Source organism: Cydia pomonella, unplaced genomic scaffold (genome assembly GCF_033807575.1).
Source record: "Cydia pomonella isolate Wapato2018A unplaced genomic scaffold, ilCydPomo1 PGA_scaffold_220, whole genome shotgun sequence".
Lineage (NCBI taxonomy): Eukaryota > Metazoa > Arthropoda > Insecta > Lepidoptera > Tortricidae > Cydia > Cydia pomonella.
This window is the reverse complement of record NW_026907860.1, coordinates 406-72,494: the sequence shown is the minus strand read 5'-3', so window position 1 is coordinate 72,494 and position 72,089 is coordinate 406. Positions and strand designations below refer to the sequence as shown.

The following is a 72,089-nucleotide window of genomic DNA, read 5'->3' as shown; positions in this document are numbered from 1 at the left end:
CAAGCTTGAATTATAAATATCTTTTTGCAAAAATCATTTAAAACTTGTTATAAATGGCTTTGTGCTTGTATGGAGTGAGAACTTTAAGCTTACAACTGATTTCTCTATGCTGCAAACATACAGATGTGAACATCAATGTCACAAATGACTAAATGAGTGTCAATCTTATACCTTTAAACGAGCAATTCTTGTACCTAAGATATATTTCGGGAATCTCGGAAACGGCTCTGACGCTATCGATGAAATTTGCTGTATGGGGGTTTTCTGGGGCGAAAAATCGATCTAGGTCTAGGTATTTCTTAATCTCTGGGAAAACGCGCATTTTTGAGTTTTTATACGTTTTCCAAGCAAAGATCCTTTTCCCAGATATTTATAGTTTATTTGATACACTGTACCAACTGGACTCCCTTGAGGATGCCGGGCAGCGAGGAGATGTAGCCGCGGTCGAAGCGCAGCACCTTCTCTGGGGCCGGCGGGGTGGTTGGCTGGCTCTGCGGGTTATTCGCGTACACATCGTACATCTTGTATTAACTGAAGATAGCCCTATATACCTGAAATAGAACGTTGCATACTGTTATAGATGTAATAGATACTCACTATAATACACGCCTAACACGCCTTGTACTGCTGATGCAAATAAATAACGTAATTAAAACAATATTTGTCATAATAAGTTTATGTTGATCTAAACCAGGTGGTGGGCAAACTTCCTGGGCCGCCATGAAGAAAGTTTGCCGAAATTGCCCACCACTGATCTAAACACAGTTTCTCGCTTACAACAGCTATCGTGGACAACAGTTGTCACAGGGAGTGTATACAATTGAACCAAATATGTAGCTAAATGCATAAAATATCAATGGTTGGTTTGATACCAAATCATTTTCTTTGCTGTGTTTAGTATAATGGAAGAGTGATTCATGGGTAGGTCTAGGGGTGTTCGGCGAAATAGCAAGGGCACTCCATATCAATTAAGGTATTTTTAAAGAAATTCATATTAATGTGCTGACTTTTTGTTTTTTCTAAAAGTCAATTCTTAATTTTCTTCAAGATGCTTTAATCTTTGCTTGATCTCGTCGTGAGTACGAGTATATCGCTAAGCACTATTTAAATTATAAAAAGTATTGTGTTTAATCCGTAAATAACTAAGATATAGTACATTTTTTTTATAAAAAAATCAAAATATCTGATTTATTCCCTTTCAATACAGAAAGCGGAGTTAGTTTTAAGGGAAAAAAATATTTACTTACTAAAAAATACATATTAAAAATTCTAAAATTATCGTCAATGGGCTTGGAAGTTAATAAAGTTCTAAGTTTTTTCTGATAGAGTCTGTTCGGAAAGAGTCGTGGAATGTACAGACTCTAGCTCTGATATTAGGGTTGTCACACATTTATTTTAATAAAATATAAATCGGAAACACAACACACAGTATTTTGAATTATGATAATACTGATAGAAGTGGAATTAATCGGAAACTGAATAAATAAAATAAAATAGTAAAGACATAATCTAGTATAGTAGGTATAGTCATCTTGACAAACTATCTAAGTAGTGAAATCATGCTAAGTGAACTCTGATTTAGAAGTAGGTACCAGCATCAGCTGCCTGTCTAAAACTAAATAAATAAAATATAAAATAATGTTACTGAATAATTTATCTAAGTCTTCCAATAAACATAATTAATTAAAAATACTAAGCATGAACATATGTAAATGTACTTAATGTATGATCTCCACTCAGACTCAACACAATTAAAAAATGAATAATAATAGATTAAGAGTCTTCTATGTAGTAAACCTTTTAAATTGTTGACTGAAATAAACAGTTTAATTATTTTCTATATTCAAAACATTCAATCATAAAATAAATGTAGGTATTAAAAAAACGAGTGAGGGTCTTAATAATAATTAATTATAGCGAATAAAAATGTATTCCTCGACACATAAGTTCTCTACTGATACCAGAATGAGACTGATATCTGGATGAAAATTTTATAGAATTTCAGATTGTTCGTCCATGTCACTTTTCTCAATTTCAAATTGTGTTGGCTTTAAAAGTTGTAAGGCTGCCATGGGAAATTTAGAATGTTTGCATATGGAGACTAGAAATGTGGGGGTCAGATGATTCCAAATTCCAAGGCTCTGTGGAAGAGATCGAGAATTGTTATTTCGCGACTGTGTTTCCTGAAATGATGTTCGCGGTCGTAACGCCAAATTTTTTTCTGGATTCTCCAGCTTGCGCTGACGTCATACCAACTGGTAACACACACTATGATATCTTTGCCATGAACCAAATCTTGTGCAATGTTACAGGCATATAAAACCAACCGTACTTTTTAACATATTTCTTTGCAACCGATTCTCAAAATTTAACAATCAAATTTGTCAATCGGGAGTCCAGAAGGCAAAGTCACTAGTACTGTGTGCAGATCGTCTAATAACCACTGCTCGAGACCTAAGATATCGCTAAAGATGAGTCAGTTTTTATAGTTTAGAGCAACTCGAGCAGTCTGTCCCTGAATTAGGTCGAACGTCTACCAGCAGTCCCATTTTAGATCTAATTTCGTCTTAAATTTGTTTCTTTATTCGCTCAACAATTTCTGCTTGAAAACTCTCTTTTGCAATTCTCCACTTTTGCACCTGAGGAACCATGATGCAACAAAAACTCCAGACTCAAACGGATCCAAGCATGCAGAGGACTTGGCCCATGGAGCATAGTATTTTTGTCGACAGTTCGAATACAGTAAATTAAGCTTATTAAAATCATTACTTGTAGCTTTGCAGAATGGGCAATGTAATTGTGAAGCCTGTAATAATGTTAAGGATTTTTCCATCAATTATTGTTAAACTGCTTACCATCGGCCGAGCCGTATGCTTGTTTGCCACCAACGTGGTATAAAAAAAATAGAGATCCCAGAGCAAGTGGTTATTTTAATTCCGTTGGAAATTTCTATTGTCTCAGGTGACAACGTCTTTATTTCGTCTTCTAGTCTTTTTTTTTTCCGCAAGAATCAAGTCCTTGTTTTTTTTTTCTATACCTAAGGGTCTAGACAATCATAGTATGTGGACAGTTTCTTTTACAACTAGAGTTAATGGGGCAAAAGTGGTGGCAAACAAGCTAGTATCATCCATAGCATTGACATAAAATTTTTGTTTATACATTGGCCTGTACTGCCATCATAACCCTGTGAGCCATGTAAAACACTTTTGTTATGTTTCACAGTAATCTGACCAAGTAGACCCTGAAACGAAACAAATCCATCTCTTTCGCCAACGGTAACTGCATCTGTAGGATAGCATTTTTTTCGCTCTTTCTTCACATTATGACAGGGGGGAAATGCTGAGTAACCACACGATCTTTAATGTTGTTGCAGGAACATATATGTCTCTATGGGCAATTTTCAGTCTATTATTACAGCCAGGGGCTATAACTTGATAACTGAAATATAACGATACCTTTATATAATGGTATTACGTCATACCGGTTTAATCCAACCCATTAAAGTAACCAAATGAAAATAAAGTTTTTAGACAAGCAGGCTCTGTGTTTTTTCTCCATCACATCTAATTTGTATGAACGGTTCCTGTACATTGTTTCACATCTATTTGTGAACCTATGTTTCCTTGTGTTTCTAGGGATTAAGCTGACATCTCAAACTCTAGAAGTTCTTCCTCTAATTTAACTCTAGTTGCAATTATTATTACATGTGGTTGTTGCAGAGATCCAAAATTTTCAGCTTCTCAAACAAATACATGTTGGTGCTGATGGCCGAGATCCAGATACACATTCACTTCCAAGTTGGGCTTGTCCCTGCCGTTACGGAGATGCATCATGGGTAGTTCTTGGCTTCATGATAACCTACACCAGTGCACATTATGCACATTATGTGCACTTTAGGTTATACCTAGAAGTTATAGAAAAAATAAAATATGCTTTTAACTCAGGTCAATAAGGGGAAGATCATCATACAAGACAAGACCATCTACAGATAACTCTTGTTTGTGTATCTATATACACTACTCCGACATGGTTGGTAGGGCAATTTTTTGCATTTTCTAAGTGGCTACTAACCTCCTTTAATATTACAACAAATTTTAATTCTGTTCATTAAAATATGAACTTATATTATTCCTAAAATATGAAATAAGGAGAAGTTTTCACTCACTTTCATAAGACTCTATAGCTGTAAATAAGAAAAACCAAATATACACAAATTTAATGCCACAATTCGCAATTTCTCACTCTTCAACTTGATCTGATATTCTCTGATATTACACAAATGATGATTGTTAACGCGTCTGATTTTTTGGTGAAATCCCAGACTGTGCTTGGTGCTGTAATTAATGAACTATTATTTAATTTTAATGTATTTATTACTTATCTTTTAAATATGTTACAGGAAAACACTAGGTAATCAATTCGTTGTTATCACAAAAGTATTTGGCAAATGAGTGAGTTAATTAAGCGGAATTGATTATGACCAGTAAGTATCGCTCGTTGTCCAAATAGTTCGCTGCACTTGCGGCACGCCTCGTGAAACAACAAGCACGGGATCTATTAAATTCACGCATTCATTAAGCAAATATAAAGTGTACCACGTTACTCCAAACACCATCTGTCGACAATGTTTCTTATGAAAGTTATATACCAATTAATTTGATAGGTGAACAAACCTGTGACTTGGGTTTTCTGGTGGATAAACAAAATCAGTATTGATTGCCTCAATAAGAAAATAGTCTTCTCCTCTATTTAAACGCCTAGACTAGAACGGTTTGTTGTCATCGTTTGACAATTTTGACATAGTCAGAGAAGTCAGAAATATGACAAACTTGTTTTGTGCGTTCGGATATTATACCACAAGTACGATTTTATAGCTGCAGTTTATGTTATAAATGTTGTACATTAAAAGAAACTAGGACAACCACTTCATAAATATAGTGCTACAGTTCACAATTACCTTAATATAGTTAAGTGATTTCAAAATAACAATTTTTATGGCGAGTATTTGTGATTTTGTATGTCTAAAGCAAGTCTAAAGGTTCCCTATGCTCTTCGGACTCAATCGATGACAGAGAGTGACACTTCAGCTGTCAGCTGTCACAATTAATTAGATTAGTCTATGGCGTGCTATGGCGAAACGTGCCGTATCGCACGATAGTTCGCGTATTTGTGCGAATTTTAAACTTTAATTAATTCGTGTACACTGTGTCTATTAAATCAACTTTTCATAATTAATATTATTCTTCATTACACCAGCCGAGTACACAAAGAGTTATAATTCCTATAACTTTGCCGAGTATTTTTAAACCGGACGAATGTGTTCGCAAAATATTTAATAAACACTTAAATAATTCGAATCGTATTACGGCTTGGATCTAATGGGAGATAGAGATTGGAGGCCGTTTATCTACGGCGGTCTGGCGTCGATCATTGCAGAATTTGGTCAGTAAATTTAACCATTTAGTTAAAATTCACATTCTAACCTAAGTATGTTTCATTTTCCTATTTGAATTTCACGATCTTTACGCATGGCTGAGAATAAACAAAGATAAGATAAGGCTAAATAATGTAATTATATGATTCCGTTCTTAAGAACTTGGCTATAGCTGATTTGTATAAAATTAATTAATGATTTCTATAAAAAAAATGCATCAAAGATTAATAGGTATCAAACCAAAATATTTTCTTTGCTGTGGTATAATCATATAATGGAATCGTAGTGTCTAGTCATCCACTAAGCGGATGTGTAAAATAAATTAGATGTCTGTTAAACACCAAATTTCCCATTATTTTTCATTAGCTTACAATCACACAAGAGTGTAATTTGACAGAGCCTAGATAGGTGCGACGACCAACAATGTTACTGACATATATATATTTTTTTGTACAAGATTGTTTAACATAACATTAAAATAAGAAAAGTTATCCAAATTATATCAATGGTTATAGTGAATACAGTAATATGAATATTACTTTGTTGGAAAACTGTAAAACAGATTTATTTTTACATTTAATATAAAAACATTTAATCAACATCAAATCATCATCCTCCTATATTTAGTTGGGATAGATTGTAATAGTAAAAGTGAATTGTTTGTGCAGGGACGTTTCCCATCGACACAACAAAGACCCGCCTGCAGATCCAGGGGCAGCAGATTGACCCGCGCCATGTGGAGCTGCGCTACTCGGGCATGGTGGACTGCTTTGTCAAGACTAGTCGCCAGGAGGGCATCAAAGCCCTCTACTGTGGGTAAGTCTCTGCCGTGCTTTATTGTGGCTGATTTCTATCTTTTTCTTTATTACGCCACACACACACACCAGCCTGACCCGTACTTACAATGAAAATTATAGCGAAAATGATCGGTTTTTGAGCCGTTTTTTTATCATTGCAAAAAGTCTTCTTTTCTTAGTAAAAAAACTTACAACGTGCTGCAAATGCGATGTTATGCTTGTAATGCACCTGATACTTACTAATAGTATTACCAAAAATGTAACATCTAAGAAATCATATGCCTACCTACGAGTATATCATGGCTAAAAACTTTACTCATCTTCATTTTTAGGGTTCCGTAGCCAAATGGCAAAAAACGGAACCCTTATAGATTCGTCATGTTCGTCTGTCTGTCCGATTATGTCACAGCCACTTTTTTCCGAAACTATAAGAGCTATACCACGCTATACTGTTCAAACTTGGTAAGTAGATGTATTCTATGAACCGCATTAAGATGTTTACACAAAAATAGAAAAAAAAAAAAAAAATTTTGGGGGTTCCCCATACTTAGAACTGAAACTCAAAAAATCTTTTTTCATCAAACCCATACGTGTGGGGTATCTATGGATAGGTCTTCAAAAATGATATTTAGGTTTCTAATATCATTTTTTTCTAAACTGAATAGTTTGCGCGAGAGACACTTCCAAAGTGAAAAAAAGTGTGTCCCCCCCCTGTAACTTCTAAAATAACGGAATGAAAAATCTAAAAAAAATATATGATATACACCGTGTTTTTATTGAATTTCGTTAACTTCGGGGTATCGGTAAGTACGTTTAAGGAAACTAAATGGCATAGTTAATTTCCAAAAAAAAATTTTTTTTTTTGTTTTTTTTTTTACCTTTTTATTTTTATAAAAAGTAACTAACTGTTGCATATAGCGTTGTTGTAACACGGGCATTACATTTAACTCAACCAAACAATTGAAAACTGTGACATATCAATGTCATTTCGAACGTCGATCGTCCGAGATAGTACTTACGTTTAGTAGCAAATGTATGAACTCGCACTAACACTAATCAATAAGTAAACAGGCCCTATGGCAACTGTACACGCTCGTAAGGGCGTTATAAGATAAAAAATAATGATTGTTTATCTCCGAAATGGAGTTAATTAGAATATCGGTGTCTTTGAGAAAGTTACTTAATTTAAGCTCAGGAATGCACCCTCGAAATTAACGCAAATCAAAAAAAACACGGTGTACATTACCATGCAAACTTCCAACGAAAATTGGTTGGAACCAGATCTAGTAAGTAGTTTTTTTAATACGTCATAAATGGTACGGAACCCTTCATGGGCGAGTCCGACTCGAACTTGGCCGCTTTTGCCTTATTGGATTTGAATGCTGGTTGTTATATTGTTATCATGGTTACGCTCGCCATGGCGGCGGTCAAGGCCCACTGATATGGGGGGTTAGAGGGAGTGTTTTAAATCGACACGAGTTGCGAATTGCCTATTCGCACATGTATCGTACAATATTTTCCAGTACATATGACCCTTTAAATTTTAGACATAGTTACGTAATGTGCTAATTATCGCACTAGTGCGGTAAAGTAGCACCATATGTACTGTAAAATATATTACGTATAAAGAAAAAGTGTCGGTCCTATAAAACGCCTTTATCAGTATCGTACGTATCGATATAAGTCGCCACCATGTTGTCTGCTTTGTTATCGTACCTAATACTGCAGCAGTGGCAACATGGTTCGATTTTTATCGCTTGTCACGATGCCCGTCACTTTCGAACTTACGTACTTGTTAGAACGTGACAGGCATGTTGACAAATGATAAAGAGCCGACTATCTTAGCCCTACAGGTCGCGTGCCACTAATGATGCATTCATGTATTGGGATTGCACTATACCTACATTGTTTAGTCAAAGTCAAAGATGTTTACACTTTTGCACCTTAGTTCTTCGTAATAAGTCTAAGAAATTTAATCATATCTTTGACGTCGACAGTACAGTGTAAATAGCTGCTATTCGTCAAATCTTATTGTAGACGAACCTATCACTTATCGGACAATTAACGAGACGATATAGATCGTGTCATTCATGACGACGTGGACGCGTGCGTTGACTCGTAAGGTCATGTTATTAAAGGTTACATTTGGTCGTGGATCGTGGATGACACGAACTATACGTAACGGAATCTCGACGCCGCGCCCCGCATTTCGAAAGGGCTTAAGTCTCTGCCACGTATGCTGTTCTAGAACACAAGTGGCTACTGATAAGAAGCACAATCGTGTGCAAAAGCGTGCCGTACCTACTTCCGCAACTTGTGCGACTATGCGAATTCACGTGTCGTTAAGATTAAAACTGCGGTGTTTAATAAATGTCCCTATATCGAACTGGCTCCTGTCAGCGACTTAGTCTCTGTAGAATGAAGACTTCCGTCATGAAAACTGTCCTATGCCCTTCCTCGAGACTCAAGACTATCTCCAAACCAAATTCAGTAATTTAAGCGTAAATAGCTAACAGACAAGACTTAATATACTTCCAGGTCAATTACGTAAGTATAGCGTATGGAAAATTGAACCTATTGCAAACTATGAGTTTGTTCTCTCAAGTCTCATTTCATTGCAGGTCACAAAACTTGATTCATATAACAACATCATCTAGGCTGTGAATTTGTTAGACTTTGATAAATTTATTGAGATAACATAATTCTTAAATTTAAAGCGGTTAAAAATGACTTTCCGCATGTACTTAACAATAATAGCTGAGTAAACACACTGCAAACTTTCCCATCATATTGTTTTATAGCATTTATCTTATCGCCGCCGCGAAGGACAATTCTTCCACGAGACGCCGTTATATTATAACATTATAACTACCTACTGATGCCTACTGCGCCAAGAGTCCTACTGATGCCTACTGCGCCAAGAGTCCTACTGATGCCTACTGCGCCAAGAGTCCTACTGATGCCTACTGCGCCAAGAGGCCTACTGATGCCTACTGCGCCAAGAGTCCTATGTGCAAACCACATAGTAGTGGCATACGATGTTTATGCTTTAGGCGAGGAGATAAATAAGTACGTGGTGATACTATAGTAGAATGTAATGGGATGATGTAAATGGGTAGTAATCTTATTGTTTGTCGATTGCTACTGTCGATCAGGACGCTCTCCGAGTGTACGTGATAATATTTATACACAGAGCATCTAGTGCGGACCGCACCGTGGTTTTTGATTACACACGGTTGCTATGGATATAGAGATCAAAGCCTATCAAAAGAATCAAAAGAATACAGATCTACATACATAATATATGGGTGCCAAGACTGCCAAGTTCACTTGGGATGTAATTTAAGTTCAGGATTCGACTTGGCTAGCTTTTACGTAAGCACAGGCTATATTACGTGTCTATGTCACCTCAAAAATTTAGTTTGTTGGTATGAAAACTAGCCAAGACAAATTCTTTTGCCGGCGAAGTCAACAACGACGCATATTCTTAATATTGAACTTGGCTCTCATTCCACATTTATGTCTTTGATGGGATATCATTACTTTTTGTACAGAAAGTATTAGTAGGTATACTTCATAGTTGATTTCGAAACTAAAATTTATTTTTGCTATTACAAATTATTACAAAAATAGACGCTTAGTGTGTAAATAAAACCTGTTTTATGGAAAATATTACAAATCGTAAAAACACAGTTTCTTTATCTTGGGTTCGTAACGTAACCAAACGATTGCCCCGCTGGATGCCAAACAACCTGCTAGGTCATCTGGAAGTGTGTTAGGTTTTTGATGTTAGGTCAGTAGGTCAGTCTCTGAGAAAAATCCCGATTTTTAGATGTTTGTGTCTTATTAACCGATTGAACTACATTCGTGAAATCTGGGGTTCTAATAGTTAGGGTCTTAATAAATGAACCAAATTTCATATGTTTATGTACATATAATCGATTTTGATTTACGTAGGGGTCGAAAGTGGTTACAATTGGTTCGTGTAATAACAAACATGGCCGCTGCATCGCCAGTTCCCTTTTGAATTTGGCTTGACACGCTGCCGTTAAGGCGAAAAAAAACACCCGTCTTTATGTGTAACTATAGTGATAAGATATTATAAAACTTCGAATGTCGATTTTTTTAGGAAAAAAATGAGTTTTAGCCGATATAACAAAACACATGCTCATTATTTTTTGCTGCTTTCAAACATATACTCAAACCAGCCATTAACTAGCAAGTTGCTTGAGCATCACTTTCTATAGGAGTTAGAAGATTTAGTAACTTTTTAGTACTTTGGAGGACAATTTCTCCCAATAGGTTGAGTTTGGGCAGCTAAAAAAAAAATACGTGTCCGTTATTTTAGACTACTCTATAACATATAATCAAAATGAATCAAATCGGAGTCGGACAGTTGGGTACCCTTCCTTGTCAGTTAAGGAATTGCTAAAAGAAACCAACTGTACATTGAATAATTATGCATACTAGAGGTCTGTAAATTTATCTCATTGTTAAAATGGTTGTAATTATAATTTAATTAATGCAATGTAAAATTTGCACGCTGTAAATCGGCAGAATTGTGCTGGACTAATATTTCGATGTAACATCAGTGTTAACCATGATTCTAAGCAAATAAATTACATAATTACTGGCTTCTTTCTCTAAGGATTTCGCGAGGATTGTAGATAATTAATGACGAGCCACACATTGTTCTGCTCTCTATGTTTGAAACTGGTATGGGAGGGTACATAGGTCTGGTTTGGCTCGTCATATATTATATTACCTATAAGTATTCGCTTTATCCGTCTCGAAATCGGTAAAAAAATAAGGGGAAAAAATAGATCTGAAGAAATGAACGCAGCTCGTCTCGTCTGATGCTTGTCGTTGCCTCTTGATTGCGCCGTTTGTTGTAATTTGGCGTATTGAGAATGTTTAGTAATTTCAAAGTGCGATATTTTGGGAACGAGTGTTTATGCGCCATATCAACGTCGATCCACGACGTTGTCTTGGGACTCGGGTAGACGGTGCATGGCCCATTTAATCACCGTTTTTGGCTCGTCCTCAAATCAAATAGCTATTTATGTTTAGCGTAAATGCGTAATTGCAGGAATGTGGACAAAACCAACATAACTGACTATGCGCTGGTTGACACCTGCTGTCAGTAAAAGTTCACCTGTTCAACTATCGGCCAGTATAATGAAATTAATGATTTGTGTTGTTACATTCATCGGTTATTTTATTTGTCTATATTCGCGAAACAACGCCTTGTTTTTGTTTGGTCACGACTGTAATGTTTGTTTCGGTTTCTTCGTTTCAAGTCTGACGTCATTTTTGCGTAGTTTTCCTTATCATATAACCGACGCGCAATCAAATAAGCCTTTCTCAACGCTTTGATTTCGTACTCAGAAATGAAAAGGAAATTTATGCTTACGGTGGTTCTAGTTGACATGTAGGTACCTAGTTTTATCAAGACATACGAATCTAAGTATAACAATCTCATGGGATCTTTAAAATCACCTTATAATGCTTTCACTTTGACATAAGTTGTAAAATGGTGTTACACTTCATTATATCCTCTAGACTTTCAGAGACCTATGAAAAGATCTCCCGTTCCATTATATTTTTAAATTTTAAGTAAGACTAATCAAATTTTCATTTATCTTTGGAGTGTTTGATACACGTGAAGGTTCGACACGTTTGAAGGGCGGCTAGAAGATATTGACGAATGGATTTTGTCGTAGGATATGGCCGGCGGTCCTCCGGCAGGCGACGTACGGCACGATAAAGTTCGGCACGTACTACTCGCTGAAGCAGGCGCTCGCGGCGCGGCGCGCGGACGGCGGCGCGGTCGAACACCTGCCCACCAACACCTTCTGCGCGGCCTTCGCGGGCGGCTTCTCTAGTGCGATAGCCAACCCTACCGACGTGCTGAAAGTGCGCATGCAGGTGAGAGGTCCAGTATCATCTACTACTCTCGGAGCCGGGTCTAGAGGCGCGGTCGGACATCTGCCCATCAACACCTTCTGCGCGGCCTTAGCGGGCTTCTCTAGTTCGCATGCAGGTGAGTGGTCTACCATCATTTACTTTAGCTGGAGGTGTAATAAACATTAACACCTTTCGAGTCGTGTTCGCCGGTAGCCTAGTAAGAAATTATGTCTAGAGAAGATAGCTCCAACGGTTCGATATGCAAAAGATGACGCCACTAAACTTAATTTCATCAAACTGTCGGTCTCGCTTCAGCCAATTCTACAGATCTGATAGTCGGAGTGCGGGTCGACACGTTGTCTGATGTGGCATGGTTCTCGCCAGATGGGGTCGGAGAAGCGCCGGCTGGCGCGCTGCCTGGTGGACCTGTACCGGGTGGAGGGCGCGCGCGGGCTGTGGCGCGGCGTGGGCGCCACCAGCCAGCGCGCCGCCGTCATCGCGGCCGTGGAGCTGCCGGTGTACGACGCCTGCAAGAAGCGCCTGCTGCCGCGCCTGGGCGACTCGCCCGCCAACCACTTCGCCTCCAGCCTGCTGGCCAGTCTCGGCAGTGCCGTCGCCAGCACGCCGCTGGACGTCATCAGGGTGAGTCGAGAACTGGCAATCTGTACTATCTTGCACAATGAGGGGGCCAAAAACATAGCCATAAGGCTTTACAAATGATACGCTTTGACGGGCTTCTCTACTCGAGATACTGAAAATATCTTATCTTATGATTTTCGGGGGCCCTTGCGGATACACTTCGACCCATAGGAATCTTTTGTGCAGTTGCCTCCTTAAGAAAGATCCGTCAGCTCCTCAAAAGCTTTTTCGACCATCTCCATGTGCCTGATGCCATGAGCTCCATAGCTCATGAGTAGAATTTAAAATTCCTTTGGTTCACGATAGCCTGCTCCAAAGTCCTTCATTCTTTGTCTGGCGAGGGCGTGACATTCACACATTAGGCGTATTATTGTCTCTTCCTCTTCGCCACACATTTGACAATCGGTGTTGTCGGAGTGTCCCATCCTGACCAAAACTCCTTTGCCCCGTAAACACCCCTTTTATAGTTGGAGTTGTCTTTTGATGTTTGGTCTTATTATGGTCTTTGATAGCCGTTGAATGAATGAATTACAAGTATAGCATATGTCTCGGCCTGGAGACAGTAGCGTAATTGCACATGCTTATGCTACTACTAAAGTCATTTGCATAAATGCCTGCCCCCGTACCAGATACTGTCTTGGACCCGTGTGTGTACCATAAGATGTCGTTTTCATCAGAGATTGGTGCTTCAAGACCTTCGGTCCATTCAGTCCATTCAACTTTAACTTCAAAACTCTTAAGGAACACAAACTTGGGTTGCATCTTATCGCAGCCCATATTCGTTATCCTTTCCATGAAATTGTCATATTCCATATTTGTGTGTTTAGTCTTTGGCTTGCTATCACTCCAGAGATCTGTTGTTAAAGCCAACCTTTGTAAAAGAATCCGCGCCTCAGATTGCGGTGTAGCGGCGGGAGGTCTAACAGTACTTCCATCGCCGCTGCAGGCGTCGTTCTTCTAAACGCTCCTGTTATAGCCATGCATGCCTAGTGATGGGCTGCGGAAACATTCCCGCTACCAGTAAGTTTCCATTTGGGAATGTTACTAGTAAATTATCAATGTTACCGGTAACATTCCCAAAAGATGGTAAGATACGAAACTTATGAATTATGTGAGATAAAATTAGGTTCAGAAGTTATTTTCTTAGTCCAACAAGTTATGAACAGTCGCGGACTTTCATCGTTGAGCCATTTAGGGTTTACATTGGAGATGTCATAACACTCATAGCGTTAGTATTTACAACCAATTTGCTTGAACCGTAAATGGGTCAACAATTTCGTTTGCCATAAGGACGCTCTGAAAGGTTATTCGTATAAAGATACGAGCAAATTTCGTCCTTATGATAAGCGAGGATGTGGTACCTTTTGCTTGAGTACGTCACAATTAAAATCGATTTCGAAGTGTGCCTACGCTACGCTAATGTCTGCTTTCTTGTGAATTTCGATTTCGATTTTAATAGCTGCATGAGAATACTTCGATTCAAAAAATCTTCAAGCCTGCGATGCTCTCTAAATATTTTTTTTTATTTGATTCACGTTTGACTTGGAGAATTTGAACATATTTACGATTTTTTTGCAGTTAATACTTGCCTGTGCAGTGTGCAGTATAATTGCACAGCTAACTTGCAATGTTCCAAATAAATTCGGTCCATCGAGTAAAATATTTGTCTATTAGGGAACAAATATGTAGCAGTAGTAGTGAGCTGTACAACAATTGTTTAAAATTTGCAGATTAAAAGAGGTGTAAGTATGAGTGTCCGCGTAGTAAATTGAATAGGCCTTATTGAAGTTTGGTTGATTGTGATCTATTAAGATTAAACTCCTAATACATTTTATTTAACGTATTTTTTCTAAACTTTTTTTATTTTGTACCATCTACGCGAATTATATATATTTCATTGTTCATACGCCTAAAAAGAAAGGTCTAACGGTCCATTGATATTTTACTACGCAATTTTAATATGTCTATAAATGTTTCGGTTTCAGCCGAAACTAGAACCAAAACCTAACTTTCGGTTTCGGGAAAAAACATGTTTCGGTCGGACACTGCTATATATGTACCTTTGTTTTTATATAAAAAAATGTATTAAGCTAATTTTATTTTAAACAATTTAATTGATATTTTTTTATAAAACTGATCATTATTATACCAAATGTTGATTGTTATATTTTCATACTTAACTATACTGATTTATGCGCATATTTCAATTTTTTTTATACAGTTTAGCCTTATTTTGATAATTACTTCCAGATAGTATTGTTCCCAGTAACTTTGGAAAAATATACGGTAGTATTGGGAATATTACCGGTAACATTGGAAATTTACTCTATCAGAGAATCCTTGACTGTTTTATGAATGTAGATAATAGCATTATTACTTATTTAAGTATTTAACACGAAAGAAACGTAAACATTCTCATTATTTTTTCAAAGTTACTCTATCTTACCGATCGCGGGTCATATTACTGGTAGCGTTACCGGGACTATTTCCAGTAAGTTACTGGTAACGACCCATTACTATGCATGCCGTTCTTTGTATTTTCATTACATAAGGGCATCCCTGCATGTGGTCTTTAGTGCCCTTGGCTACCACTCCAGGCATCCGTACAAGATGATGAGTCTTACCAACATGGTATAGATACATCTTAGTATGTAACTTTGTGTTTAAATGCCATGTTTTGCCATATGCCGATCTACACATTCCAAACACTATTCTCAGTGCCTTGGTTGTGGTAAGTTCGACATACTTTCTCCAGTTCAGTTCTTTATGCAGTGTTACACTCAGATATTTCACTTCATCGGACATTTCAGTAACCTCCATAAAGCTTCAGTTGCTCCATGCCATTAAGGGTCTTTTTCCTGGTAAACGGTATTACCACTGTTTTGCCTGGGTTAATGGAGAGTTGATGGCGGTTGCACCATCTCTCCATTTGCTTTAGTGCTGTATTCATGATTTTTGATACTGTTTTCGGGAATTTCCCGTTTACAAGAATCACTAAATCATCTGCATACCCTACCGTGTATGTTGGGCCTTTGTTAAGTTCTTCCACCAGTGAGTTCACTACCAGACTCCAGAGAGTCGGTGACAGAACTCCACCTTGTGGGCAGCCCTTCTTGGCCGTTGCTAATATTTCATCTCCCATAAGGGAAGATTTTATTAGTCTGCTATTTAGCATAGTACCGATCCATCTACAGATTGTCGGTTCTATGCCATGTTGAGATGCTGCAGTACTGATTGCCTGATACGTGGTGCGGTCAAAAGCCCCCTCCACGTCTAGAAAAGTGGCCAGACATAGTTACTTGTTTTCCATTGTCACCAGGTGTAGTGCCGTTTCGGTTGACTTACCCGGCTGGTACGCACACTGCAATTGGTGCAGTGGATGTCTCTTAAGAGGACCATCCCTTATGTGTCGGTCTGTCAGTTTCTCCAGTGTTTTAAGGAAAAATTATGACAGACTTACCTTACACCTTAGACCCTCCATTGCGTCGTTTTAATGCTTGGTGGTGTTGAGATCAGCAGCCACCTCCTGAACCGGGTCGTCGAAGGACATGAGTGACATGGTGCCCTCCGGGTAGAGTTCTGCCAGGCTACGCAAATCCTCTAAGCCTGCCAACGATAAGATCGGTGACGACTCTCGAGCCAAAGAATATTAAAAGTAACTGTAACTTTTTTTTTTTTTTTTGCAAATATCCTAGGTTTTCAAATCTTGTTAAAATTACATTTGAAATGAGAACATTACCCTAATCAAAATGCACAATGTGAGAGCACTGAACGCTTCATGAAATATAATATCCTCATGTAACCACTTGACTACTTACGTATTTTGAAATACATGTGGTTAAATGCCGCTTGACATTTGAGAGCTAGCAACTATAATCAAATGTCATTACTTTTTACCGAACTTCGTGCCAGCATAACATATTATTCGTATTAGGTCATACTAATTTTTACACCTATTTAATATTTCAGACGAGAATGATGAACCAAAGAAAAGCGAAAGGCCACGTCAGCAGGCCGTCCGAGAAGATATACACCGGCACCATCGACTGCTTCTTGCGGGTACCTCATTATACTAATCTAATTCCTTCGTTAGAGAAAAGCTGTACGGCGTCGTGAGTTCAGCTCGCAGCTCGCTAAGCACTGTTCGTCGTGCGTGTTCGAGATCTCGGATATAATTTTTATTATATTGTTATTTTTAGTAATTAAAAAACAGGAATTAATGAGTACGATTAAATATAAAATTTTAGAAGCAATTTTGTTATTTTAAGTTTTTGTTCAATAATGGTTACAAAGTTTTAGACCTTCGTTCATGATTTTTTTTAGCAATCGGAAGTTGTATATAAATCAGGTTCGAATCGATGAAGTTCCTAGAGAAAGGCCTGAAGTGAAGATTGCTATTCATACTTTTGGCAACTGTATTATGATAAAAAGCGCTATGATTTTTCAAAAACTCTGCTGGCAGAGAGCCGAAGCCCCTGCATCTTAATTCGGGCTATAAGTAGTTGGGAGATTTTGCGATGTCCAAAAGACATTGTCATTTCCTATGCATATTTTTGTTGTCATTGAGTATTCGAGTAAATTGTCGTAATTTTAAAAATGAAATGTTTCTGTTGCGGCAGACGGTGCGCAGCGAGGGTTTCGTGGCGCTGTACAAGGGCTTCGTGCCCACGTGGCTGCGCATGGGGCCCTGGAACATCATCTTCTTCCTCTCCTACGAGCAGCTCAAGCAGCTCTACTGAACCACTGAACGCCAGGGTACAGAGTACTACTATACAAAACGTAAGAGGGTTGGAAATATTAACATTCTTTTTTTTATTACTAAGACTTCGCCGTCCGTCCGTCCGTCTGTCACCAGGCTGTATGTGATGTATTTATGTTTCCGCTATAACAACAAATACTAAAAAGTACGGAACCCTCGGTGGGCGAGACGGACTCGCACTTGTCCGGTTTTTAGTGTCTACAAACATGTGTCAGAATCTCTCGTTAGTTCTTTTTATGTTATTTGAAGATTTGTATATATCAATTCTATGCGACATGCATGAATAATTAATGTTGCTTATCAATACTCTTGATGACTAAAATCATTTTGTAGCATGCACTGATCTTATGAAGGCGTTCGAAAAAGTCAATAATCAAATAAATACTCTTGGACAAAACTGTATTTATTCTTCGGAATATTGAATTAATTGTTCGAAGGTTTTTGTATTACTGTAGAAAACAGTCCGAATATAAGTATTTAGGGCGAGTAGTTATCCAATTGAAATAGTCTTCAGGGGTACCGCAGGGTTTAATACTGGGTCCTGTTATTTTCAGTATTTTTATTATGAATTTTATGGACAGTAGAATGCATGATTTGAGAAATGATGAATGTGGGCTGAGAATGAGTGGTTTACTCGTCAAATGTCTTCTTTACGCTGATGACCTGGTATTGCTGGCGTCATCGGGTGAAGAATTGCAGGAGATGGTAACTAGAATGCATAGATCTTTTGAAAGGAAAGGAATGAAAATAAATGCGAGCAAGACGAAAGTAACGGTATTTGAAAAGGGAGAATGTATGACAAACTGTGAAGTTTTGATTGGTCAAGAGAGAGTTGAACAAGTGAAAGAGTTTGTGTATCTGGGAACCTTGTTCACTAGGGACGGTAAACATGATGAAGACATTGAAAGGAGAGTGAATGCTGGAAATAGTGTGAATGGGGCACTCAACGCTTTTATGAGCAGCCAGAAGGTGTCGCAAAAGCACGGTTGGCTGTGCACAGAGGGGTGTTGGTGCCTACACTTATGTATGGTAGCGAAAGTTGGGTATGGCAGAACAAACATCAGAGTCAAGTGAATGCAGTGGAAATGAGAGCGTTGAGAAGTGTGAGTGGTGTAAAATTACAAGATAGAATTAGGAACAGTGTGATAAGGGAAAAGTGTGGACTGACCGAAGATGTAGTGACAAAAATTGAGAACGGTATGTTGAGATGGCTTGGACACGTGGAAAGAATGAGAGAAAGAAGGTTAACAAAGAGAGTGTATAAGGGAGAAGTAGAAGAGGGAGCTGGAAGGGGTAGACCTCGGCGGACTTTCTTTGATCAAATCGGGGAAATCCTGAAGAAAGGCCAGGTCAAGAGCACCCTAAATCGAGGAGCGTGTATGAGGAATGTCATGAAAGTGAAAGAAGTGAAAGAGGCATGTCAGGATCGTAGCTAGTAGAAATCCGTGGTCTCTGCCTATCCCTTCGGAAAATAGGCGTGATTATATGTATGTATGTATGTTATTATGAATGATAACGTTAGTACTGTTTCTCAAATTAAGGAGATGAAACAAATTCACAACGAAATCAATGTTAATTAAAGTACAGCTGTTTGTCTGAAATCATTTAGTTTCGAGGAGGTTTCAATTCTAACACAAGTTTACACTACCGTATTGATTATAAAAATGTATATTTTCAGATGGTCCCATCGGCGCGGCGGCTGCAGGAGAGCACTCGGCGCCCCGTGAGCAGCGCGCCGCCGCCGCCGCCGCCGGGTGAGGACGCCTCGGACCGAACACGTGCACTATGTCGCTTAATAGTTTAGTACGCAACGGTTTGACAGAGATAAGGTATTCGTTGTCTTCATTACTGCCAAATGTTTATTTTTAAGCATTTTGTAAAGTTCCTGCCGTTTGAGTTAGAATATTAGTGGATAAGGTTTTTAAAACAATCGGTTAAGTTATGGTTTAAAACCATTGTTACATGCCGTAATTCTACGTTTTTATTTCGAAGGAGCAGTCTAAACAGTGATAATTTGACGAAGAAATGTACGCCTCGTCCGATGGTAAGCGGGCGTCGCGGCGTACGGACGCACACACTCCCAGGGCACCCACATACGTAAACACGTTACATTTTTGCATGTAAAGCTAGCAATATAACCGCTGGCCCAGCAACCGTCGGGACACGATAAGATGCCTTTTTACAATGTGGTATTTAGGTTAATTCCTCTCCTTATCTTATCGAAAAAATGGGTTAGTGATTTGCAGATTTGTTCGATATTAGTTTTGTCATAATCGCGAGATGATGTTTACTGTTCCTGTACGTGTATGGGCTGCACGTGTCAGTAGTGCCATACACACGCACACACGCACACACGCACACACACACACACACACACACACACACACACACCCACACACACACACACACACACACACACACACACACACACACACACACAACTTTGTTCACGGAGCGCATCGGGGATCACTTCGGTCTTGCAAATCGGTTCAATGACTTTTTTGTTTAATGACATTTATATGACTTATCGAGCTTAGAGTAGTAGCGGGAGAGAGTTACTGCGAGGCCGCTGTAGCGGGCGGGCGCGCCCAGACATATCGCTAGAAATTAAGGTACTTAGTACCACGTCACCTCAGTAGGTACTACTTTATATTAAGTTACATAGTGATCAGAGAGTCGACCTCGTTAGTTTATGAGTTTTTTTGTGAATTCCCTGATTTATCGAAGTCGGCTGGACCGCTTTGAGAAACTAATTTATTTTGTTTTGTTTAATCGCATTGACATTTCGTCGGCTCTGACGTCGGGCCCGCGGACGGACCGGGAGCGAGCTTCACTTCGCCTCGTATTTGGGTATTTTTATATCGAGTCACGCGTTCGTTCTCGGAATATACCAGTTTTTAGTTCCGATGAAGACCATTAAAATAATGGCAGTATGTTACAATATTTTGTGAAGATGTTCTTTCTTTGTTAAACATTTGACGTCATTGTGACGTCATCGGCAGAAATAGTTCTATGCGTTAGCGTGACGAAGTATTGGGCTGCGTTTTCACCAGAGATGTGCAAGGATGCATAGCGAGGGATGTATTTGTTGAGAACAAACAGAACATCGTCCGCAAGACACTGTACTGGTAAAGTGATTCTATTGGTCCTTAACAGACACATGCCTCACTATGTACCCTCGCACATCTCTGGAGGAAACGCAGCCTTAAAATGTCCATTGACATCGATAGGTGGCTGTGTTGGGTACTTCTCATTCAAAAATATTAAGATAATGAGAAGTACAGTCAATTGCAGAAAGAGCTGACTCCCCATGGATATAATTTGTTTCCGAGCACTTTTGTTGTTTAGCTAGTTAAATATTACATGTGATTTGTGACCACTATATCCATTTATACCAAAATGGGGTTTAATTCAGGCCCTCTTTGGTGTAAAAGGATATGAATGTTAATCTTAAGATTTATAGGTAAAAAATTGTAAGCGCTTCTGTCCATCAAATATCAATCTTATTTTAATTAAAATAAGGTCGATTTTAGGATGTAGTTTCGGATTCGGTGTTTATTTGTATAAGTGAATGTTGTCGGCCTGGGAACTCGCCGAGCGCGTGGTGGAAGTAGTCAATTTTATAATCTCAATGTAGAATTTTGTGACGTACGTGTCGTCACTGTATATGTATAAACATAAATAAGGTGTCTTAAGTCTTTTAGTGCTTTCTATCAGTCTTGTAAAATGAAAACACGAGTGATTCCATTATTAACCTAATCGCTTTGAATTAAAGTTTACCGATGATCAGGAAGTCAATAAGGTGAATGTGGCATAGATAGGATCAAAACACAATTGAAATTAGTTGAGTTTTGTTTATATTATACATTACATTCAATATATTTAATTACCGGTCCGTCGCGGCGGCGCCCGCTCACACCAGCCCGGAACCAGATGACAAAATGTCACTTCTGAGCTAGTACAATTAGACAGAAAATCAAATCGAAACTTCATCGGTATCCGTTTACCTTAAATGTGTTGTTGTTAGTTCAATTCATTCAACGTGAAATAGATTATAAGCTGTTATCACAAAATACATATATAAGTAAGTACAGTCCTTTGGGTTGGGTTTGGGTCCATATTTGTATTGACGATGTTCTTCATACTAATACGCTTCTAACACAAACCGAAGCGTTTCCTGGTAGCTACCGAATAACCGAGGGAACTTTCCATCCCTTCCCAGAAAAAAGCATTTAAATAGCTTAGCCGTTCATCGAATAGCCTCAACGATTGGCTTATCCTTTGAATGGTTTACCCGTTCATTTGACTTGACTTAGCTCTAGGAAGGGGTTTCCCTTTCAGAGATACCGCTAAATGAAAGGGTATCCCCTTCCTAATTCAAATATGAATAAGCAATATTTGATTCTATTTTACTAATAGAAAGTTGATGGCATAGGCGTTATAATTTATAATCGATACCCCGTCAAGAGCTTAGCGCTTAGGAACGGGTATCAGTTTTGAGTTTACCCGTATTATGAAGCGCTTAAAAAGCTTAATGAAAGGGTTTTAGTTAGCAACGGCTTTGGTAACCAAAGCCTTACGAAATACCCCTTCAAAACCCTCGAAGGGGATACCGGACCGGTCCCTGATAAGTTAACACGAGTATACGCGACTTCACCCGAAGGACTTTTAACATCTCAAAATATTATTTTACAACGGACGCTTTTTGGAACTAAGTGGTTCTCGTTTTGTAGATGATATACACTCTGATAACAGACTCCGTGCTATTTTGTAGTGTATTTTATTTGTATATTATTGTGAACTTGTAATGTACAAAGAATTAGCCAAAATATTAATTTAATAAATTATATACACTGTTGAGCCTTTGTTTTCTTACCTCAATAACTTATAATTTAATACAAACAGACTTAAAAAGGATAAAATATCATCCCGTTTCAAATGCGCTAGCAACTGATACGTTTGAAAGTCGGTACCAAGCCAAATTTTAAAGCGTCAACGCGACGCCGTAAAACGTATTGCCAATCCTGGTGTAGTTCAAGTACAGTGTTTTTGTTTTTAAGTACGAACCAGTATTGTAACTATTTGGCTTACCACCGACTTCAAGCGTACCAGTTGCTAGCGCATATAACACGGGATGGTATTGTATTGTATCCTTATTAAAGGGTTAAAAGGACATTTTGAGAATTTATTTCTCCAAAAGGTATGACAATTCACTTAATAGAGAAATAGGTACAAACAATCATAATATACATTATTCACAGAGTGCACGAATAGCTTAAAATATATCTTTAAACAAAACTTATTTATTTTTGTAAGAAAAAAGGGTGTGAAGCGGCCTAGTGCGAATCGGCATCTGGTTGACCTGTTTGGTTGGTTAGTTTTATTTTCCATTTTTAGTTTTTCTTTAGAAATGATGCATCATTCTACAAGACTCGCTCCTTTCTAGCCAAACTGTTATATCATTAAACATTTTTTGCGCTTTTGGTACGTTTCAAGCTTTAAGGCTTGGATCTGATGCCATCAATATTTGAGGAGTTGAACCTCATGGAACCCATCATCAGAACTAGACCTTAACACAAATGCTTCTGCAGAACTTACTTGCTTAACAAACATAACGAAAAAGACAACTTACCAAAAGTGAAATATGCGTTGTTAAAGAGTCTCGTTCTGATGATGCATTATTTTACTGTTCCGAATGAAAATGCTTGGTTTATTGTTGAAAATACTAAAATCGTTATATGTATGCCTATAAGATTTGAGGAGATCACTAGATTCCTCATGGATCCCATCGTCAGAACTGGGTTTTGACAAAACCGGACCAACTAGGGACTATATACCTTCAAACAAAAAAAAAATGCAAATCGGTTCAAAAGTCGGTGCCAAGCAAAATATTTACAATACTGGTTCGTACTTTTTTATTGAACTACACCACGGTTGGCATTATGCTTTACGGCGTTGCGTTGACGCTTTAAGATTTGGCTTTGGCACCGACTACACTTGCGCATATAAAACAGGATAATAGTTTATTTTACCTTTTTTGAAGTCTGTTTTACTTTTTTTATACATGAAATGTTTTTGGTGGGATGTCTTTTTCTAGGGTTTTATCAGGAAATAAAATAAATTAAAAATTAAATTGATTTTTATAACTCTTTGGTACTGAAATTAGTAATCAATAATAGAGTTATCAAAAGAACTAATCTGTCAGTGACTGACAACTGTCAGAAGATCCCCGACCGTCGCGCGTTGCCCACCATGTGGAAACCGAGTAAATCGTAACACAATGGAGAACGTAGTGGAATCTGAGGAGTGTGCGTGTAGGAGCGGCGCCACGCTCGACGTGCTGAAGGAAGTGCAGCGAGCGTATGAAGACCGGCTAGAGCTGGTGGAGAGGGTCGGCGGAGCGGATAAAGTGCAGGTAAAGTTCAATAGAAGCCGGGACAAGCTAGCTTTAGAAGTAGCTTTCAGGCATTGCTGACCGTGGATGCGGCGGGCTAAGACCAAGTTCATTAGGCATTTCTGAAACAGTTTCAAATCTAAAATCAAAATTAGACGTTTGGTTTTTAGGGTTCCGTAGCTAAATGGCAAAAAAACGGAACCCTTATAGATTCGTCATGTCCGTCTGTTTGTCCGATTATAGTTAACCATTTATTTCGGATAACAAGACCCATACATTATTTATTACACAATATAATAATAAAAAACAGAAACATTTAAAAATTAATAATAAAAAAAGTCATTAAGTAATACAATAAATTAAATTAACCTAAATCTAAGTCTTATAACTAAATAGCCCAACAACACCTCTATTGTTCAATTTGTTCATGTGCATAGCGTTCCACTTTGCAACTATTGGACAATCTAAACTGTCAATAACAGTGTTCAGAAGGCTCTGTTGGGGCTGACTCTAACACGGCGCATCAGGGAGGCCACTCGCATACGCATTATGGCTTGAAAGCTATCTACGTGAGCTTCCGCAAACATCCCCGACGCACTGCAAAATCGAGGCAACCCCAAGGAACACCCTGAAACCGTTATTATACTGGATGCGTAAGGCATTGAGAGATTTCTGCGTACACTTGACCCACAGGCTGCATGTATAAAAGACTGACAAAATGCCCTAAAAAGAGTTATTTTGACACTCTTCGTGCAACGTGCAAACCTGCGAGCCAACATGTTGCTTCTCACCGCCAATGCCCTACGCTCACGCTCCACGTCAAGATCGTCAGAGAGGTCCTCGGTGACCCGGTGCCCCAGATACTTAAACTGAGTGACATTTTTTAACTCAGTTCCTCCCAGTTTTAGTGGTGGTATGAACTTCGGTTTTTTTGAACCCGCCTTAAACACGAGTAGCTCACTTTTCTTGGAGTTGTATTTGAGACCGTGGGTCTCCGCGTACCTCTCACAGATTCCTATCAATATCTCCAGGGCTCCGATCGATGGGCTCAGCAGAGCCATGTCATCAGCGTAGCTTATATTGTTCATTATGTCACAGCCACTTTTTTTCCGAAAATATAAGGGCTATACTGTTCAAACTTGGTAAGTAGATGTATTCTATGAACCGCATTAAGATGTTTACACAAAAATAGAAAAAAAAACAAAAAAATTTGGGGATTCCCCATACTTAGAACTGAAATTCAAAAAATCTTTTTTCATCAAACCCATACGTGTGGGGTATCTATGGATAGGTTTTTAAAAATGATATTGAGGTTTCTAATATCATTTTTTTCTAAACTGAATAGTTTGCGCGAGAGACACTTCCAAAGTGGTAAAATGTGTGTCCCCCCCCCCCGTAACTTTTAAAATAACAGAATGAAAAATCTAAAAAAAATTTATGATATACATTGCCATGCAAACTTCCACCGAAATTGGTTTTGAACGAGATCTAGTAAGTATTTTTTTTTTTAAGGACGTCATAAAATTAAAAAAAAAATATATTTTTCATGAAACGTACGTACGTGTGGGGTATCTATGGATAGGTCTTCAAAATGATATTTAGGTTTCTAATATATTTTTTTTCTAAACTTAATAGTTTGCGCGAGAGACACTTCCAAAGTGAAAAATGTGTCCCCCCCCCCTGTAACTTCTAACATAACAGAATGAAAAATCTAAAAAAATATATGATTTACATTACCATGCAAACTTCCACCGAAAATTGGTTTGAACCAGATCTAGTAAGTAGTTTTTTAATACGTCATAAATGGTACGGAACCCTTAATGGGCGAGTCCGACTCGCACTTGGCCGCTTTTTGTTATATAATACATAGACGGTATTCTCGGTTAATGGCGATACGAAAACTCGCATGCGGTTTAAGCAACACTGTAATTTGATTCCTGGATTTGGTTGCACCTGTCGGGTAGCGAAGAAGGCAAAGTAGCAAATTTCATACCTATGTTAAATCACGCACCTCATCTGAATCTTTAGGCCGTTTATCAATTGGCAGGCATTTTTTGTGGTTTTATATAACGTGTGTTATTATGCAGATGCAGGCGCGAGTGTTACGGTCGTGGGTGAGCGACCTGGTAGCGCAGAACGCACTCCTGGTGCGCGCTCGTGTGAGGAGTTAGAGCGAGGAAACCACAAGTCGGGCCGAGACCGAGCGGCGGCGGCACGCTGAGGTAAGGGTTGTGGGGGAGTCACCTGGTAGAACGCTCTCCTGGTCGGATTCTTAAGGAGTTAGAGCGAGAAACCACGAGTCAAGCCGAGACCGAGCGGCAGTGCCACGTTGAGGTAAGAGTGTGCTCGGGGATGCCACTTTGTGGGACAGAATGTCCATAAGCCTGTTAAGCTCTCATGATTGTATTATGTATTGCGCTTTAACAGTTTTACGTAGCTTCAACTGATGCCTTTAAACCACAATTGATGTTAAGGCAGGTGAAGCACTACTCGTATTGTATCAACTTAGTTGCGCAGTTTAATTTTAAATTAGGTGACTTAAAATAGCCGCGCTGCTGTTATGATTTACTGTATGCATGTAAGTAGTTGTCTTGATCAAGCGAATAAAATCAAAGATAAGATGGACGTAATTTTGCAAACGGGTACCAACCTTCACAATACGTCGAGATAATCGTAACGGAATAGACTTTCGATAAATTTTGTAAGAAACCTAACCATGTTCACAGCAGAATCTCGGAGAGTTAACTCCAGTAGGATAAATCGTCAACACCGAGCCTGGTTTGGTTCTGATTGTCGATTTATAACGTCGACTATAAACTAAATTAGGTTCCTTAAAAGTTTCAAAAATTCTCCGTCGCGCTACCAACTGTGTGTAAAAGAACAAATCACACACAACAATAAACAACAACACACAACAATGTGTACGACAACAATAAATTATGCGACATATTGAGACCTTATGATTTTCGAAAGTGGTCTGTTTGAAGCGCCAGCCTTCCGCAGATAGAGTGCGAGCTGCGCGCCGAGAGCGCGGTGCTGCGGCGGCGGCTGGCGCGCCGGGGCTCCGACCTGCGCGGCCTCGTCGAGGTGCTGCGGCGGCTCCGGGAGCTCGACGACTGCACGCTCGACGGGATACACTTCTTCGAGGTCACACACAGCGATATCTTCGGCTCTGATGGGTGGTAAAGTTACCTGTGACGGTTGTTATAGTAGGTAAACATCGTTGAATGCTCGTGTTGTGTGAATGAGGCCTCCGAGCGACCGACGACATACACGCAGATAACTATTAGTCTCCTATGGCTCGTTAATCGTTGTATGAAGTCGAAATTTTTGAACGATGTTTTTGGCACAGATTTGAGGCTCAGTGTATTCCCTTACTAAAATGTAATCTAACATTTAAAAGAGGCCAGTGTGCCTGTGATTGTACAGTATAATTTTGGAATTAATTTTTGTACACAGTTATATGAAGAAATTCAATTCAATTCAATTCAAATATACTTATTCATGTAGGCCTAGCAACAAGCACTTCTGAATAGTAAGACAGTATTACATATAATTATCTTAATCTAATTATCAGAGCAATTTATTAATGTTGTAAATATTATTCCATATATAATACTAATGAATATAATTCATAGATCAAATTTAATACTAAAACTTTCACAAAATACAGTCATACAAAAAAAATGTATAAAAAATACTTGTCTAGATTGTTTCTAGAATAAATTCTAAATGTCAAACAAATATAATAAAAACAACAAAGGAAATACATGCATTGGAATATCACATTTCATCATCATTATTCAAATATAATAAAGAATTAATCATTTCGAATCACAATTAATCCCACGTTGTTTTATCATTCATGTAGTCTTGTGTGGTATAATAAGCTTTAGAAATAAGTTTACGCTTTACATGCTTCTTAAATTTATTAATTGGTAACTCAGTAATATGGTTTGGAAGTTTATTATAAAATCTCACACAATTACCCATGAATGATTTTTTAATTTTATGGAGCCGAGTGAAGGGCACAGCGAGCTTATGTTTATTTCTAGTATTAATATTATGAATGTCACAATTTTTCTTAAAATCGGCAATATTTTTCTGCACATACAGAATATTCTCATAAATGTTATTGACAGTGCACTGTCATGATGTCAATTTCCTTAAATTTATCTCTCAGTGAGTCTCTATGGTTCATTTTATATATTGCTCGAATAGCCCTCTTACTGCAGAACAAAAATGGTATTTATCTCTGAGCACCACCCCACAGTAAAATACCATATGACATAATGCTATGGAAGTAACTAAAATATACTAATCGAGCTGTTTTGACATCAGTTAACTGACGGATTTTGCTTACTGCAAAAGCTGCAGAACTCAGTCTATTCGAAAGAGTAGCAATATGGGGACCCCACTGGAGTTTTAGAATCTAAAGTTATACCAAGAAAAACTGTACTATCAAACTAGTTCCAATTCCTCATCCTTCACAATGACACTTGTTTGTACATGCCTTACATATACTAGGTGACAAACTTAATACATTTAGTCTTATTCTCATTTTAACAAATAATTATTAACATTGAACCAATTTACTACTTTAGAAATAGCATCGTTTACATCATTTGTAAGCTTGTTGCTGTCGTTTGACTTTGAAAATAAGTGAAGTGTCGTCTGCAAACAATACTATATCATGGTGGGTCTTTACAAGGAATGGCAAGTCATTTATGTAGATTGTCATGTATGTTGGTAGTTGACAGTTGCGAATATACCTTGTTATGGAAAGCGTGTTTCATTACCAGCATCCCAGTATTATCCCCAAAATATTTTACTGGCGACGACGAATACCAAAAATCCGTGCGTGCTACGTATAGTTGTAATATAGCAAACAAAAGAAAGTGCAAATACGATGTCGGTCGGCAAGATAAGTGAATTTAAAATCCATACGGACGATTGGAGGTTATACATTGAGCGGCTCGAACAATACTTTTTGGTTGATAAAATTGTGGACGATTTAAAGGTTCCCACACTAATAACAGTTATGGAGCCGAAAGTTATGAACTATTAGTGAGTTTGTGTACCCCAACGAAACCAGTGAAAAACATTTAAAGGACTTAACCGCCATTATGGAACGGCACTTACAACCGAAACCGAGTGCATTAGCCGAGCGATATAAATTCCGCCATAGGAAGCAGGCTACCAACGAAAGTATAGCGGAGTAGGTAGCTATTTTGAAAAGGATGTCGAAGACATGTGAGTTTGGACTTTGGTTGGAAGAGAGCCTCAGGGATCAGCTGGTATGCGGGTTAAGTAGTGAAATGATACGACAGCGGTTATTCGCAGAAGAAAACTTAGATTTTGCCAAAGCGTATAGCTTGGCAGTCAGTTTAGCAGCGGCTGAAAAGGATGCGGCCGTGGTTGAGGGATCGTGCAAAAAGCAGGCTGAGGTCAAGGTGGCCGATTGTCAAGCCATGGCGGAAGCATGGCAGCGTAACGCAAGCGTCGCGACAGGCGATAGGGCGCAGGCTAGCAGCGGGGCAATCAGGAGTAAACAGGCAGTTTTGGGCAGCGCGCGCATTTCTCGACACGAGGGCAGCAAACGAACGGGCAGCGTACGGGCGCGGCCGCGAGGCAGCCTGCAGCGGCAGGATCAGCGCGGGCAGCGAAATGCTCAGTTTGTGGGGGCTCCCCCCCGGAAGCGCCGGCGCAGTGCAAATTCGCGCGATATGTGTGCAGAGTGTGTAATCGCGAGGGGGCACCTGCGACGTGTTTGCCCTAACGTGACGGGGCATCATAGGTGGAAGCGGATGACAGACATGGACACTGACGACAGCGACGAGGTAATAGTAGTTAGCATGAATCATTATCAGTGTCTGACTGTAAACCAATAATGATATCCAATTAATGTGCACAATAAATCTTTAAGTATGGAATTAGACACCAGGCTGTGCAGTAAGTTGTATAAGTTTGGAATTGTATCAGCGTGAGTTTGCCTGATTTAGAATTAAATAAAAGTAATGTAGTGTTAAGATATTATACTGGTTGACTCGTTAAACCGCTAGAGTAATCAAACCATAGTTAATTACCGAGATCGGAAGTCATATTTAAATTTATATGTTATCAAAGACGGTATAACGCTTCCTTTTAGGTAGACAATGGATAGCGGCACTGAATATACTTGACTTACCCGGCTATGACGAGTATATGTTTATAGTGCTTCTTATTGCATGGTTTACCCTAACTATTACTACTACAGCAATCGGGATACTTGCAGGTACTCTGACCTAACCAGTTCATTCGATGCTTCCTCTTTGACAGCCTCACCCAAGTGACCGAGCCTGTCCAACATTTACCGTGTCCCCACCACCTGCTAAAACTACCGTGTTTTGACATAATGTTAAATCGTGTTCAGTATAATGTTATTTTTCCAACTACCCCTGTATTAATCGGGGTAACATAATAATGTTTGTCACGGTATAATATTATTTAACTGCTATCTTAAATGTAAACATAAATAAATCATGACATTCGGCCATCAACTTCGTGCAATGACTCCGGCGCACGAACCTTCTCACTAAAAGCTAGATCGATTTCAATCTTACACCAACCGTGAAAAATTATTTAAAGCGTCAAACAGTTTCTAATGAAGTAATTGAACACTTAACTTATCACAATTCATACATTTACATAATCAGAGAATGTGTTAAATAATTATAATGAGATACATGAAAATAATATCATGAACATTCGGTCTTCTGTTTCCCCTTTGTTCATATAACTTACTACTATGCCGTGACATTAGCATTTGCTACTTAATGAAAAATCTTAATACCTGTTGTTAATTTCGTGTAACTAAAAAAAAAACAGACAAAGCTCAGTTTTTATTATGTATAAAGTTTGTTTTGTTTTCTCAAAAAACCAAACATTACTTCTGTCCGTTAAAACTTGTCTTTGATTTAATTCAATACCCGTTGTTTTACAGGCAAAAGTGGTTCGACTTCAGCACATCTGTTTCAGTTCTACATTTAACAATCAAACCTTTCTTGACCCAATATTGTATTATACTACATTGCGTTAATGTAGACTTCATCTTACTCCATTCATGTATTAATCGTTACGTAACGTAGCAATAGGTTAGAGATAATATTTAACCCCTAAATGGCTTTAACTCTGAAGTCGACGTGACAATCTTTATAGTCATTAGTCCTGTGTTCAGCTCAAAACTATTAAGTTCAGTTGAAATTTTACACATTTACAATATTATGTCTCTGGATCCATATCTGCACGTGAAGTGTCAAACTTATATAAACGTATAATTGGATTGTTATAGGTAACAATACCTATAACAATGTTCAAGTTTTTGTACTTTTTTATTTAAAAGGTTGCTCTGATTGTTAATAATACTACTCATTTCATAATGGGTGTTCGTATGACAATAACACACGACAATTTCTTTATTCAAATGCCACCTTGAATAACATCGCTTTCAGAGGCTATTATACAACTCTGCTAGGGGTGATACTAAAGTGTCCTTGAGGTAATTAAATTTTGTGTCTTGAAATTTCAAAGGATGCCAAACATTTTGCAAAAGTTTCAGTTTCAATAATTGGTTGTATTTATACATTAACATAAGATTCCCGTATACTGCTTTTAAGGTGACTAAAGCACTGCTAGATACGCCTTTGACATCAATGTAAAATGACAAGTGTCAATACTAAAAACTCAAGTTCATTTAATTTAAACAATGATTGAAACTACCAAATCAAATTATTGTCATATCCAATAAAATCCATTTTTTTCTTTATATATATATTTTTTTCTAGGACTACATCTATGCCATAATATATTGTTCATGTCATTGATCGAAGTTCACATTTTTATTAATATTATCTTGCCTTTAAACCTCTACGAGCTTTTTTTTTTCTTCAATATCTTGTATTACTTTCGTAAACATATAAAATTATGATAATTAGCACACCATAACAGATATATCTTTACCTAAAAGGACAATAACCCAAATGTGCCTCATGGCATTAAGTCCGCCTTTTAATAAATAAGGTTCTTTTGTGGCAATAAAGATTAACTAAATAACTGTTCTGTCAAACCTATATCTATAGCTTATTTGGGCGTTACTTGTTATTATCCGTCAGGTAAATACTATTAAAACTAACCTATCCTCATTAAGCTTATTACATACAATTTATTGCGTATTTACCTTGTAACGCTACTAATAACTCTACAGATACGTCAAATCTCTATCGTCTATGCACTCTTTCTCACACATCTCTTTTTTCATTCGTTTTTTTTTTATAAATTATACATCGTTTTTTTACTACTTCCACTTTTGAATTTCAGGAAATCTACGTGAGGCCAGTTTAAAACGTTTTCTGTATATCTGTATCATATTTTTATACTTTACACCTTGCGAAATATTGACCATGTACATTTGCGTTTCAACTCAATTATCTTATCTGTCCCGTCGTAATTATCTAACTTTAACATCGCTACTAACTGATGCTGTTACAACGCATACTCCCATAGGTACTACAAGTACAAATTATATTGAATCGTTCGAACTGAACACCGCGTTTGCTAAGTTTCAAACGTTAGTTATGTAAAATATAACTTCCAACCAATTCTAGATAATCACCATTCAATCTGCAAACAAAAGATTCGTCTCTCTATTGATCTTTCTGAATAATTGTTCCTTTATCTTCCCTGTTTCCCTACGTAATCTATATTTAGGGCAATTATCATCATCTACACTCAAGTGCCTACTTTTTTTCACTTGTTAGCCTTTGTCACAAATCCCATGGATACAACAAATCGTTTGCAATATGTCCGATCTGTTGTTTACTTTACAATCTCGACTACTCAAAATCTGTTTACCTGAGATACTCTTGTACTGTCTGAAGTCTACTCTATACTATATTTGTTCTATATTTAAGTCGTACAGTAAAACATATTTATTATACTATAACATTTGGTATTTTGGTAATCTCCATAGGTAGGTATACATATGCTTATATAGGCACTATCCTGTTACTGTTTATTTGTTAGCACTTATCACTTCAACATTATGCGTCCATCTGCATTCATTAGTTTTATTAATAATAATTAGTTTTATTTAACGGAATATCTCGTTTAATCCATGATAATTACCTCTGATCTCTTATTTAATGCATTTCTATACATTTAACACCTTTTTATTCGAATAATAATTAAAGTTACTTCAAAATTATGATAGTTAGAACTTCGTGTGCATAAAATATACTCATACAACAATGTCTCTATTGTCTAATGTCTGTACAATATCTCAAAATGCAATATGAATATCGTCTAATCTATCGAAACATGAAAATAATTAACAATTATTTAAAATTTCACATATATATATAAAGATATTTCTTCTAATACTGATCATCAACAACATCGAGTTAATTATCCCAAAAGTTTAATCAATTTCACGAACTCGCTGTCACAAGAGTTTGCGACTCAAAAATTCAGTCAAAAACACTAAACATCCATAGCCAATATAAGATGTCAAATGTTATCACAATTTCATTTTACTATTTTTAATACTATCATATTTAGCTTGTTGGATACTAAAAAGGAGCTACAACTCTAACACATGTATCTTTCCTCAAGACTGCGTATAAGTAGTCATTTAGTCAACTATGTTGTTCTGAGTGGATTAAATTGAACAAAAGTTTATTTTTACATCGATAAAGCGACGTGTATACTATAATATTTACAAAAGCTCAACTAAACATGGATAGGTTTATTAGCATCCACTTCATTTGATAAACTCCTGATCATCAGCTAACTCGAATCAGTCAATCGTGTCATGTCTTTTAAGTATTTGATAGGATACAATCATCTTTCTATACTCCTATTTTGTTCCATATTCCTCTCGATATCAATTATAAAGAAACAGCTGTATGTTATAACATACCCAATCTCTCTGCTCTATTGTTTTTGTCTTTTTTCAATAATTTTAATAATTCCTTTCTTTTACTACGTTCAACACTTATTTATTAGTTATCCTATTGTTCGAACATATGCGTTAAATTTTTTCAGGCATCATATTTTCAAATCTTCTATTATACCTCTATCTTGTCGCCTCTCTTTTTTTTTAACTGTTTGGGTCATTATTTACGTTTCTGTTTCTCATTTCACTATCGACTCACAAGAGATCACGAATTGTTCTACTATAAGTAAGCTAACAAACTACAGCAAACTTTTGCAATACTGTTTCGTGTCTTAATTATTGGTTGCATTAAGAAAACCCAGAATTCATTTATGAAAATACTACTAGCTTGTAGTTAATTTCATGTTCAAACTGGGTAACTTGATACTTTAGTCTGTAATGACATCACCTGTACACAGTTTGTCAATAAAATATTTCTATTCTATTTTAACTATGCATTTTGTCCACCTCTCAAAAAGATTACTCACACTGCTCTGGTCTATCCATTATAAGTCTCTTTATCCCGTCAAATGACAATTAATTTCTGTTATATTTATCAATCTCGTATAAACTTTCAATATCTTTTTCTCTAGTATACCGGCTTCTGCTTACCTACCTAAGTACCTCGATACTTTTCAATTTCCTGCTTAAAGGCAAATCTCTTTACTCGAAAGAAAGAAAGAAAACCTCGATCTGTGTTAGAACTCAGTCACTTTACGTACTTGCTACTGTATCATTACTCACGACGGTTAAATTTCTGCAGTTCAGTTTTGGATCACTATATCAAACTCAAGAGCCTTAATCAATGCTCAAGCATTAAACGCATTCATGTTCAATTACGTTCTTCATCTGGCTCAACACCCGAAATTCAAACAACTGTTTTTTCCTAGAAAAAAGAAAAACTTCCCCAAATTCTAACAATTTTTTTTGTAAAAAATATTAATTGTAACACACATTTCAATCGAACAATAGTCACAGACATACAGTATCTGTTCTCTGTGTACAACTTGTCTCTCTTTTCATTTTAGCATCTATTAATAGTATTAACCATTTCAATCGGACAATGCTCACACACATACAATATGTTTTCTATGTATAACTTATCTCTCTTTTCATTTTACCATCTATCATTAGGTAGATGTAAACCATTAGGTTTTGTTATACTTTTTTTTTTTACTTCATTTCATAAAATAAAATATTTGATACTCTGTATTATAGAATTTAACGGAGATCAAACTTAATTTCGATCTAACTTGTAATCAAGACGCTGTCTTACATTTTACCCACTTATACTTTATATTCTCTTCTCACAAGGCCACTGTAAATTCTATATCTAAAAAAATCGCGTAAGTATATCTCCACACACGACAGTCGTGAAACTGCCAGCGTCGATAAAAATCTATAATTCTTATCTTCATAAGAGTGTAATTTCACTAATTCATCCTTCGTTTGATTCATCTCTCCAAAATTTGAGGCGTATGCTCAGGGTTATTTTAATTTCAACCATATATAAAATAAAAAAATATATGAACCATTTCAAGAGAACGAACGTTCGCTACAAACGTTCCGTTTTTTTCATATTTCACTTACAGCTCTCACAAGTCACTATTGTGATTCTGTATCTCCGTTTAATCAATACATACGTATGCTTGTTGGAATTAAAAATCAATATAAGCTACAAATTACTTTTTTTTTATTATCATTCCATCAATAACCAGTTGCATTCTCGTCATCGTACTAAATACTGTAAATATTACTTGCAATGTCACGTTAGAATATAATTTATGAACAATCAAAGAAAAGATTAGTCATCTTATTTGGACTAAAAAAAAACATCCGTCTCGTTCTCGCGACCACCATAGTCAAATCTTTAGCAACTAGTCATACAGAATTCACCATTCGCACATTCGCATTTTATAATTCGCAATTTCAATGTGTACACTTCCGTCAAAAAACAAACAATTTCATCTAATTCTCAACATCCGTGACGAACCCTCACGTCAAACAAAAATAAAATATTAAGATGTACTCTCACGTACTTTAATGTTTACTTTCCTTGACGCACGCTCACTTCACACAAAAATCGAATTTCAGATGTACTCTCACGTCAAATAACTTCTAACTACCTTGACGTATGCTCATGTCAAATAAAAAACAATTTCCTTGACGTGCTCTCACGATAAACAAAAATCAAATTTAAAACGCACGCTCACATCAAATAAAAATCAAATTTAAGACGCACTCTCTCGTCAAATAATTTTCAACTTCCTTGACGCACACTCACGTCAAGCACAAATCATATTTCAGACGAACTCTCACGTCAAAAAATTTCCTACTTCCATGACGCATGCTCACGTCAATCGATAATCAAATTTTAGACGCACTCTCACGTCCAACAAAAGTTAAATAACTTGATTGAACAATAGTTATTTGTACAACAAGAAAGCAAAGTTTGATATTTCTTCGAGTGCTTGTTTTGATTGTATAATAAAATACGTAAAATATGGGGTTTTATTAAATTTTAAACTTTATTTTCATTAATAATTATTACGAATGAAGACCTCGTAGGGTGTTTTGGAACGATGCGGTCTCTGACTTATTTCGGGGGGTCTATTATAAACCGTCAATATACCGTTGAATTACGTATTGCACTTTTTTTGTTCAAATATTCCGAACTTGTATTAGGCCCCGCTCGTTGAAATGACATTCGACTCTAAAGGTCACTTGAATGTTATTTTGTCTCACTCGGTGAGCAAAATGTGATTTTGCTCACTGTTTTTAAGCAGCAAATTACCCTTGTTCGAGCTGCTGACGTGATAAAATATTTTCATCAGTGAAACAAACAAATTCGTTATAAATTATATTTCTTTCGCTCTTTGTTGTCTTTAACAAAACTATCATCTGGCACTGACACTGAATAGTTCTGTATACAACAAACTCTCAATACTCGCTCTCATGCTAATAAATATATTATTTATTATTGTCATACAAAAACTTGAGTTAACTTCTCTTAAGTTACCTTCGCTTATGTTAAGCTACCATAATGCTCTCTCACATTGTTATTATATATCGTGTACCTGCGTAACTTTAAATCATACTAGTAGACCATATGATTGACCAGCAATTTTACACAGACTCTGCATGAGTTTAATTATCATAACTTCTTTCCAAGTTCTATATTGTCGTTTAATACTAAATAAGTGATTTAGAATCAATGCATTTAAATTTACACACTGTCAAAATCCATTGTCACATTATACATAAGTATAGTGTCATTTAACCCAATTAAATTATCTCATTAATAAAAAATAAAAAAAGGATTGTCTATTTCAGGCTTCTAGCCCATAACAAATCTCTTTATGTTTCATTAAGATCTCTTAGATACGCTCATTTAAAATTACTAGTACCTGGGCGACCGAGCTCCGCTCGGCTACAACTATCCATTGCAATATGGTGGCGTATAATAGGTGATAATCTACATAAACTTAAAAAGTAAAATGTGACTGACAATTATTATTATTTACAAGCGAATTCACCCTTACAGCACTTGTCACAGAGTAACGCCATCTATTTGCCAATTTCTCTTATTACATAGCTCATTTTTTTACCAAACTAAACCTTGTCCAAACAATAAAAATGAAAAATTATATATAAACTTGAACATATAAAAAAAAAACAAAGTTAGTCACCGGGCGAGATTCGAACCGTAACTACTCGTTTAGCAGTCCGCGTCTAACCCGCCGGACCAGACGGACAGTGGCATGGCAACACGAAATTCAGCGACCACATTCTGCGTCGAAAGAAAAACGCATTAAAACTCGAAAACCCGCGCCTTCTCAAACACAAGACTAATCTAGACCGACTGTACACCCCCAAAAACCCCCATATACCAAATTTCAGCGAAATCGCCAGAGCCGTTTCCGAGACCACAGAAAACTATGTATATATACAAGAATTGCTCGTTCAAAGGTATAAGATAATGCAACGTCAGAACGTTATGTCAAACTATCATCTTCTAATTTACATACGCTCATGTAAATTTACCATAATGTACGCTCACATTATGAAGAACTATCATCATCTAATTTACTTACACTCAAGTAAATTTACATAATGTACGCTCACATTATGAAAAACTATCATCATCTAATTTACATACGCTCATGTAAATTTACCATAATGTACGCTCACATTATGAAAAACTATCATCATCCAATTTACATACGCTCATGTAAATTTACCGTAATGTACGCTCACATTATGAAGTACTATCATCTAATTTACATACGCTCATGTAAATTTACCATAATGTACGCTCACATTATGAAGTACTATCATCTAATTTACATTCGCTCATGTAAATTTACCATAATGTACGCTCACATTATGAATCTGCTATTCTATTTATCTCATCTTTCACGTCCAAACTCTTAATATTACCCTCTTAATATTACTCATGTTATTAAAACTACATAAGTATATACTACACAAAACGCTTGTTTACGTTGTTGTACACTAGCTTACTTTAAATAAGTATCTGTATTTACTTAGGTATATTTTTATGCTAGCCCGCTTTCAACTGTAAGGCTTTCATTAGCATAAATAAACTATGAGTCTCATACAATTTTAGCTAAATTGGAGTAAAATTTACAGATAACATGTGTAACATTGTCACCTGTATAACACTGTCACTGCCACCATTAAACGTAGGTATTTATTTCGACAAAAATATGTCTATAAATAGGTACTTATTATTTCGCATTTTAGTGCTGTCCAACGAGGTATTCTATTTTACTACTACCAATTCACTGATTTCGTATAGATTTAACTAAAACTGCTGCATTGAACATAAATCATGACGTGTACAACAATGAAATACATAAATGCTTTTAAAAATTCGTATCAAAGAAAAAAAAATATAGGAAAGCATAACCTATTCCATGTGTAAAAATGACAAAACTAATTTATTTCTGGTCATGATGCCTCATATACTGATGTCTTAAAGGAACTTTTATTATCACAATATATATTTAATTAACTTTCTTGGGCCATCATATGATTACAACAATCATTTAATATTATCTGTCTAAATTATCATAAATTCATTATCTATCACAATAAACTACCAGCCAATTTATTGTTTTCAGTTGCTTGCAAAGAAGTGGTAAGATATACTTCTTAATGACTATTTTTACTCACGAGTTTTAAAGCTACCTGCAACTTCATCATGCATTTTTTTAAATTGCTAATACATATAATAGTTACTTACAAGCAGTCGCCAAAAACATATATCTGAAGCATGTAAATCGTCCTAAACTCATGAAATAAAATAATTTTTATTTCTATAACTTACGTTTCATAAAACTTAGGAATCAAAATAAATCTCAAAATCCCAATGTGGGTTAGTGGTACGTTAACACTTCTGATTTATAGTGCTTCTTATTGCATGGTTACCCTAAACTATTACTACTACAGCAATCGGGATACTTGCAGGTACTCTGACCTAACCAGTTCATTACGATGCTTCCTCTTTGACAGCCTCAACCCAAGTGAACGAGCCTGTCCAACATTTACCGTGTCCCCACCACCTGCTAAAACTACCGTGTTTTGACATAATGTTAAATCGTGTTCAGTATAATGTTATTTTTCCAACTACCCCTGTATTAATCGGGGTAACATAATAATGTTGTCACGGTATAATTATTATTTAACTGCTATCTTAAATGTAAACATAAATAAATCATGACATGTTAGGGTATGTCAATAGCGAAGATGAAGGCTTTAATATAACGGAATTTAGTTCCAGATTCTCTAAGGTGTTTGAAGACGGTTTGGGCCGGTTCACGGGCGGCCAAGTGAGCATACACCTGCGGCCTGAGGCGCAGCCGGTGTTCCTGCGCGCGCGGCCGCTGGCGTACGCACTGCGCGAGCCGGTAGAGCGCGCGCTGGAGCAGCTGGTGCGTGACGGCGTGCTCACCCCCGTCGACCGCTCCGACTGGGCTACCCGATCGTCCCCGTGGTGAAGAAAGATGGTAATATTAGAATATGTGCCGACTATAAGTTGACTATAAATAAAGTTCTTGAAGTTGACCGTTATCCACTGCCTAGGGTAGAAGATCTGCTAGTGCGCCTCGACGGCGGAGATCGGTTTAGTAAAATTGACTTATCCCAGGCGTATGCTCAGTTTGAGCTAGATGAGTCCAAGAAAGTCACAGTAATAAATACCCATAAGGGTCTTTTCATGTATAACCGGCTCGTGTACGGATTGTCGTCCAGCCCGGGTATTTTCAGCGCCGGTTAGAACAGCTGTTTGCAGATTTGCCTCACGTAGGGGTTTTCCTGGACGATATTATTATTACGGGTACGGATACTAGGAGCCATATCGAGAATTTGCATAAAGTCTTTGATAGATTACAATCTTTTGGTTTGCGAGTAAAAAAAGAAAAGTGCGCGTTCTTTCAAAAAACGGTAAATTACTTAGGCCATGTCATTAGCAAGGACGGAGTACAGACATGTCCGGACAAGATTACGGCAATAATAAATACTCCGACTCCTACAAACATAACCGAGTTAAGGGCATTCATAGGCATCGTTATGTATTATTCGAAATTTGTGGCAAACGTAAGTACAATATTAGCACCTTATACATGTTACTGAGGGCAGGTGTAAGATTCGAGTGGAATGATGAGTGCCAGGTTGCGTTCGACAGGGTTAAGAGCTGCATTATGCTCTAGTAAAGTGTTAGTGCATTACTCCCGGTCTCGCTACCGCTAGTTCTAACTTCAGACGCGAGTAGCGTCGGCGTCGCCGCTGTGATATCGCACCTCACGGGCGGAGGGCGAGCGGCCCATTGCTTATGCGTCGCGGCGCTCACCACAGCGGAGCGCGCGTACGCACAGATCGATCGCGAAGCGTTGGGATTATTTTTGGTATTAGGAAATTCACCAATTCTATATGGGAGAAAGTTTATTTTAAGAAACGGATCACAACCGTTGACCCATATATTTGGTAATAAAGTGGGGATACCAGTCATGGCGGCATCACGAATACAGCGCTGGGCCGTTCTTCTGTCAGGATACGACTATGAAATCGAGTACGTTGCGTCAGCTAAAATTGCGCGGATTGCCTTGTCGCGTTTGCCTCAGACCGGCAGAGATCACCAGGCGAGTTCGGAGGTAACTTATGTTAATTTCGTAGAAGATTTTTTACCAGTAACCAATGAAGACGTAAGAAGATCTACAGAACAAATATATTTTGTTGACTAGAATCATGTCGTATGTGCAATCGGGTTGGCCAACGGGGCAATTGGAAGAAAATCTAAATCCGTTTTATGTTAGGCGTAACGAAATGTATAATAGATAGGGGCTGCCTGATGTGGGGATATAGAATGATAATACCGTGTGATTTAGACAGATCATATTACAGCAGCTGCATACTAGTCACATGGGCATAGTCAAAACCGAAGGCCCTAGCTCGCAGCTACGTGTGGTGGCCGGGTATTGACGCCGACGTGGAGGCGCTGTGCCGGCGCTGCGACACGTGCGCGGCCGAGGCGCCGGCGCCGGCACGCGCGCAGCCGTCTCTTGGCCGTACCCACCACGGGTATGGAGTAGACTACATTGTGATTTTTTGGGACCATTTAAAAGCAAGGTTTTTTTTGTCTTAGTTGATGCGGGCTTCTAAATGGATCGAGATATTCGAAATGTCACGAACAACGCGTCATCCGTCATTAAAGTGCTTCGAGAGACGTTGTCGCGCGTTTCCGGGTTACCGGCGGAAATCGTTTCTGATCAAGGGCCACCTTTCACGAGCGTAGAATCGGGGATTTTTTAAACGTAACGGAATACGACAGTACTTCTCACCTATTTATCATCAATCGTCTAATGGCGCAGCGGAAGCCGCCGTGAAACTTTGTAAACGCGCCCTAAAGAAGGCGTATCGAGACAAGGTAGAGTAGTAGAAGCCGCCTTACAAACTTATTTGATGGCCTATAGAAATAGTGCACAAAGCACGACCGGGAAAGCCCCAGCGATGCTTTTGATGAGGCACACTCTTAGACACGTTTAGATTTGTTTGCGCGGCGATGGTATTGTTGAACAACGGGTTCACAATGCGCAGGAGCGGCAGGTGCGGGCGGCAGGGGGCGCCACGCGCGCTGTGGCGCGAGGCGACCCGGTCTGGTCGCGTAGCTATACTGGCCAAGACAAGTGGGTAAAGGGCACAGTAGTCGATAAAACGGGCTCCAATAGGTACATAGTGGATAACGGTCAGGGAGGTTTTCATACACCGGCATATTGATCAAATTAGACGTCGGACGAGATTTTCTAATATTACTTGGCCAAACACAAATGAAGGCCGAGATCAATCCCATCAGATGCACGAGGGTGCGGTCGCAGCGGTGGGCGGCGGCGAGGACGTAAGTCCAGTGGTAGGTGTGGTGTCGGATGATGGTGCCCGCGAGGTCGGATCGGAGGAAGTTGTCGGACAGGCGATAAGTTCTCCGAGCAAATTGCAATTAATCCCTCGCCGACTATTTCTCATCATTCAACGCCGCCACCCTCAGTTCAACAGCCAATGGTGCTTAGTGCCCCTGCCTCATCGCATTAGAGGAATACGTCAATTAGAGATAGATTAAGAAAAATAGTTTGATAGTTATTAGTTGTAATGGCAGTCAACAGGTCGGATAAAGGTCTTACATTCACATACTTATCAACACTTAGATGTAGGCGGCCAATATAAGGCAGATCCCGCATAAGTGGTAACTGTAAATATTATAATAAAAAGATATCAGACCTACCCCTGTATGCTGCCAAGTTGTTTACCATGTACACGGTTTAAACCTTATTGGCCTAGATATAAGTCTCAAAATGTCTTCATAAACATGTCAAATGTTGCCTTTTGAAAGTTCCTATAATTAGGTTACCTGATTCTGGTTAAGTGATGTTAGTTATTTTATTACTATAGCATGTAGTTACCTATATCATAGTTTGTGATACACCGTTGATATTTAGTGTGGAGGTGTCATGTATATTGGTAGTTGACAGTTGCGAAATATCCTTGTTATGGAAAGCGTGTTTCATTACCAGCATCCAGTATTTCCCCAAAATATTTTACTTAAGGAACAGGAAAGGTCCCAATATTGACCCTGTGGTACACCCATAGAGATCGAATGACCCCGGTGATCGCTGTCCATTCACATCGACCCTTTGTATTCTACCATTTAAGTAGGACTTAAGTAAATCCAGTGCCGCTCCTCTAACTCCATAATAGTGTAGTTTCCTGATTAATGTTTCATGACAAACGCAGTCGAAGGCCTTAGACAAATCACAGAAGATACCTATAGCATCTCGTGACTCCTTCCCAGGCATCGAAGATATGCTTAATTAGCTCAACACCAGCATCGGTTGTCGAGCGGCCCCGTGTAAAACCAACTGCTTATTATGCATTAAATTATTGACGTTAAAATGTCGTACTAATTGAGAAAGAATTAATTTTTCAAAAATCTTACTGAACGTTGGTAGCACAGATATCGGTCTAAAGTTAGTGGGGTCAGAGTTGCTACCCGATTTAAATAAAGGAGTTATTTTACTATGTTTCATTAAATCAGGAAACTCGCCGTATCAACACTGTTAAATATAATTACTAAGTCAGGCGCTATAATTTCTACTAAGGATTTGACAGCATGGACAGAGACTCCCCAGAGGTCATTCGTTTTTTTGAAATTAACCGAATTAAACGCCTTTACTACATCGGAGGTACAAACACGTTCAAAATGAAAATCTCCACAACACTCTGGAGCGTTATCTTTTAATAGAGTAACAGCAGATGAGGGTGATGAATTTAAATCCTTAGTTGTGAAAACTGGTACGTCAGTGAAAAAATTTCAAATTCTGTAGCTACTTCTAAATTGGAATCTATAATTTTGTTATCAATATTTAGTTTAAAATCATTCACTCTGTGTTTCGAGCGACCAGTCTCCACATTGATTACTTTCCAGGTTGCCTTTAATAATGTTGGTACTATTTTTTATTCTTTGACTTAGATAATTTCGCTTAGCTATATGACAATCTATTTTAAAACTTTTTCGAATATTGCTTGACATGTTCTTTAAATTCATCACTCGTGTTAAACCGCCGTTCCTCATACAAGGCATACAGTGCACGTCTTCGTTGATGTAAGTCCGCAGTAGCCCACTCACTAAAAACTGATGCACCACTAACTACGACCGATTTTGAAGTAAATATCGCATTATAATGATCCATAAAAGTGTGAAAGAATGAATTATACATACTATTTGGACCCATATCGGAAGACAAAAGGGTAAGCGCCTGAACTAAACTTTGCTTCATTCTTTCTACGCGGTCCGAGGTTACTGGTACAAAAGTTATTTGTTTTCTCAAAGTATTTTTCCTTAATGTCTCAAATACCATTAATTGACCTAAGTGGTCTGATTCTAAATTACTGATAACTTTTTTAGTAATAGGAACAATATCAGTGAAAATATTATCTATACAGGTTGCACTAGTAGCAGTCACTCTAGTAGGCTCCATAAACATGTGGTTGAGATTACCAGATTTGAATAGATTCAACAATCTACAAGACATTGTTGAATTTTCCAAAATATTTACATTAAAGTCGCCGCATATAAATAATTTCTTACTAGAAGATGATATTTTAAGTAGCACAGAATCCATTACACTTTCAAATATTTCAAAATTACTTAATGGCGGCCTATACACACAGACAACAATAAATTGCTCCAATTCTACTGCACTTAGTTCTATAGTCCGTTCAACAGACATGGATACAATATCCTTACGTTCCTTAAATTTTAACTGACTATTTAATATAATTAACGACCCACCATGTATGGAACTAATTCTGGTGAACGAACTTCCCACCTGATGATTATTAAATTGAGGCATTAATTCATTATTTGTTAACCAATGTTCAGTAATACATAAAATATCAACATAAAAATCGTTCATAAAAAGTTCAATCTGTAAATCTTTTCCTCTAATACATTGAATGTTTTGATGCACCAGGTGGATATACTTTCCATGTTTACAGTATTTTTCATTATATTTATTTAAAACTAAATTGCCTGAGACAGAATCTTTTGTCTTAACAGCTAGTTTAAATCGTTGGTTATGACTGGAACCAATTCCAAGCTCACACTGGGCTGCTCAATAGGAGCAGAGTTGTCTGCCAAATTCTTGGCAGAAATGTCAAGTAAATAGGATAGCGATAAAGCTATTTGTCTCTTGTAATAATTTGAAAGGTAACACTTACCTTTAGTCAAAAACACCATAGGCATATGGTATTTACTAACAAATTTGTTAGTGTCAATTATGATAAACTTACTACTATATGTACAAAGATTATATAGAGATATATTCAACTTATGTCTAATGTTATTTTCTGCCTCTGACATTTGCTCACAATAGGGGAATGTGAAAATAATAATTTCATGCACTGCAAGTGAATTTAACTGTTCAAAGTATTTAAGTAAATTATTTTTGTTCACATTTCCCCTATTACCCATAAGAATTAGCAGTGTTGTCTTAGAATTAATATTACTGTCATTTAAAATTTGTTTTAAGATATTTTCAAAGCTACTGTGAGGCAGACAATTGCTGATTGTACTAAGTCCCTTTAGGTGATAGTTTAAAAATGAGCTCATATTGCTCCCAATTTCATCACAATACATAATAATATTAGGTTTAGGTGTGCTTTGTTGTGGAGTGTGGAAGGAGCTATTATCATTTATTTGCTGTGTCTAAAAATTGTGTGTGAAAATTGCGAGTGTCTAAATACTTATGACGAGCGGTAGTGTATGAATTTTTAGTTTCAGAATTACGAAACATATGACTGTTAATTACCACGAATCTAGCTTTAAAAACCCTTAACCTTAGACCTGTGTCTAAATTTCTCCAAACTTGCCCCCCGGCAGGGGATCAGAGGGGCCAGAGACAGCACAAACCGGACCGATAAAAGGAAGCGGAAATTCCGAAGGCCTGGCAAGCGTGTAGGGTCTAAAATTTGGGATACCCGTGGGCCGTAACCATGTCCTCGCTTTTAAGGCTGATCCATCAGCTGACTGGAGTGTTTCCCACAGGCTGTCGCGCCCGCGCCGGGCGGGCGCCGGCGGCGGCGACTCGGGCTCCGGCGGCGACCCGGCGCCGGCGAGCGGCCCGCGGCAACTCACGCGTTTGTAATAGATATTGTATTTTGGGATGCACTTACTTTGCTATTTATGTATTATATGTTTTATTATGATAGCGTGTTTGTTTTCATCTGCCTTAATCTAAAGAGAAGCTAAGGATTCCTTTAAGTAAAATATTAGGATGTTGTTTAGAACGCATCTTTAGTGAAGTCAAGGACGGCCGATGATCGGCGACGAACCTCCGAGTATGTGACGTCCAGGGATCGGAAACCGGTATTTTTTCTATGGGAACGAAAACGGTATTTTTTCGTTCTATGTTAATTATTTCATTTCTAATTGGGCAATCTAATAATACGAAGCCGTTATCTAAAAACACAACCGAGTCCTATATTTGGAGTATAAAATAAACCGAAATATATGTTTATTTCAAAGTTTTTCCAAAAAACCGGTTCCGATCCCGGGTAACGTCCGCCGACAGCAGCCAACGGCAATCTTCTAAAATATATTGAACGACAAGTCCGAGTTGTACTGTATTTAATTATAATTTATAAAATTTTTATCTTTATACACAAGTTTAATAACAAGACTTCTTTGAATATCCACTTAGGCTCTATCTAGAAAGGAGCCCAGCGGTGGCAGCATGGTTGCATTTTTATCATTTGTCACTATGCCTGTCACTTTCGCACTTACATACCTGTTAGAACGTGACAGGCATGGTGACAGGCGATAAAAATGCGACCGTGCTTAGCCCGCTGGCCTCACCAGATGTGTAATGTGGGTAGGCAAAGCTCAATGTAGAATAAAGCAGTTCCTGTAATGGTAGTTGATGTGTATGTCGACGGCCGATCGTAAAGTCAGGAAGAACGTAACAAATCACATTAAACCAATAGATACGTAGGTAGGATAGGTTCGTTAGGTTGTTTCAGATGCCCGAAGGGCAAACTATCCAGATATAGTAGCCCCGCGTAGCGGGTCTCCGTCGACTCAGGGAATGAGACAATGATTTTTACGTTTCACGATATGCCTCGGAATTTCACGATCTGCCAAATCTTACAATCGGCCGCAAACATATACATGACATGGCGCAGTCGGTAGGATAGTGGGTAAGATGGTGCTCATGGATTATCGGAAAACAGTTTTAGGTTCGATCGCTTAAAATCAACATGACTGTTCACGGGACAAAAACTAAAAATATATTCCAATAAATATCAAAAAATAAATGTATCACTGCTCTGTTTTTTAAATAGTGTTTGCATCAATGAATTGGTAAATAATTCGAGCGTAAGACTGCGTTTCCACCAGAACCTCCCGGCCCAACTTGGTGGATCGTTCTCGTGCGTGGCGTACGCCGCAGTGAGGCTCTGATTTATTACTGTGAACATGGTTAGTCAATATTTATTGATTGTTTCGTAATACTATATGTATTTATAAAGTAACCCAGCAGTTTGCGATTTGTTTCAGAGCTACAATGGCACGGATAGAAAGAACAAGATACTTGATTTGTCGTTGATCAACGAATCGCTACAAAACGACGTAGCAGTGAAAGACAGGTATCTAGTGTTTACTCATACAGGCCATTGCTCGTTAGTCGCTTGATGGACGGGATGGACAACAAAGATCGCCAATTAATTTGGTAAACAACAAGTTTACAATGGATATGAATTTTGATGGGGTGTACTCCATAAGATGACAGTAAATTCAATAGTTTGTTTGCTCTCAGGGAAATCAAAAGTCTGAAGAAGGACCTACAGCAGTGCGAACAGTCGATGGCCAGGATGAGGGACAAGGAAAGACCGTTAGTATTGATCATTACTATACTCGTAGTTAGTTATTTAGCATTTTAGTGCTGTCAGCCCGCGTAGCCAACGTGCCTATCGTTCACGGTCCGTGGCGAAAGAAATGCATCTGTCACAGTCGCACTAATATGGAAGAGTGATAGAGAGAGATGACTACGCTGCGGAGCGTTAACGATTCTAACGTTGGCTACGCGGCCAGCTACCTCTGCATTTGCGGAATTGAGATCTTCCAATGCTTTTTTGCTGTCAAATGACGCAAAAGCGAAGATCTCGTGATATAAATATACCTGAACAAAGCACTTGTTTCAGCAATGTTCTCATGATAGATGCCGAAGTAATGGCTGGCATGTGCTGCACGGGAGCCGAGGTAAGATTAATTTGTAAGAGAGTCAGGGAGAAGTCTTTCTTTATTATATTTATTGCTAGTCTAGTGTAGTATATAGGTATATGAGTAACATGCCAGTAAGGGAGCTATTGCGAGCATACTGTGCCTTCTGTTTTATTTACATTTCTCTCCATAAGAAACCCAACATTGGTCCAAACATTGATCTATCTTCAGTTTACTGTATACCTGGAGATTGTCTTTGGACTAGACATTGACAAGCAAATCTCAGACAATTGCCACCTTAATATCAAAGTACCACCGGATATATGTAGAAACCTTATAAAATTTTGCAACGGCCGCAAACTAATTGTCTCCACCACTTTTTCCAAGCGCTCACAGGCGGCAATATCTAATTTTTGCATATAATTGACTGGAAACCGTAGCTAGCCGTTGTTCCGCAGTGCGGGGACCTGGTGCCGGTGCAGGACATCGACGAGCTGCTGCGCGAGGAGGCCGGCAAGTACCGCGAGCGGATACGGAACATGGAGATCAGCCTGCAGGTTTATATTTATACTTTATGGTTTTAAAGTTGTAGGAGGTCGAGTAGGTTCTTATTTTGGTACGAAGGCGCTCCTCAAGCGCATCTCTTTTCAATCCATGGTGAACTGATTACAAGCTTTTATTGGGATTAAAATAGTTATATTTATACATAATAGATATACCTATACAGAGGTTAATTAGAATAATTAGATATTAATATAACTAGCTTATATCTAATGCTTTTATTTAACTTGCAATGTATGGTTGCAAGTTAAATTTGATCGACTTCCCAGTTTCCGATGAAGCTGAAAATTTGCATACGTTGGTTATAAGTTGGGTGACAATGCAATATTATGGTACTATCGAGGTGATCATGATGATGGAGATAGGAGGTGACCACGGGAACTCTGTGGTAAAACAGCGTCGCCTAATTGTGTTCGGGTTTATAAAAAATGTCACGGCAAGTATTGTGCCCTGTTGAAAGAAAAGTACAGTCAGCCATAAAAGTTTTTACCAAAAATGACATTTTTAAGAATGTAATAATTTTGTTCACCTTATAGCAATGGATTTAGGTGAATAGGTAAATGAATACATATTTATGAACTTGACTGTACATACATCTACCTACGGGCAAAATTTGCGTGATGCTAAATGAAAGTAGTCCAGTAGCTCCTCGGTCCTCAATGAAGCCGAGGTTGTAACCGTGTCGTTCCTGTCCGTAGTCGAGCGGCGTGAAGCTGCGCGCCGTGCACAAGCTCAACCTCGGGCTGATCGAGGAGCTGAGCTCGCTGCGGCGGCTGGTCGTGACCATCGACGTGGAGCGCCGCGACGCCCGGGTCAAGCTCGACCTGCAGAGGACCATCGTGAAGCAGATGGTGCGACAGCTGCGCCAGGCCAAGGCTGAGGTAGTGTACACTCGCTCAGATATTTTTGAGTAACTCGGCCGCTCCGATATATCTGACGGCGACTGTACCATCATACCAAGTATGCCTTAATGGCTCTTTTATTCGCGTCGCTATACATGAGGAGAGGGAGTCCAGGGAGGAGTCCAGCTAGACTTGCAGAGGACTATGGTGGCACAGATGGCCAAGCCAAGGCTAAGGCTCAGGTAGCAGGTACTTTAGTTCGGTGAATTCGCCTCCACTACAGACATGGAGCTGACACAGCACTCTCTGCACAGGAGCTTTTGTTGTAGACTGCCACTAGCTTCTATGGGATGGGAGCTTATAGTGAGCAGCATAATACGCCTACAGAATTTAGAAATCATAAATGAATCATAAATTATTTATTTGCGTGAATAGGGTCAGATTACAGTTGTTGTATATACATAAAGTTTCTCCTAATTAACTATCCACAAACAGCATGCAAATACAACATGCACGTAGAACTATAATGATTGGTTTTTATAGGTAAAGCGGTGAAATTAGATTATGGCGGTTAATACATTTCAAGGCAAATTGGCAGAATGTACACCTAGTGAACTTGTAGTGAATAAAAAAAAAATCGATTGCAATTGCAGATGAACACCATTAGTATTTTCTTAATCAATGTTCTTCCACAGTTGCAGAAGAAAGAGCTCGACTACTCCATCAAGTCGGACTTCGTGAGCGGCGACAACTTCGGTCAGCCAGCGTCGCACGCGTCGCTCCCCGCGCCCTGCACCCGCCAGCCGCGGCCGCGGCGCCGCGACGTGCCTCCCCCTCCCCCTCCCCCTCCCCCTCCGCCTCCCTCTCCGCCGCCTCCCCCTCCCCCTCCGCCGCCGCCCGACCAGCTCGACTCCAGCGGCGACTTTCGCCACTTTCACGAGGACGCGTTGTCACAAAAGTCTAACTAGGTAGTTTGTTCCTGGATATATGATTTTGAGTCTTACTGGTGTTTTATTGATTGGAGTTTTCAATTTTCTGTACCAGGTCAGTGGGTTTGTGTTAAGTCGTAGATTTATTGTGTAGAATGTTTGGACCAATGTTGATTACATTATAAAATACTTTCTTTATTCCATGCAGCTCATAATTGTTTGTATCGATGTTTATATTAAATTAGTCAAATACGATGCTAAACATTCGCCTCGCCATTGACACGAATGTGTAATGCCGGCTGTACACATTCGTCGAGAACTCGCCAAAAAACCCGACCCTTTCGGAGAAGGGTGAGGTGAGCAGACTCGTACTCGGCCCGTTTCGGGGTTTCTCTACGAGTATGTACAGCCAGCATAACAGTGGGATATCATGATCAAATTTATATTTGTTGTAGCATGTTTATGTGTGCGCGTGCGTCGCGACGTCGACCCCGAACGGCACCATAGAGCTGCCAGATGAGTCACAAATCTCTATAATACCACCTCGGGTATCAATTTATGTATTATTTTAACACTAATAATGTATAAATACGTCCGTTACCTGGCAATTCATAAAAATATATGTAAACGAAACAAAAAAAATATTCCGCCTGTACAGATCGTGTCATTCACGAAGACTCGTGCCTTGACTCTTATTGTCATGTTATTAAAGGCTAGATTTGACAAATCTGTGCGTCATCGACTCATCATGAATGACACTCGTCATCATCATCATCGTCACCATGGATAACGGTGTCAAAACATTTGAAGATAACCGCCTCACTAGCCTAGACATAAAACGCCAGTTACGGGAAGAGACACCTAAGCCCTCCTACGTGTACACGTTCAACGCAGCTGGCCAACTTTATTGTCACGCGTGCAATAGAGTATTTAAGAGCAAGTTCGGCCTGGCCAGCCACATTAGGGCTCATGCTAGACAACGTCCATAATGTTTATTTAGGGTCGCCGTTATCGAAAACGATGAGGAGGACTATATATGGATGACACGATGTATAAGAAGTAAACCCTTTTTTATATCATAACTAAAGGTGGCTTTTTTTCACCAACTAAGTATCAAATTGAAATGAAACTTCATTTTTCAGACGCAATCTCCTATAACGATATCCGACGATGACTCAGAAGCCAACGCGGTGCTACTTCCATGTGACTGCGAGCAGCAGACGGCTGCCGCCAACGTCCACGAACAGACCACATTGAAGCTCGACACCCCGGACTACACACAAGCTCAGCTCGATCAAAGTCCTGATCATACACTAGAATCCAGTACCCGTAATCTAAATGGACATCCGCATGTTACGGGTAACAGTCCTCAGAATCAAAGTGAAAATTTAATACCAGACTATAGTCCCAGGAACTTTCTTCAGGATGGCTCCAGTTCAAGTCTGAATGGAAGTGGAAATCAGGAATTTGAACGTAGACCTAAGAGACAAAACCTTTCATCAATTCATATTCCTCGGTGCCAAAGTAGTTATATTATACCAACTTCTAGTTCAAGAATTCTTGAAACTTTACATCCTGGGTCAAATAAAAGTGCACGAAATCAAAGCAAAAATGCAGCAGCTGAATCTAGTCCAATGGGTCGAAATGAAAATTCACAGGCTGACTCTAGGCAAATTTCTTCCAACCGAAGCGATGTACAGATGCCGGAACAAAGTACTAAAATTCCCAATGAAATGAGTGAAAATCCAAATGAACAGAGTCAAAGTTCCGAGGAACCGAACCAAACTAAACAAACAAGGGGAAATCAAGAGTTGGAGCACATCCGGAAAAAACACGAAAGCGACAAAGAAAATGCAGAACAATGCCAGTGTAAATGTCCTTGCAACGAGCAAAAAATATATCTTGGTCCGGGGCATTTTCCAGCAGAAAGCGTGAGCATATCTGAAAATAACGAGGAAGTAATCTGCGAAGAATGCCAATGTACTTGCACTTGCGAGACGAACACCTGTGACAAGTCTACTGGCTCAGATAGCCAACTCAACTACACGAGATCAGAACATTTTATGAAAAATACATTGACGCGATCAGAAAACGACGAGAAATTAAATATACAAGAATCTCAACGCATATGTCGATGTAAAGAGCTAAAACAAACCCCAGGAGAATGCACAAGCATATGTCCTTGTAAAGGAATACAATCTTGCGAGCAATCGAAGGTAACGCCGAGTCAAGTGGAGGATACGCACTTAATGCAAGAGTCAAACATGTCATGTAAAAGACACGTTCGTTTCTGCCCTGTCGACGAAACTAGACTGTGTGACACATTTACCTCGTCGGACAGCAATCGCTGGTTCATCACTGCAGAGGGGATTATGAGGGGGTTGGCAGCGTTACGGCAGACTTTTATTGGAAAAAGTGAAGATTATACAAGCGTTTGGATCAATAAAACAGCGGAGAACCAGCCTAGTACTTCCAATAATGAAAATTATTTTCCAACGATTAACCCGTCGGGGTCAAATATACACTTACATAATTTAAAAAAAAGTGTCAGCATACTACGACGGAATAGAATTAGATGTGACTATTGCAATAGAATTGAGGGCAGCCAAGAAGATGAGACAGGTGGTCATCATCAGAGGGACCAGGAAGTACAGAGACCTGAGAGGGCTGACAGGAGCCAAAGTGATGAAATGTTCGAGGTGGAGGATGCTGCTCCTATGTAAGTTGCTGAATGATATCGTCTCCAAATCAACATTATTTAACGTTTATCTAACGCATTTTTGCCACAACAAGTTACTAAAACAAGACACGACTACTGCTAAATGTAAAAAAATAAACATTATTAGTTTCAGCCCAGGTAGCAGCACTATGCGAGATACCCTCGAGGTGGCGGAGAGGTCAAGCGAAACCTTAAATGATGCTCGAAGAATGTAAGTTACTCTAGATCAGTCCTCCTGCTTAATCTCTCTGTTATAACAGATCTCTTGACTTTTTTTCTACCAGAAACCACCTGCTATTTGGAAATTAATGTTAGTCGAAGAAATCCAACAAAAGGATGTTCTGTTTATAAATTCGCATACCACTTCAGGGTGCTCCCAAGGATCCACAGTGGTCATAGCATCGGTTGAGGTCCACTGTTCTACATGGTACTAATACTAACAGCACCACTCTTACCTGACCATTGGTGAATCTTATGTCTTTGCAGTAAGGTTGAAAACTTGCCAGTAGGTAACAGTGAGAACAATGGTACCCAAAATATTTCACAGCGTGAGTAGCACGTGCGGAGTGTGGATGAACGAATGAATTGATTTTAGTTTTGTTACAGAGGGATGAACTTGCAGGGGAATGAGCTCGCACAGGTAAATCATAGCATCAATTCATACCTACTCATATACAGTATATTTTAGATCATAATGGCTAATAGAAAACATGCCATCATTCACATTATTTGTCATCGCATCCTAACTCCAATATCTTGCTTGTTACTGATATAAAGAAGAGTGTTGAATACCGGCACTGAGATGTTTACCTTACAGCATTAAAATACGTCTTCAATTAACTACAAGGGCCACAGCCGTATACAAACAGTAAAAGTTAGGTAAGGAGGACTGTAGTTTGCCTATGAATCCTCTCAAATGAAACACCATCGCTAGCAGTAGAACGGACCTAAGTACCTAAGAAAAGGGCTTGTGGACAAATCACGCGAGGTTCGTTATCACGTTGGGGTAGTATAAGGAGACCTCACTTGTATTTTTCTACAGTGAACGAAACTAAAAATAATATCTACCACATGTACTTAGATATTGTTCAGTTACGTTAAACATAAATCTTCATTTCGCACTTCAAAATAGCGGGTCTCCATCGCGGTCATAACGCAAATAGAAAAATAAACAAGAATAACTATATACAATACTGTTTAGTTTATCTTAAAATTAGTTCGAATGATATACGTGAGGTTATGTGGGGGACGGGGAATTTGAGGTAGCCTAGAACCTCACCAAATATCACCAAGGGCGAGGGGGGAGTCAAAAAGTAGCGGAAAAAACCTCACGTGATTTGTGCACAAGCCCAAAGCGAAGTCACTTATCGCCTTTTCCCGACGCAGGCCGAAATTAGTAGTCCATCTAACGATGCATTTCTCAATCCGACATAGCTGGGATAGTGTTGTGTAACGGCGAGCCTCTCGTGTCGCGGGGACATATTTTTAACACCTCTGGGACGCAAGCGATAAGCGATAGTTATGTGGTAGTAGTCCACAGTATTTGGCTAATCAAATAATATTTAATTCATAAACCTTAACATATTTTTTCACCACACCAACTGGTAAAGGCCCCTTGATTGTTCAAAAACGAATGAGAAAGTTGCATTTTATCCACATGTGGGGCAAAGTAATCAGGTGCAAATTTTGAGTTGTTTCCTTATGTTAGCTAGTAGAATTGACTTTTAAATGATGATTTTGAATGATTATTTTTTTATTACGTTCATTTGGATTTGATTTCATTTGAATTTTTCGGTATTTCATAGTTAGTAGTTTCCTCGTGTTGGTGTGGTGAAAAATTTTGTTTTACAAGGGGGCAAAGTTGTTGTTTAACCGCTCGTGCTAATATTGATACCCGAGCAAGCGAAAGATTCCAAAATTGAACCACGAGCGTAGCGAGCGCATTGGCACGAGGGTTAAACAAACTTTGCCTTCGAGTGAAACAAAATTTTTCACCACACCAACATGAGGAAACTATATTTTATATTTTAAATAACTATATTTTCACTTGAGGATTTAATGATATTTTTCCGAGTGTGACGTTTTTACAAGCTTTTATTGAACTTACCCTGTCAGTATCCCTTCATCAATCCCTCCCTTCCTTCCTTCCCTTTATCAAATGTGTGACTTACTGACAGTAAGAAAACTTTACGTGTTAAATGTCATACTAAAGAAACATAAAAATACCATGTACAAAAATGACCCTATCACTTCACGTAGAAAACCTAATGTAATTCCCGTAGTTATCACCAACACAGCATATGCAAAAAGACAGTTTACTGCTCAATCTACAAGATTATATAATATGGTAAATAAAAATATTAACATCTACCCTGTGAGGCTCAAAGAGTGTAAGACAATGCTAATCAATTGGCTTAAAGATAAAAGCTATCTCGAAATTGAAGATCTCTTAACATAAGTGAGATACCATACATTAATCATAAAATCAAACTCTGTGTAATATGATAAATCCTGTTGCTTTTTATTATATACACTATTTGCTATCATAGATAATATTATTTACAGACATTTCAGATACTCTCCCATACACACGGACACGCGCGCGTACTCCCAGACACACACACACACACACACACACACGCACATGCACACTCACACACGCATACATACACGCACACGCGCACGCGCACACACACATACACCCCCCCCCCCCCCTACTCCCCTCTTAAGTGAACTGGAAACCTGGCATCTTTACCCTGTAAATTTATTAATTTTCTTTTCTATTTTCTACTCAACTCATCATGTAGTATAATTTTCTGTTTTTTAAGTTAATCTGTATCGCCTTTGTTAGTTAAGATACTTTACTGCGGAAGAGCGGTGTCTCTTATCACAAGTATCTCTGAATACTTAAAAAGAGACATCTACCCTGTTATTGTAAAAATCAAAAAAAAAAAACATGTAGTATGTATGGGACAAATCTTGCAAGTTAAATTTGACGCACTTCCCGGTTTCCCATGAAGCTCAAAATTTGCATACATACTCGTCTGTAAGCCAAAAACTTTTTAGTATCTACACTTAGGAGCAAAGCTTTCCCAATAGTAGCATCTTAGTAGAATGTGGAGAAGTTGATGTCGATGAAGGGGAGGGGCGCGTGGTTAATACATAACAGTACTCCTTGAAATTTTCTACAAATCCGACTAACATGGTCAATGTGAATATTGTCTATCATTTTCAATTCTTATCACTAATAAATAACAGATGAGAAAATATGGGTGCGCATCGATCGCTATATTTTTTTTATATACAATTAGTTGCAATAACGCTCATTTGATATAATTATTGTTTGACATAACAACAAATGATAAATTCACACTATTCACAGTATGTATAATTATTGTTTCTTATAATGTTCATTATATCGAATAACATTTATTATAACGTTCTTTGATTATACTGCTTATTTCTAATAATAATCAAATGGTATAACGCTAATTTCATCTAAAGCACAGTGAGAATAACAATTTTTTATATAATGTATTAGATATATAATTCCGAATTTAATACCAGAAAAATTGGGTAGGTTATAACTTTACTGTGACCCCTAAACAAACGGATTGCTATCAGAAAAATAGGTTAGGTTAAGTTAGAACTGTGACCCCTACAGGAAATGATATAAATAAGTTTAAGATAGTAAAACAAAACGCAATGTACACAATTAATTTTTTTTTTTTTCATTAATCTTTGCAATATCATTTTTAACTTAAATTAGAAGTCATTGCGCGCAGAAATTCATCTTCCTTCTTGTTTTCGCTCAAGTATTTGATTAATTCTTTGTTTGTTATAATAAACAAGTGTTATATCAAATGTAGTATACACGAAATAAACGTTATACGTAATGATGAATATACGAAATATTTTGTTGTTATACTAAGTAATTAATACTTTTAGTTTGTAATTTGTTATTAAAAAATAAAATCCTTTGAGCATTGTTCTGTCGGCACTATTTTTCATGGCTTGCGCCATCTCCCTAATGGTCGGCGTGTCGAAACGCGGCGGAAGCCGCGACACGCGCGTTGTTACCAAACACTAATGAATGCACAGGATGTCTTCCACGACCATTTCGACAGTTTTTCTTCCGCGTTTTCAAATTCTTTGACGTTCTTGGCTATTTGACATCGTTAAAAATGTGTTACGAAGGGACTATGGGCAGGGTTCTTATATGAGTCGTCGAAAAGGGTGTGTACTGTGTATATTTGTATAGGGCCCATTTTTCTCAGTCACTCTGATTACGTCTTAGTGAGAGTAAAAGAGAAAGATTCCCGCAATTTGCGAATTCCGGTTTTCGCGGTAGGCCCCCCCGTACTTTAAGGCGTATCTTAACCGACAATTACATCCATACTTCCCGATATCGGGCCTGATAATCGTTTTTAGTTTCACGAAATATCAGCACATGAAGCACATCTTTAACAATATTTCAAATGTAAAAAATACTTTCTTTTATATTTTTATATAGTTTGATATTTTTGCATATGAACTAATTTTTACATTTCAAATATTGTCAACGATGTGCTGATATTTGGTGAAACGGAAAAATACTTTTGTTCGGGCCCGAATTCGGGTCCGATATCAGGCCTGATGAAGTGTTTAGCTGCCCAACATTTACACGAGATTGTGCTTGTTGCAGTCCTTGCCGCCGCCCCGGGGATAGGCTCCTTCTGGCCCTCGTTAGGTTAAAACCGTTATCAGTTAAAAAATATTATCAGTTAACTCTTTCGGGCGCCCCATTTACAATACAAAACGCACACACCTAGCGTGTCGTGTGGCAGTGAATGTATTAAGCCGTACTGTAAGATTCGAGATTTAAATTCTTTAATGTTTTGTAAAACGCATATATTATGTCAAATACAAAAACATATTCTCACATACACACACATCCTGGGTGTGACGTAACCACTGAATATAAATCGTTTTCTTTCAAAACTCCTAAATCAAGTACTTGTTACTTTCTCCACCGTCGCCCCAAGAAAGGCACTGTTTGCAATATCGGACTAAATTACAACTCCTTTGATGTACCTAAGAGCTTTTCTTTATAATTATAACCAACATCTTGGATGTGTACAGTCCAGTTTGAACTGTCCGTTAATTATGATTCGTCTCGAGTAGTTCTAATAACGGAGTTTCTGCTACGATGCGTCAGGGTCCGTGCCTCTCATCCCTTTGATGTTCTAGCAGCAACACATTCGACCGTGGACTTTATCTCGTTGACATAAGGCTTAGAAATGGTCGGACATTTAACGATATTTTGACGTGGAATAGAACAGTTATAAATAGTTAGTGGCTTTACATTTACTTTCGACGAGCGCATATATTTTGACAGGAATGGAATGTATGTGTTTATCCTGTTTATTATTCAACACCTAATTTAAACAGGTACTTGAAGATATGAGTATACTCGTTTCATTAATGAGAATATTTATAAACTATTTATAAATTAGTAGTAATGCTTAGTTAGGTAAAAGGTATATTTAAGAGACATACAATCATATGAATATTCAGCATACAAAAACACGTAAATGCATTTTCGACTTTGACTTGTGGTTTACAAAATAGTTACTAAGATTTTATTTCGTTTTTGTTTCTATGGTATGCAAGTTACAGGGGAAAGATAAGGGCACTTTCATCGCCGCTCCTGTGTATCTTTATATGTTCTGGTTATTTTTTCAATTGATATTACTGGTAACAAAGATATGTAAAACTACTAGAGTTAGACCAAGGTAAGTTGGCAGCGATTTTGATAGCCCAGACGGTGCAAGTGTTATTTTAAACGTCAAACTTCTATGAGATTGTGACATTTATGATGTTTAAAACAATTGCACCATCTGGGCTATCAGACTTGTTGCCGACTTAGCATGGTCTAACTTTATATACTAGTAAGCCTACTTAGTTAAAATTAAAATACATGCATTGAGTCACTGACAGTCTGCCCGAAATCCATCAAGACTCAAGACATCCACAGCTTGCTAGTTCGACAGGCACGTAATCAAACGTGACTCATCCGATTCCCAGAACGAAACTAGGTATCCTGGCCAAGCCGTAGCCAATTAGGTCACGATTTTACTCGAGTCGGGCCGCAGCCGGGCCGCTTCCGCCACCAAATGCCTATTTACAGAGCTACAGAAATACGCGCAAAGTTACCGCTGCAGTTAGATGCGCTCGCGGCGGCGTTCCAAAATTAAACCGAATTGGAACTGCCTGGAAACAAAAGACGGTTGAAATTCAGGATCTAAAGGCGAGTGCTACGTTTGAATTTAGAATATATCCGCTTGCGTTTTCAGCTCTAGAGTTTTCACATGTAACGGTTTTAAAGTGACGTTGAGTTTGGTTCTAAAGTAAAGTTTGCGTTGTTTTGAGTGGAGGTGCTCGTGGGCTCGGCAGTGCGTTCGCGGACGGCGTGTGTGGTGTGTGACGTGTGATGAGTGCGTGTGCGTGTTTATGTTGATTGTTGTGATGATGACGATGATGTTCAATGGGCTGGTGTGTGTGGATTCAGACAATAGTGATTTTACTAAAGTGAGTGCAGTGCAACTTATTAAGGAATATATTTTCTGGTATAATTTACTATTTAATAGAGATACGACAAGTTCTTTTTGTAGACATGAATTGCATACCTCATTTCATTAAATAATTAAAATCAAATATCTACGTACAACAAGTAGTTTATAAAATTGTATTGTTATATTTAAGATCTTGAGTTCAATTTACATTAACATTAATTATTCTTTAAAACTTCCTTTCGTATATTTATACTATGTATGTAAAAGTTCTATTACAAAAACCGGTCAAGAGCGAGTTCGTTATACTCGCGCACCGAGGGTTCCGTGCAAACTTTGAATTATCTCGTGTAACTATAAAGGCGAAAGACTTTTCAACAGAAGTACCTATACTAAGTATTAATGTACACAGCGCCATCTATCGGCAAATTGTCTAACTAATTTGCGCGATGCACGTATGTTGGTTTTTCTAGGATAATTCTTTATCATGTGGACCGATTTCAAAAATTGATCTTTTATTTGAAAAAACGTGTATTTATGTAATCTCATAGAAATTTTTGATGTAATAAACGCACCTAGTTGGATAAATTGCAAACTGAAATCAGAAAGGTTTTTTGTTAATTAAAAAAAAAGTTACCAAGATAGAGGTCTGATTATATTCTTCCTGTAAAATTTATAGTTAATGTTAATATTATGTAAAAAATTCATAATTTTTCGTCGCTAAACTTCGGAGATAGGTAAGCGATTGGGGGGACGGTATTTATTTTCACATTTTCCTTTTTTTTCTCTATGAAAAAATGTTTTGGAATGTACAATTTGAGTTCTTTCAATTGATACCCCACTTGACCTAGTTATTAGACTTTGAAGTTTTGCCTCTTCTTTATATTGGGCATTTTCCATTTTTAATAAAAAATAAATTTAAAAAATATACTTTTAATGTGTCTGGGTTAGTGTTTTTCATAAATTCCAAACTTCAAATCGATAGCTTAAGTGGTTCTCGAGATATTTAGCGATGTGACAGACGGACGGACGGACGGACAGAGTCGCACCATAAGGGTTCCTTTTGTACCTTTTTGGTACGGAACCCTAAAAACAAAGTTCTCGTTGATGTTAATTTTGTATTTTGCTAATTGTTTAGGTATCGTATTGTTTCTTATTTCTCAAAAAAGAAACCCGTCGCCTAGTGACACATGTAACTTGGCGTTACAAATAAGTAAATTATTTGTATTTGTAGTAAAGCGCTGTTACATATTTTGCCCATTACCTACTGAAAATATATAGGCTTCGGCAAATGCATTTTTTTGCGTATTTTGGTCATAATATAATAATATCTACTGTCTTAATACTTCAGTAGGTAACCTATGCGCAATCCAAATTTTGTATGAGAGATTAAAATTCCGCGTCTATGTTTTTTAATTTTACCACTTTTTTCCACACAAAATTGGTTTGCCAGACTGCACACTGCACCTTGCACGTATAGTATGTATAATTTCGCGCGTAGTAGGTAAACGCTTGATAATGCGGATAGCCTGTGAGTGAGCACGGAGTGACCGTTACCCCCTCGGCTGCAGGACAGCGGCGGCGGGTCGAGCTGCGCGGGCGCCTGCGAGCGCTACTACCGCGACAAGCTCATCGCCACGCTGCAGATTGTGAGTATTGTGTGTATAGTGTACGTAATCGTGCCGAATAAATAAACGCGTCGCGAGTGTCAGGGGGCCTACCGCGAAAACCGATATTCGCAAATTGCGGGGATCTTCCTCTTTTACTTTCAATAAGACGTAATTAGAGTAAAAGAGAAAATGCCCGCAATTGACGAACTTCGATTTTCGCGGTTATAGCCCTTAGGGCCTACCGCGAACCACGTTCGACGTGTTGCCTCTCAGTCGCACTTGTAAATTCGTACGTAGGTGTGATAGGGAGACAACACGTCGAACGTGGTTCGCGGTAGGCCCTCTGGGCTTTAATACGATACCCCGTTTACACTTTGCCGCTACGGGCGGGGTATGCCCCGCAGTGAGCAAGGCAATGTTATCATAAATCATACCATAGTAAGATATAATCCGAGGCTTATATATACTTTACTTTTTAAAGCAATAGTCATCGTGATTCTGAGCAAAAATAACCCAAAAATTGATGGTTTTCCAAAAAGTTATTAGCTGTACCTAAACACTTTACTTATGTTCCTTAAACAAAGAAATAATATCACGGAAATCATTGACAACTCATATAAACACTTCTAAGTATTTTAAATTGGGAAAGAAAGTTACTTCTCGACAGCCGGATGTCATTTATAAAATCCATCCCGACAAGAAACGGTTACACCCATCTAAAGGTGTGTTTTTGTGCAACTCAGTTCTTTACTTTATAATTTTAAAACTTTGTCTTAAAACCCTTTTGGGTTTTGTTTGGTATTTAAATTTAAAACCTTATTTATGAAATAAAAGTTAAAATAAAATGTTGGTATGTGTCCTTTTCAAAAGACTCCTCTTCAGAAGGCTAAATCTATGAACAAACTTTGTAAATAGGTACACTTTGTAAGCCTTTCCAATAAACCTTGTCATTATTAGACTCCAAACAAGCCAAGTCATTGCAGAGACTGCAGGTTGTCAGAGATGATGCATGAGCGCCATTCTTGACGTAGCATTTGGCATAAAACTTGGCTGAGTGCTCCTCTAATTAATAGTTGTTCCGTGTAGTTGGAGAACAAGGAGGAGACGATACGCGTGCAAGGCTCGAGTCTGGGCGTCGCGGAAGGCCGCATCGCCGAGTTGACCAAGCGGGCGAGCGAACTACGGCAGGAGTTGGACCATAAGGCGCAAGAGGTCTGGATTTTTGACTATATTTTAGATGTTTTTCATTCGTTTTAGTTTTTTTAATTGATTTGATTCATCTTCGTTTATTTTATAATAGGCAAATAAGACCGAAATAAACATTTTCTTGCACCACCACACACAAATTTGACTCAATTTTTACAAATACTCTTTCTCGGCTCGGTATCGGTGGTTAATCTGACAAAAATGATTTTAGTTGACCCAGCTGCGGCAGTTCGCAGAGAGCTGCCGAGTTGAGAAGAGCGACGTCAGCATCGGCGCCGAAATTAAGGTCAGACATTTTTATCGTTAAATCTTCCTCTTCCTGGATCTCAGAGGGTTTTGTTTCGTTTTTAAAATCACTTGTATTCTTTTTTATTTGTCCTTTGTAAGGGACTGAAATCCAGGTGGATATTACAGTTACACACAACCTTACGTAGAGCTCTGAGTTTGGCAATTTCGTCGATTAATCGTGTGTACATTAACTTATGTAGAGACTTAACCTATTTATAATATATATTGTTTTCTATATATAAAATGAATGAAAATAAGTGAAAACCCAATAAAAATCTGATTAAATAAACTATAGAGTAAAATGTTTACAACATATAATATAATAAAAACACATTAAACATCAAAAGTAAACTAATAAACTAAAACAGTTCAAGATGTCGTACATGGTGTTTGTGATGTGAGTGGTGTTGTAGGAAGTGGAAGGGCAGAGGCGGCTGGTGGGGACCCTGGAAGACAACCTGGCGGTCGTCACTGAGCTGTACCGCGAATGTTTTTACGAAGTGAGTCTTATTGCCAATAACAGTTACACCAAAACACTTACATGTTGCTGATCAACCGTACCCGAAAACAACAAATATTACATTTTGAAATAAAAAATAGAATCATAATACGTACAATAAACGGGGTTAATGGATCTTGCTCTCATTCACTTTACAATTAACAGATGATAGCGAAACAACGGACAACGGATAAACGAATATTATAGGTACCCTGTTTTTTAATCAGATTAGAAATTTTATAATCTCATAAGTAGTGGTAACTTTTTCCCTCCATAATTAAATCTGAGTAACTATGCACTGAATTATAGTGTCGTTTACATACTTTCGCCCACACTGTTAACTGTCCATCGGTGAACCTTATTACAAAAGGCATAAGGTCCACCGATGGGCAGTTAAAAATGTTGCTGTTTGTACCGCAATATTAAATATCATAGAAACCTAGCATTTCGGGAGAAAAGGTTAATAACCTTTTAAGGGTTAGAAAAATACTAAACTTATAAAACGGACTACTTATAGAAAAAAAAAACAATTAATTCAAACGCAATATCAGAAATAAACTACGTATTTACGAAACCATATTTATAATGATTATTTTCTTGTAAAAATAACAAATTTCCAATAAATCACAAAATTGTGATCAATTTTTTCCTGTTCTTTTAGGCGGCCAAGCAAGAAGAGCTAATAGACATGCTCAGAAAGTCCTATTTGGACGTCCGGTTGATGGAGAAGGCCAAGACGGACAACATTACGAAGCTACATAACATTATCAACACGCAGAAGAGGTCCATCGAACAATGCCAGGTAAATGCACTGTTCTATAGGACAGAATATACTTGAAGCAAAGTTGTTACACACCAACACATGTTAGGATCCAGCTGCGTTGGTTCCAACAAACAGCAAAAACTGTTACAAAAATAACATTCATTCTGGGAGAGACGAAATAAGAGATTTAACTCAAAAAAATGCAACAGACGGACAAAAACGTGTGTCGTCTGGGTTCAGTTTTCAACCTCAAAAATTAAAGAAACATGTCATGATCATATTATGAAATATAAATTATATCGTAAACTTTTCACATTTGCATCAGTTTACTGTTTATATAGAAAATAATTTATTTATTTCTTGTATAATTTGTTCTGTTTGTAGGACGTGGTAATGGAGGTGGAGAGCCTCAAGTCAGAGATTTCCAGCTTTTTGAACAGTTCTAACAACGATTCGGTACTGCTTCAGACTTCTAGCTTCCAATGGTGTGATACTAACACTATAATTACAACATATACATATGTGGAATATTTGTCATATATTTTTTTATAAAAAATACTTGTATTGACCTTGTAATGTACCTACTGACCTCCTAACCTAACCTCGTACGACCAAGCCACCTAAAAATTGTCTAATTGTTATTTCATGTATTTATAACATGTTTCAGTCCCTTTTAAATCTTGAGTCCCATATGAACGCTTAGCTCTTTCGAGGTAGGTATGCATGATCAATATGTTCATTTTTGTTTACAGTTTCATTATGAAAGTGTTAGTAGGCGCTTGATGTCCTTTATGTAGTACATTTGGGTTATAGTGTTGTGCATGAGTATTGAAATAAAGTATTTCCTATCAGTTGTTTTATTATAGGGCATGTGGGAGCGAGGGTCGGAGAGTCCGGATGTCGGGGAGGAGCTCGCAGACATCCTGGACCAGCTGCGGCAGCTGCAACACATGCTTACTGTATGTTCGTGTGTCTGTCTGCTGTGTGTGATTTTTGATTGGTGAAATTGTCCTTGCCGAGTGTCTGACTACTTAGAACATCTAAACTGTGTTTCTATATCCCTGATACTAAAAGATCACTTCGATTGACCAATTTTCAAAAATTTGTTCGAAAATCAGAGTTCGGTTGGGCAATTTAGGCAGGTTGAATATTAGACTGTACTGGCCAAACGAACTGTCACTTAGCACCTGTGATCTGATGTATAAAACACAGAATCATACGAAGAGAAAATATACACCTGTTTTAAAATGATGTATTGCAGTATCTATTTTATTAACAGACTGATTGTACATGCGGCCTGGAGGAAGAAAACTCGTCGTTGAAAGAAAGAAACAGAACTTTAGAGGTAACATTGTGGATAAAATAACTTTGATATCAACACAAATTTTTGATCCCGTGATTTAATAATTTTCGATTGCTATTTTAGGCTGAACTAGACCAAGTTAGACAAAGAAATAAAGAGCTGGACGAGTCCTTGCGGCATATACTAGGTCAGCAATATGAAAAACAAATGAAAGAAAAGGAACGAGAGGTAAGGTGCAGGTTTTAACAGTATTACATTAAACAATATTTTGTACTTTACATAGAACTTGTGGATATAATTTTGTATGTATGATTTTTTTTATTATCTTAGGTTTAATAAGACAATCTTTTACGATTCATTAACATACAGGTTGAGGAAGCGGTGAAGAAGCTGGCCGAGGTGGAAAGTACTTGTAAAGAACGAGGCGAAGCTTGCGAGACCCTCAAGAGGCAGTTACAACAGGCACAAGGTATGAGCGCTTCGTTGTCGCATACGATATGGCCGCGGACTGGACGCGAGCGGGCCGGCGGCCGGCGCGGAAACGGAAAGCCGCCGCCGCTGTCGTCCAAAACAGGTTCATTCCCGCGCCTGCGGCCTCATAGTTAGTGATATTCAATATTTGTAAGAGTATACTGCAGTATACTGCAGCTTGCAGTGCCATGGTGCCACTATTAGAATCAAAAGAAACAGTGGCGGATTTACCCTAAGGCCAAGTAGGCCTGGGCCTAGAGCGGCGAGATAATTAGGGGCGGCACTCGGCAGTCTACCTCTATGATGGGTGCGCTGAGAAAGGGGCGGCTAGTACTTATTACAGGGCCTGGGGCCTAGAGCGGCAGACACTGCAAATCCGCCACTGAAAAGAAATAAACGTTAAAATTTTAATTTTTAAAATATGTAATGTTGTTTCGTAATCGCATTCTTGAGTGTAGAACGATATCTTTGTTTATTGCAGTATTGCTGGATGATAAGACAGCGGAACTGGTGGAGGCACAGAAGACGAGCACCGCGAAGGACGACACCATCAGGGGCCTTCATCAAAACCTAGAGCACTCTGAGAAGCTTGTCCAAGAGGTACGGTCTCTGCCTACTATGATTGTAGAAATGTAGATACGAGTAGATGCTATAGCATATAACGGTCCTATTTAAATCTTGGGCGAGAACCTTTGTGTCTTAACAAGAAAATTATAAACTTGCAGTTTGTGTTCGATCGAAAAAAGTTTCCTCTGAAAACCATGGATTTTTTTAGGGGTTGAAGAAATTATCGGAAGTAGCTCAGTCGCGGTCGGAGTTGGTATTGGAGAGTCAGGCCAGGATCTCAGAGCTGGAGCAGCGGCTGAAGCATGCCGTGCGGCGCTGCAGGGAACTAGAGGCCGGATGCAGGTAACTGACCATATTTATATAAGTATACTGGGGCCTAGCCAAAATGACTTGTGACTGGCGTAATTAATTTCATCGTTAGAGTGGCTAAACATCTTAGATACTATAGAATAGAAGCTGATTTCAACGTTACCGAAGCAGCCACGATCTTCAAAAGTGAAGAGGCTTGCCTTAAGGAGGAGTGAGGGACTGTTTTATATCATATCTAATAAATAAACATTGTACACAACACTGACCTTCACCTTACACGGCGGCCCAGCCATATCGATTTTTAGTCTTGGCTTTGAATAATGGTCAAAGCGGGAAACAGGTCTTATTTCTTTTGTTTGTCCTTCGCCTGTTTCGTGTCGTAGTTCAAAAGCTTGTTTGTTACCAGGGAGCGGGAGCGCTCGACGTCAGAACTACAAGCGTGTCTGGAGGAGGCACACGCTAGAGGAGCACGGCTGTGTGAAGAGTCGCGGCGCGTGACTGCCGGCGTCCGGCAGTGGATGAGGGAGAAGAAACAACAGACCAGGTACCGTAAAATCGATGTTCCCCGAAAACCTAGAAAACGACTCCGATGACAAATAGGCAGAGTTCGTATAGAACCTGTATTTAGTTAGACTTGCATAATCTTAATAATCCTAACTCTCACTGCTTAACACTCACTTTTAAGTTATGATTATTTTCTTTCAGAGACCAACAAGACAAAATTAAAATGCAGAAATTAAGGATTCGGGAATTGGAACGTTGTGTTAGAACGCGACAAAACACCGATCTCACGAGCCAGAGCGAGACGGAAGCAAGTAGCAGCGTATCGCAATGTGAAAACGAGACGTATCGCTGCAGACTCAGGCCTATGTGTAGGAGCGAGACAAACGCGCCCCGCGGCTCCCTAGCGGGCTGTGTGGCGCGAGAGAACGAGACGGCTAGCTGTTCCAAGTGCACGTCAAATAGGCAGCAGGAGAGTGGAAGCGAAATGGCAAGCTGTTCACGAGCTCCCGTGCCGCCAACTAGGAAGAAGAGGCAGCAGTCATGCAATGACCTTGTAAGATGATTTTGATATATTAAAGCTTTTATTCTAGGGACCCGTCCATCCCTTCCCAGAAAAAAACCTTAAACTGGCTTAGTTGTTTAACGAATACCCTTTCGGGTGGTATCCCCTTCCTAATTCAAACATTTTCGACACCGGTCCGTCCTTCACTTCCAAATACAAATAATTATTTGAAAAAGTATTGAACAGTGGTTGTTTTTAAAGACTAAGAATTATTATCAGCGAAAGGTGATTTACATATGCCTGAACTAGGATCGTTATACAAAACCTTCTGTATAACGATCTCCGCCGATACCGATTATAGAAACGACTTCGTTTTGGATTGGAAGATTTAGTCGTACAACTGTTTCGTATTTCACGGCCTATATGGCGGCGCCCGTGTCTGCTAATAGTTGGAATGTGTCTTCTCCAATTACTACTTCTAGCGCGCTGTCATATTTGTATGCATATATCGATTTAGGGACGAAAAAAATCGTAACTCGGGTTTTCAGATGCATTTTGAGTTTCCCGATTGTCATTATTAGATGTCGAAGGTTGGGTTTCCTGCTCCTCTGCTACATATATATTTGGCTGCCTACTATACCCCCGGTTAAATGAGTAACTGGATCTGCCTCTATAGAATCCTCGGCTCGGATTACTTAACCCGCAACCAATATTATTCTGAGCGTACGTACCTCGCAAGGCCCGGTTCTTGTCGTACGAATACCGCATGTCCATATTGCTGGTCATTCCCCTACGCGGGCTGTAAAAACCACGGCCTGCGCGTGGGTGGTACGATTGACCTGGAAAACCTCTTTGATTGACGAAGATTGAAGGCTCGTCGATACCTCTTGTGGACGATATCTCCTCGTCCTTTGCGGCCTGAATTGCGTCCTTTAATGTTGGAAGGTTCCTAGCTGAGAGTATGAGCCCTAAGTTGGGGTTCCGCAACCCATCGGTGAACCTTTTTACTGCCAACTTTTCGTTGACGGTTTTCAGTACCTTATACGCATTTTGATCGCCGTCAGCTTGAGAAACCGTTAAATCGACAAATAATTGCTCAATTTTTGTACCAAATTCATCAATAGAAAGTGAATGCTGCTTTATTTTCATCAAATTACTGTGTATAGCTGTGCTTGACTTTTTGGTCAGGAAATTATTTTTAAGGTCTGAAATAAGTGATTCGCAATTTGTGTATGATTGTGCCATTCGCAATTTAGCACTTTCGGATAACCGTGTTTTAAGTACGAAATTAACTAACTTAGGAATACTGTCCTGATCTAACATTGATTTGTATAATTCGATAGAATCAATTAGCTTTTTTGTAATATCTTCCTCTCCCGTCATTGCAGGTAAGAGGTGGACCGCAGTTTTGAGGTCGAATTTCTCCATGGTGTTTGACTTTACAATATGACTGCTCGTACAAAAATATTGAATTTTATTATATATATTTTCAATTTTACTCCGTAATTCGTTAATAGCTTCTACTGTATCCGGGCTAACATCTCCTTTCAAAATATTAATGTCTATCACCTTGCAACATGTTAACCCTTTAACGCTCAAAAAAATTTTTCAATTTTTTTCTGGTTTCAAGTACTTAAATGAGTTATTAGGGATAATATAAGGTACAGAAAAATAATGAAAAAAATATTATGTATATGATTTTCTAGAAAACATATGTTAAGTATACTTGGCGTTGCCCAACTTTCAACATATGACTATTGACAACCAATGTCCAGTATTCTTGACATTGCGCATGGTATAGAGATAATAAATAAATAACAAATTTATAGTTTTTCATACAATTTTTTTTATTAAGCAACATGAAAAGAGAAGAAACAATTTATCTTTGCTACTAGGCATGCGTTTTGAGCACTAAATGTAAGTGTTTCCTGTTTTGCAATACCTACATCTTCCGTATCCTTTATTATCATACTGAACTACAGGTGGAACAACTGTTGCCCTTCTGACAGGTACATCGCATTAGACGGCCTAGACCTGTTTTTTGTAGAAGCTCCATTGCTAGTTGTACCATTGTTAATCTTAATTTCTTTAGTGGCATAGTCTTTTCAGCGGCTTCAGCTTGTCGCGATACAACCATTCACTACCAACCAGCCATTATTTACATATATGTCTAGGACCTGAGAAAACATAGCCAAACTAACCGCTGGTAAATACCAGCGCTTGGTTTCGAAATTCGACCGATAGCAGCTAAATCAACCTACAAGAGTTGGACTGTACTGTCTTATGGTCTGAGGGTAGTTTACGTTGATTCGGGCTTTTTCGACTTTTGAGTATCATCGCATGGCCTCCATCAGGAATCGATGAAAGAACTCGCCAATATTACCACCTTATTATCTGGCCACTTCACAACGACTAGCTTGGCATACTAGCTGCTAGTTCGTACCCCTATCTTTTTCGACAGCTGTTTGTCAGTAGGTAACTTTTCTTGGCTAAATATGCCATGTTCACAGAGACGAATCACTTCTAGCGACGTGAAAAAGTTGTCGAAATATATGGTTTTGCAGAGAGCGATGCGAGCGACTTGTTAGTTTTACAGAGAGCGATGAAAACTTTTGCCTCGAGCCCCAAACTATCTTCGTAATAATGTATATGATCAAAACCGAAGAATGACAGAAAAAATCGCTTAAAGTCTTTAGTTGGGACTCAGTCGGCAATACAAGTTCCGCTTCATCAAAGATAGCGTTAATGGTCAAATTTTGTTGCTTTTCAGGTGTATGTCAGTGGTTTCCGAACAAATTTATATTTCATAACAGCGCGGGTTGGCTGTTGCGTAGGTCTGAGTTTAGTTTTCTGTCGTACTGGAATAAGTGTACATGGCGCTATCGCATTTGGATACAAAATTAATCCCACGTGTCTGCAAAAGGACGCCGACACTACTGGTAACATTTTCGATGTGAGTTTAGAACCCAGATCCATACCTTCTTCTCTTGAGGAATGAATTTGCTTAATTCAGACAATATAACTGAGCACCTTCTCGTTCTCTCAGACGATGAAACTGACCCTGCTACACAACTCTCAGATGAAGAAACAGCACACCAGTCTATAATAGAAAAGATGGAGCGTTGGCAGAGGAACTTGTGGGGATGCTGGGAATGTTTTTCGAATAATAGGGGTTAAAGGTACTGTTTCTTCTTCTGAAATAATGCAGCAGGCTCAGTTTCATCATCTGAGAGAACGGGAAGGTGCTCAGTTACATCTTCCGAATTAAGTAAATTCAGTCTCTCAATCTCTTGAGAGACTGAAGGTATGGATCTGGATTCTGAACTCGCATCGGAAGGGTTACCAGTGTCGACGTCCTTTTGCGGACACGTGGGATGGATTTCATTCTCTTCTTCACTACTGCAATCAGAAGAGGGGGCGTATTTTAGAGGCACTAGGGCCATGATTTTGTTAACTTAATCCCATTTTATTTTACCCTGAAGCCACAAACCAGAAAAAAACACATGCAGCAAACAAAAATCAGTATGCATAATGTTACGATATAAAAAAAAATAAGAAACATATAAATATATATACACAAACATAAAAATTAATGTATGTTGCATTTTCTCTAATATTAACCTTATCTGCGCAATGTTAAAATTACTTAACAGCCCAACAAGAATGTACTTTATTCATAGCGGCGCAATGCTAAGACTGCTTAACATACGTTACCAAAGCTGGGCACCGTTAATCAAATATTTAACTTCGTTAATCGTTAATCCGCTACAAAAAAAGTTAGCTTCGTTAAACGTTAAAGCGTTACATTTCGGAAGAATTAACGCAAGTTAACGTTAATCTTTAATCCGTTAATATGTGTAAAATTACATTTTTATATCGTTGCGTTAGTGAACTTAAAAGAAAGGTTATGAATAAAACAAAATACTTGTATAATTCAAATGTGTAATTTAATCGTCGGGCATAAGGTGCATATTCCCCTTCATGAACATTAACATGTTGAAGTTCTCGTCTGAAAGCGAGGCTCTTTTTGGTGTCAAAATGTCTTTACCCGTGGAAAATAAACGTTCAACTGCAGCGCTTGAGGGTATAGCAGTATTGTATTTAATAAATAGATTTATGAATATTTGTTCCCCGAGGAATGCAGCATCGTTGAACGAGTCTTTTGATTTCATGTCCAGCCACATTTTAACGAGACTTTGCGCTTTATTCTTTAAAGAGTTGGAGCTCTTTGGTTTTTCTATAGACTGAGTGACAGAATTGAAAAAGTCTTCCTCC

At 38.4% G+C, this 72,089-nt stretch overlaps 5 protein-coding genes across 8 annotated transcripts in view; 4 read left to right on the top strand and 1 right to left on the bottom strand.

Moving 5' to 3' along the window:
- LOC133533925 (CKLF-like MARVEL transmembrane domain-containing protein 4) overlaps positions 1–4,818 on the bottom strand; it is a 10,432-nt gene extending 5,614 nt beyond the window's left edge. The window contains exons 1-2 of the mRNA XM_061873011.1: positions 4,674–4,818; positions 396–551 (exon numbers count right to left, since the gene is read on the bottom strand). Of these exons, the coding sequence (XP_061728995.1) occupies positions 396–521 (126 nt within the window). The 5' untranslated portion in view covers positions 522–551; positions 4,674–4,818. The remainder of the gene's footprint in view (positions 1–395; positions 552–4,673) is intronic.
- A 131-nt stretch (positions 4,819–4,949) lies between these two features.
- On the top strand, positions 4,950–19,474 carry LOC133533923 (mitochondrial uncoupling protein Bmcp). Its single transcript, XM_061873007.1, has 7 exons — positions 4,950–5,442; positions 6,103–6,250; positions 11,955–12,159; positions 12,523–12,780; positions 16,747–16,836; positions 17,397–17,556; positions 19,215–19,474. The coding sequence occupies exons 1-6, from the start codon at positions 5,379–5,381 to the stop codon at positions 17,514–17,516; spliced, it is 885 nt and encodes a 294-aa protein (XP_061728991.1). The 5' UTR covers positions 4,950–5,378; the 3' UTR covers positions 17,517–17,556; positions 19,215–19,474.
- A 4,060-nt stretch (positions 19,475–23,534) lies between these two features.
- Positions 23,535–50,561, top strand: LOC133533922 (formin-G-like). The gene is made up of 9 exons (XM_061873006.1): positions 23,535–23,951; positions 26,018–26,083; positions 26,114–26,152; positions 47,528–47,616; positions 47,787–47,861; positions 48,172–48,229; positions 48,649–48,747; positions 49,450–49,632; positions 50,289–50,561. Exons 1-9 carry the CDS (start codon positions 23,817–23,819, stop codon positions 50,559–50,561), a joined length of 1,017 nt encoding a protein of 338 aa, XP_061728990.1. The 5' UTR covers positions 23,535–23,816.
- LOC133533926 (uncharacterized) lies at positions 50,558–55,170 on the top strand. 2 transcript variants are annotated; one of them, XM_061873013.1, is made up of 5 exons: positions 50,558–50,637; positions 50,978–51,070; positions 51,665–53,241; positions 53,375–53,452; positions 53,848–55,170. In XM_061873013.1, the coding sequence occupies exons 1-5, from the start codon at positions 50,581–50,583 to the stop codon at positions 53,927–53,929; spliced, it is 1,887 nt and encodes a 628-aa protein (XP_061728997.1). In that variant the 5' UTR covers positions 50,558–50,580; the 3' UTR covers positions 53,930–55,170. The 2 variants fall into 2 exon arrangements, with proteins under 2 accessions (XP_061728997.1, XP_061728998.1); XM_061873014.1 differs by lacking the exon at positions 50,978–51,070.
- Positions 55,171–59,059: 3,889 nt separating this feature from the next.
- Positions 59,060–67,953, top strand: LOC133533927 (cingulin-like protein 1). Of its 3 annotated transcripts, XM_061873015.1 has the most exons (15): positions 59,062–59,811; positions 61,364–61,441; positions 62,489–62,614; positions 62,820–62,894; positions 63,310–63,396; positions 64,057–64,197; positions 64,543–64,614; positions 65,025–65,117; positions 65,438–65,503; positions 65,585–65,689; positions 65,831–65,930; positions 66,414–66,532; positions 66,708–66,841; positions 67,215–67,352; positions 67,514–67,953. In XM_061873015.1, exons 1-15 carry the CDS (start codon positions 59,734–59,736, stop codon positions 67,872–67,874), a joined length of 1,773 nt encoding a protein of 590 aa, XP_061728999.1. In that variant the 5' UTR covers positions 59,062–59,733; the 3' UTR covers positions 67,875–67,953. The 3 variants fall into 3 exon arrangements, with proteins under 3 accessions (XP_061729000.1, XP_061728999.1, XP_061729001.1); XM_061873016.1 differs by lacking the exon at positions 63,310–63,396 and having other exon boundaries at positions 59,060–59,811; XM_061873017.1 differs by lacking the exon at positions 65,025–65,117 and having other exon boundaries at positions 59,063–59,811; positions 67,514–67,952.
- Positions 67,954–72,089: the final 4,136 nt, after the last annotated feature.

What these genes read in the sequence shown, in the direction of transcription:
- LOC133533927 (XM_061873015.1), top strand. Translation starts at nt 59,734, where the DNA reads ATGTTGATTGTTGTGATGATGACGATGATGTTCAATGGGCTGGTGTGT. An exon ending in TGGACCATAAGGCGCAAGAG is followed by an intron (nt 62,615 to 62,819) that starts GTCTGGATTTTT and finishes AAATGATTTTAG; the next exon opens with TTGACCCAGCTGCGGCAGTT. An exon ending in ACCGCGAATGTTTTTACGAA is followed by an intron (nt 63,397 to 64,056) that starts GTGAGTCTTATT and finishes CTGTTCTTTTAG; the next exon opens with GCGGCCAAGCAAGAAGAGCT.
- LOC133533922 (XM_061873006.1), top strand. Translation starts at nt 23,817, where the DNA reads ATGGAGAACGTAGTGGAATCTGAGGAGTGTGCGTGTAGGAGCGGCGCC. An exon ending in AGCGGCGGCGGCACGCTGAG is followed by an intron (nt 26,153 to 47,527) that starts GTAAGGGTTGTG and finishes GATTTGTTTCAG; the next exon opens with AGCTACAATGGCACGGATAG. An exon ending in GACGTAGCAGTGAAAGACAG is followed by an intron (nt 47,617 to 47,786) that starts GTATCTAGTGTT and finishes GTTTGCTCTCAG; the next exon opens with GGAAATCAAAAGTCTGAAGA.
- LOC133533923 (XM_061873007.1), top strand. Translation starts at nt 5,379, where the DNA reads ATGGGAGATAGAGATTGGAGGCCGTTTATCTACGGCGGTCTGGCGTCG. An exon ending in TGCTGAAAGTGCGCATGCAG is followed by an intron (nt 12,160 to 12,522) that starts GTGAGAGGTCCA and finishes GGTTCTCGCCAG; the next exon opens with ATGGGGTCGGAGAAGCGCCG. An exon ending in CGCCGCTGGACGTCATCAGG is followed by an intron (nt 12,781 to 16,746) that starts GTGAGTCGAGAA and finishes TTAATATTTCAG; the next exon opens with ACGAGAATGATGAACCAAAG.
- LOC133533926 (XM_061873013.1), top strand. Translation starts at nt 50,581, where the DNA reads ATGATTTTGAGTCTTACTGGTGTTTTATTGATTGGAGTTTTCAATTTT. An exon ending in TTTTCAATTTTCTGTACCAG is followed by an intron (nt 50,638 to 50,977) that starts GTCAGTGGGTTT and finishes TATTTGTTGTAG; the next exon opens with CATGTTTATGTGTGCGCGTG. An exon ending in TCTCTATAATACCACCTCGG is followed by an intron (nt 51,071 to 51,664) that starts GTATCAATTTAT and finishes TTCATTTTTCAG; the next exon opens with ACGCAATCTCCTATAACGAT.